General features: G+C 36.5%; 3 protein-coding genes across 5 annotated transcripts; 2 read left to right on the plus strand and 1 right to left on the minus strand.

Annotated features, from left to right (window-relative positions):
• Nucleotides 1–18,237: 18,237 nt before the first annotated feature.
• LOC133853541 (pentatricopeptide repeat-containing protein At2g01510, mitochondrial) lies at nt 18,238–38,895 on the minus strand. Its single transcript, XM_062289613.1, is given in 8 exon segments — nt 18,238–18,436; nt 24,681–24,918; nt 24,921–25,031; nt 25,034–25,105; nt 25,108–25,443; nt 25,446–25,809; nt 28,889–29,266; nt 38,770–38,895. Coding segments are annotated over 8 exon segments (1,824 nt in total).
• LOC133876834 (uncharacterized) lies at nt 38,803–51,830 on the plus strand. 3 transcript variants are annotated; one of them, XM_062315082.1, is made up of 7 exons: nt 38,808–39,302; nt 42,997–43,127; nt 43,208–43,330; nt 43,497–43,613; nt 43,730–43,912; nt 45,058–45,199; nt 50,719–51,830. In XM_062315082.1, the coding sequence occupies exons 1-7, from the start codon at nt 38,894–38,896 to the stop codon at nt 50,904–50,906; spliced, it is 1,293 nt and encodes a 430-aa protein (XP_062171066.1). In that variant the 5' UTR covers nt 38,808–38,893; the 3' UTR covers nt 50,907–51,830. The 3 variants fall into 3 exon arrangements, with proteins under 3 accessions (XP_062171071.1, XP_062171066.1, XP_062171061.1); XM_062315077.1 differs by having other exon boundaries at nt 38,811–39,302; nt 42,886–43,127; XM_062315087.1 differs by lacking the exons at nt 45,058–45,199; nt 50,719–51,830 and adding an exon at nt 44,395–44,633 and having other exon boundaries at nt 38,803–39,302; nt 42,886–43,127.
• Nucleotides 51,831–63,891: 12,061 nt separating this feature from the next.
• Nucleotides 63,892–65,569, plus strand: LOC133876851 (MLP-like protein 328). Its single transcript, XM_062315095.1, has 2 exons — nt 63,892–64,145; nt 65,088–65,569. The coding sequence occupies exons 1-2, from the start codon at nt 63,959–63,961 to the stop codon at nt 65,351–65,353; spliced, it is 453 nt and encodes a 150-aa protein (XP_062171079.1). The 5' UTR covers nt 63,892–63,958; the 3' UTR covers nt 65,354–65,569.
• The last annotated feature ends 6,520 nt before the right edge of the window (nt 65,570–72,089 follow it).

The following is a 72,089-nucleotide window of genomic DNA, read 5'->3' on the forward strand; positions in this document are numbered from 1 at the left end:
ACCACATTTTCTTTAATGTTCTCAACATTTTCCACTTTCACTCTAGTCTCTACCAAACAAATGATATCAACATTTAGCTTCTTTATCATTCTTCTTATCTCTCTTTGTTTGAAGAGGTCATTTAGAACTATAACATTCAAAACTAAGATCTTCATTAATTGATCAGCAACAGTAGGAGAGAAACCTCCTCCTACACTATCCTCCTTCTTCCCCTTCCCCTTTTTTTCCTTTGTTGTACTGTGGTTGTTACTCACACTCAGTGCAGCTTCTATAATATGCTGGAAATCATCGTTTGAGCCCTTCAAACCAACCACTGATATCTCCCCTTCCTCCAATTCTTCATCTTCTTGCAACTTAACAAAAGCTTCAAAAGAATTAGACCACTCATTTCCTTTCTCTCTAACTTTTACTGTATTGCTCTGACCCTTGGCAGGTCTGCTTATAACTCGATTAAATTCTCCTGGCCGATCTGCAACAGCTTAATCCAAATAGGAATTAAAGACAAAGAGAGTTTCATTAGTTGCATACCTGCCTCTGCCACTTTCGAAGAATGAGTGGCTTATTAGCTATATGCCAAATTTTTGCTTCCAAAACAGAATCCTGAGTACTCTCATCATTGAATTTGAAAATGTACAGTCAATTTTTCATTGAGAACGCAACACTAATTATACTTTTCCATATTGGCTCCAAATAACATCCACAGTCTTCTTGATAAGAAAATATGGCAGCAGTTTGTCTAAGAATCACCAAACCATACTAGAATTCCACTTTGCAATGCCTTCCCGGCCTCCACTGCTTTTGCTAGAGGCTTGACCTTATAATGTTGTACGTAGTTAAAATTACATTACAATTACTCCAACACAGTAATTAATAACCCTTCTTTGTTAACATTTGCATAAACGAAGTGGAGTTCTAAATCAACTACTTTAACTTCTAACATCAATACTTTCAATTAAGTTGAATTGATGCATGATTATCGTAATTTTTTTCTTAAAAATTCATACCAATATAATTGATGGAAAAATCTCACTTAAGATGTGCATATCATATTTTTCATTGCTATAGAATAGCTTAAATAAATGTTGTGATTCTGCATACACAAATTTTATCAAGCAAAGAGAGGAATTGTCTCACTAGGAGGCCACCGTCATTTTTAAGGAATCAAAGCCCAATCTTAATTATTTAGACGTAGATTTTATGTCGACAAGCCATGTGATCAACTTTGAATGCATTAATTGATTAAATTTATGAAGATTAATTGTCATGGGCTCCTATGCACCCATGATTATAGCTGTCATTCCCGGTATTTCACAGTAGCTACAGTACTGGCCATATATTTCTGCTCTCATACGAACTTGAATCTCAATGATCATCCCACATTTCCTATAATAACTACGACAAAGACTCCTTATGGGCCTATGGCATCCCACAATTCACAAATTAATTCCATTTTTTTTTTTTTAATTATACTTCCGAATTGGCATCTCACAATTCAGAAAAATGCTTATAACCTTAATTTTCAGATAAGGAATTGGATTCAGAAAAATATATTAATTAATTAAGAGAAGCGTGCGAAGCCTTCTTTTTTTTTTTTTTTTTTTTTTTCTTGTCAGACGATAAAATTAATTATTATTATTATCACTTAATTAAGACCATTAGTTGGTGCTAACGGAAGTCAAACCTGAGGTCAGTGAGGACAGGCTGATCAGACGTACGTACACTGCAATGGAAGCAAAGAGCAAAAGGGGTAATTCAGTCATCACATGAGAAGAAAATATAATCGAAAGGCAAAAAATCTATGAAGCGAAGATCTACAATTAATTAAGACCCTGCTGTGAAAAAGCCAAAAATTGCCGACATCAGCAAGTTTGTTTACCAATGCCCTCTAAATTTGACTAAATATCCCGGAGACAACGGCTATTAATACTTGACAGTCACACACCTTCTCCAAGCCAACATGAAGAAAAAAGATTAAAAAAAAAAAAAAAAGGTTATATAAAATAAAAGAAAAAAGAAAAAACAGAAACAAAGAGAAGAAAACTCAAAGCAGCCGTGAGTAAAAGGTGCAAACTCTGAAAGATTCAGAAGTAGTACTAAATAAGAAAACATTAGAAGGTTCCAGGAATCAAGGGTCAAGCTCATGTGACTAGACCCATGAGATAAGGAACCACCAAATTAAGTGTTTTCTTCTCTCTCTAGCTTCTAGCTACTCTCAGAATTCACACTCTATAGTAACTTTGAGCTAGGGATCTATCTAATTGAGTTTCTTTTGGCCTTCATTTGGGTTGGTCTGAAGCTGAAGTTTTATGCAATGATATTTCTTTCAGAAGGTCCAAGAGCAAGAGCAAGAGCTAGAGCCACTACTGCAATCTTGCTGTTGTGGGTCAACTTAATCTTCATCCAGATAAGCTTGTTTTGCGCTGCTCATGATCAACAAGCAGTTCGGTTCATTTGGTCTCCGCCGAGGAGAGAACATTTTTTCGAGACGACGCCGCCGTTCTTTCATGCACCTTCAACTGCTCAAGCTCAGCTGCCTGGGGCCAAGAATGGAGGTCCGGCCGACAAGCTTTATGGAGACGACAAGAGAATAATTCATACAGGTCCCAATCCTCTTCATAACTAGTGGTTTGCATGTGTATTAATGTAAGATCGATCTTTCTGTTATCAGCTTATCCTTGCTTTTTCCTTTTTCCTTTTTCCTTTTTTTTTTTTTTTTCTTTTTTTCACTTTTGTATTAGAATGAGAGCAAATCTTTAGCCTTTTCAGCCAAGTTTAATGAGATTATGTAGCAGTACTGTAGAAACGGAAGAAGTGAGGAGGCTAAAGTTAATGCTCTTGTTTCTTTTGCAGTCTTCTTCTTGCTGTACCTTCTGTTAAAATGTGTTTGAATTTATTATCTGTAGTTACTCTTTCATCATCTACTTCTCTTATTTGGATTGCCAAAATGTATTCGAGCCATTCATTAAGCTTCAAAAAGTTCTACTTGCCACCCCATAATTTCCTTAACACTATGAAAAACGTGTGATCTTTTGGTTCTGGTAATAACAAAGCAGGCTGTACATTGAGATTAAATCTTGAAAAAGTACTTTGGGCAACTTCTACTTGCATCGATCGAGCACGTTTGATTAAGAGAGTGCATGGCATTATTAAGAAGTGAGAGGAGCGCCCAATGGCTGGCTTTCTCTTTCTCTTTCTCTCTCATTGCCAACGTTATGCATTGTTATTACCGTATCAGTACCCAAAAAGGAAAACTAAAAGGTGAAACATGGTCAAAGTGAGGCATTTCTTCCAGAAGAGTAAGATTGGATTCTTTTTAGGTGTAGGTATGTCGCTTAAAAGAGTCCTGATGATTGAAAATTGATCGTTAATTATTAAGTTATATTATGGGGTTCGGGCTGTCTACCTATTTTGGCAATTAAGTCCATTGCTGATATAATTATTATCTCTTGTTGCTTAGTATCTATACATGATTTCCCAACATTCATTCGATGTGAATAGTCTTAAGACTCTTAACCAGTTTCCACCCCGAAAGGAAGAAAAATTTCTTGACATTTTGATGATCAGAATAGTATTTAGACGGATTTAAATTTTTCTACAAATTAAATTGTAAGGATATTCTTTCAATTCAGTATCTAAAAGTGTTATTTGTGTTAATTCCAAAATTTCAAACAAAACTATGTTGCAGGAAAATTTTTCTAACTCCGTCTCTAAAAGTGTTATATGCTCATTTTGCATGAGAGGAACACATTTATTTTTTTATACAAATTTCCTAAAAACTGATTTGTAGGAAACTCATACAAATCGGCCTATAAAAGTAACGTGTGTTCTTTAAGCTATTAAAAAAATATGTGAGAAGCACATGTAGTTAAAATAACATGTGCTTCTTATATGCAAGAGACACATGCATGCCATTATTAGAAGTTGATTTGTAAGAAATTTCCTACAATCCAATTTGTAGGAAATTTCTATCATTTTTTAAGTATATAGCTTATGATTTTACATGTTTTTTTAACTGTATTAATAATAATAATAAAAAATGATAGAAATTTTCTATAGGCTGGTTTGTATGAGTTTTCTACAAACCTACCTCAAACGAGTGATATGTACGTGTCGTTTAGGTATGTGAGAGTACAAGCTTTCTATTAGTGTTTTCAAAAAAACATGTGAGAAGCACATTCTAGTTTCTCACATGTTAGAGAACATATAATTACTTAGAGACTAATTTGTAAGAAATTTTCTACAATCCAATTTGTAAGAAATTTTTATCCAATAAAAAAAAAATGTATTTCTCATGTACTAAAGGTGCGTTTGACATACAATTTTTCATTAACAAAAAGTGTGATTTTAAACTAAATCTCAAAAAATAAATAGTTTGGAATTACATTTTTTAAAAATTGCAATTAAAAAACCAAAAAAAAAAAAAAAAAAAAAAAAAAAAAAAAGCGTTTTCAAATCGCACGTAAAATAGGTGCTTTTTTTTTTTTTTAAACATACAATTTTAAATTTTAAATTTCAATTTTAAAGACCAAACTACAATTTCATCAAACGTTTAACTAAATATTTAAAATCACATTTTTTAAACCACATATTTTAAAATGACAAGCATCAAACTCTGAAGAACCCTAAAAGTGACCGAGTTAAAATAATTCCTAGGACCTAATTCTTACAAAATTTATATCCCATTTAGAGTATCGAGCAAGTAATGGAGGCAAAAGAGCCAGCGTAGGACTTACTCGTGGTTGCTGTGGTCTTTGAGCTCGCTTTAACTATTGGCTGGATGTGGGACACTTTTTGATAGATTATTCCTAGAAGTCCAATCCTGTTTTTTAATTCAATGCACCTTTTGTTTTTTTTTTTTTTTTTTTTTTTTGTCAAAGAGAGGATGCCTGTCTCAAGGGCCCAACACGCTTTCCTAAGATTTTGGACAATATTATATTTATTGGCTACACATTTTTAAATAAAGCAATCCTTCAAGCACTTCTCATTTTTGATACATGAGGCACTTTTTCATCGGAAATTACCATGGTATCTCTACCCACCACTATGCGGTTTTCATTTTCTTTGCCTTTTGTTGTCGTTAATTGTAAGCAATGTAATGAATACTATAATATAATTCTAGCTCCTATATAACTCTACCGAAAAATTGTTAGTCCCATATGTATTATTATTTTAAAAAAATAGTTAATTTGGATCTTCCTTTAAATTCATTATAAAAATCAGTTTCACATGATAATTAAGTAATGTAAGACTTAGCACTCGTGGCTATCTTTATAAATTACTATTCATCTCTTCCTAATATGGAACTGGAGTGTTATATTCTATGTCTACTTGCTTAACTTTTGAGAGAAAAACTCTCTCTCGATTAATTCTGGTTCTACCATTTGTTGTTTTTGTTTTTTGTCTTAGAGTATGTTTACAATTGCAATTTTGCAAACTAAAATTATGATTTTAAAGTAAATTACAGAAAATGTATTGTTTGAGAATGGATTTTTAAAAAATTGCAATTCAAAATCATAAAAAAAAAAAAAAGAAAAAAAAAAAGAACAAGAAAAAAATAGAAGAAGTATGTTTTCAAATCTTAAGTAAGGAATATATTTTTAAAAACGCATGAAATGCGATTTCACCCGATACCCTATTTTTAAATTGCATGTTTTTGTTTGAAAAACTTAAACAAACCATTAGTATTGTCACCTGGAGACAAAACAAAGTTAATGCATTCAAGGTGAGATCCATAAAGAAGTTATAGAAAGTTCCTTGGAATGAGTTTTGTCTGCTAAACCCGAGAAAACAGTAAGAAATGGCTAGAGAAAAGAGAAGATATTTCTTTCTAAATAAGTCTGTAATTATTGAACGTGGAGCTAAATAAAAAAAAAAAAAAATTGTTTTCATCAGTTCTAAAGATTCTGTTGAAGTGAGAGAACAAGAAACGAAGGTTTTATTTTTGTTCAAGGGCGATGGTATTTCCCCATGACAATGATGACATGAATGTTTGCTTGGAGCCATTAAGGAGCATATAAATGTGCGAGTTAAAGAGGGTGTCGTAACAGTGCACCTACCTCATCTCTCTCTCTTTATCACCTTCCATGAAACTCTAGTTTATTGCTTCCACCCACCTCAAGTTTTTGCTGGCTTCCAGCTTGCTTTTTCTTTTCTTTTTCTTTTTCAATTTTTGAATCTTCAACCTTTTTCGCTATTAATTATCACCAATATATATATAGAAGCCACAACGAAAAAAGGTCCCACAATAGTTTACAAGTTGGCATGGCAAGGCTAAATTAATCATGATATATATCAACCACTCGAAGATATCCACTATTAATGTTGATCAATGCAGGTCGCATTCATATATACAAGTTGATGATGTCGATCAGTCTGATGGGGCTAAGGGGCAAATCTTAAATCTTTAAACCGGGGCATGCAAAATGTTTTCATTGTGGTTGATATATATTTGTAAAATTCTATTCAGTTTAAGATGAAAAGTACTTTACATATATTAGATAGGTGGATTGTAAAGACATTATATGGATGCAAGTTTCACAATGGTTGTTTATCTGTTAAGTAGAATTAGACTTTATAAATGATTTCAAGAAATTTAACTCTAATTAATTATAATCATCTTGTTGTTGGATATAAATTATATTTTAATTACTATAATAATTACAATAAATAAACCAGTAATAGATATTAGCAAAAAATTAGCTGTTAATAATAGATTTATCGAAGTTTATAAGAATTGTAAATAGTTTTCACTTGAATTTATAATTAGTATAAGAATAATATTATTTATAACAAGAATAAATATATATACAAGACTGATTATTACTTATCATAAAAAAAAAAAAAAGAAAAAAAAAAGAGAATAAGTATATATATTTTTATTAATTGCAAAATAAATTATAGTTATTATAATAATTATAACAAAAAATAAATGAGAGTAAGTACTATTATTGGAGGGGAGAGGGGAGAGTGGAAAGAGAAATTAGAGAAAATTGGAAAAAAAAAATTCATTTCAAAATAGACAGAAATATTGTTGGGGAAATTATCATTCCCAAACCCAAGTGGGCCCACGACTGGGCATTGGGCCCAATCAGTCCGACCGACCCGGCAAGATCTGCTCGGTCATCAGGGCCTCGAATATCCATTACAAAGTCTTATGAACGTCCTTGGTCGGCAGAACTGGGGATAAGCACAGCTGAACGATCTCGGATTGTCATTGTCTCGGATATGCTAGAAGAACACACCAAATGCCTATATCCAGTTGGTCACGGGAACGGATGGAGATCACCACGAGGCGATATAGATAAAACATGCTGAAATGTTTCATCCTGAGATTTCGGCCGAAATTCACGGGATAAGGTTTTATCTCATAATCCCTAGCAAGGCGTAGAAGGCCTCTATCCTGGGTTTCCTGGGATAAACCATTATGCCATAACATATGGGATAAAATACCTAATACCTATATGAAATCAGCTGACAAGAAGTGTCCTACCCAAACTGGACTCTTAGGAAGATAAGTCTAATCCCATACAATCTAGGGATCAGACTCCTAGTAGAATTGTATAAGATCACTCTAATTATCTCAAAACTGCGTGCCTATAAATAGGTTGTTACCCCATTTACGAAATTTAGTCTAATCTCTCTGACTTTACATTGCTCTCGATACTCCCTAAATGACGCCAGAACAGAATAGCGATTATTCTGCAGGCTAATCAACAAGTAGTTTGCAAGGAAGAAAGCAAGAAATTCACCCCAAAAATAGAGACAAACTCTGAATTCGATAAAATTATCAATAAACAACAACTGCTGAAAAACGCCCACAAGCCGGGCTTATATAGCTGAAAAATTAGGTCTTAGGAAAATTTTGCCAAAAATAGCAAAATCCCGAAAACCCTAATAAAACGAAATACGGAATAAAATAAGTAGTCTACCGAAAATCTGGCGCAAATCGAGCTCAAAATCACCTCCTAAACAATAAACGAAAAATTACCATAAATGGAAAAAAAAATATATCTAAAATTAGGGTTTTGACAAGGAAAACAGTGGATTTTGGGGCTCGAAACGAGGTGCACCAACGTAGCTTGGTAGCCACGGCGTGCGCGTCGAAGAGAGCTTTCCAAATTGGGGTCATATGCGCGAATCGGATACTCGTAGCCAAAGTTATAGCCAAATTACTGCAGCGCACTCGGAAATTGCTCCAATTAGGCCAGATTACGATTTCTTGCCAATTTTGCGCTGATCTGCCTGCTCCAGGTATCTCAGCGCCATTAATGTGCAATCTGACAACTCAGCATCATCTGACTCGGATCCTCCTGCATCACTAAAATTGTCTATCAGAATTTGGCTTGGGCATCGGAGTGGGATCCAGTCGGCACCCCTGAAAAGTTGTTTACTATTTTGTAGATCTTGAAGAAAGCGAATCAAAAGGCGACACATCACCAAACCAGAAACTGTACGACAGTTTGGTGCTGTCTGTGGGAAATCAATAATTGTTTCTTGCACAAAATCCGCATTGGTGACTACACGATCGAATGTCTATGATGACGGACAACCTCCCAATCCTGTCAACCCCGCCAACCCTGAAGCTACAATAGCCCTCCTAAATGAGTGAATTTCTCGGATGGAAAAGAATATGGAAGACCAGACTGAACAATGCTGCTTTGCAAGCCCTCAATCCGAAAGTGCACATCCGCAATCCGGAACAATCCCATATACCAACGATTGTTCCCCCCATTCTGAATCCCGAGAATAGAGAAGAGCATAGTGACACCGGTGAGTGGTGAGGAGAGGGAGGAAATCCGAGCCACCACCGAGAAGGATCTAGAGAGAAGACTGAACCCAGAGTGGTTATCCCCAAGAATCCTCCCCAGAGTGAGGTGAGAAGAAGATGACAAGTATGATCACCAAATTAGCGCAAAGGTGTGATCTTTTATCCGAGGTGGTCCAACAACACGACTAGGAGAATTCTCTGGTGGACAACCTCTTGCAAAAGACAGCCTCACCATTCATCGACGAGGTGGCCACCTTCCTTCTCCCCATGAAGTTCAAAATCCCAGATGTCCTGATCTACACCGGACTCGAAGATCCGATTGAGCACTTGAAAAAATTTCAAGCTCATGTGGATCTCCATATGATACCCGATGAAGTGGCATGCCGGGCCTTTCCTCTCACCTTGTTAGGCAATGCCTTGGATTGGTTCAAGAAGCTTCCTCAAAAGTCTATCAGTAACTTTGATGGTTTCGAAAAAATGTTCCTAACACAGTTCTTGTTCGAAAGAGTGAGAAGAAAGCCTTCTAGATCCTTGATGTCCTTAAATCAAGGCCCCGATGAGTTGTTGAAGGACTATTTCATGAGGTTCAACCAAGAGAAACTCGGCAAGGAGGGTGCGACGGACGATTTCATCTATGGTGCCCTATTTCAAGGAATCAGGAAAGATGGGCCCCTAATGGCAGATTTGGCTTGGAAACCGCCGCAGAACCTTCACGAGTTTATGGATAAAGCTAAGGAATTCATAAACCAAGAGGAGACACTTCAAGCCCTCCTAGGTATTGAGCCCTCTAGAGCATCAGCTTCCAAGATGCCCAAGAAGAAAAAGAAGGTTGATAGGGAAGAGAGCTCCACTGACTTTAAATAACCTAAAAAGTTGTTTAGGACTACAACTGGACTCCCCTCAATGCCCCAATCACTGAGATCCTCATAGGGGTGAAGAGAGATCCCACATACCAAAAGCCGAGGCCGATACTCAGGAAGCCACCCCTCAGGACTGCAAACAGGTATTGTGTCTTCCATGAGTGCAATGGACACAGTACCAAAGGATGTATATCCATTAAAAACACTTATCATTCACTAAAAGACCATATTTTTAGTTCCCAGATAGTTTCTAAGTATAGTTTACATGGATTTCATTTTTCTAGTTAACTGACTTTAGTCTAGATTGTTGCGATTTTTTAAACTATAGATCGATATCGTTTGGTGTATAAGGTAGAAGAGGCTTCTCATACCTGGAGTTGTAAATAAACCAGTCTGTTTGACAGCCTACTTGTTTAAACTTGATTCGTAACTGTAGAAATTCACTCGTAACTATAGAAATCTGTTCGATTATTAAGTGACACATACTTGACTCGCTTGACGAAACTTGATTAAGGCTCGCGAGTCTAGCTCGTATAAAGCTCGACCCAACTCGCTCGCCCAACTCGATTAATGTTCACGAGCCTAGCTCATATACACACATATTATGTGTGTATAAACATACAGTAACTTAGTATTAGCTAATATATTAAGTTATTAACTGGTAGGTTAATATATATACTAACTTAATATTATTAAGTAACTAACTAACTATGTAAGAATAGTTAAGTAGTTAACTATGGTCTATAGGCCATTTTGATTAAAAAAAAAATGTATATACTAAATAAGAATATAGTATACTGGCTATGTAAATATAGTATTACATATTAATTATAATACTTTGATAATAGTATTTAATATGTTAAACTAACATATTAAGTTATTAATAGTTAGTATATAACTATTATAACTGAAAATTAAAGGACTTCTAATTTTAACAAGTGTGTGTAATAGTGTGCAACAAAATATCACAATTTGGAAAATAAGGAGACAGATATTTTGTTGGCAAAGTGGAAACTCAATCAAGAGAAAAACCACTCTGGTGCAGCCAAACCTAGAATATCCACTATTCAGAAGACAAAGTTAGTACATAGATAGTAACACTCACATACCCGATGCAGCAATCGTATCTAGCACTCTAACGTGTAACCCAACACGAATGCTTCCCAATCAAGTCACCTACTTGAAGGGGTCTTCAATTGAAACCTTTACCTTAGGGTCAACCCCTAAGATAGACTTTAGTTCAGCATAGCAACAATACTTGGCAACGGCTTGAGAGAGAATGCTATAGCACAATAATTCTCACAATAAACTCTCGAAGCTTCTACGGAATTCACTACCGAATTCTTACAAACAACATGCCTAGGGGCCTCTATTTATAGACTACAGGAATCCAAATTCGCGTCTGACTTGAATTACATAGGTGGCGTTCGGACGGTAGCTGAGGACATCTGGACGGACAACTGTGCGATCGGCTTTCCAAATTCGCTTGAAATTCTTTCCTAAATAGAGTCACGTCCGGACGGTGTTGCCTTAGCGTCCGGACGGTTGCACTTTAGCTGCACACAATTTCCATATATGAAGCTTGTGCGTCCGAACCATGAAGAATGATGTCCGAACGGTTGAACTTTGAATGCACGACTTGCCTTATGAAGGAGAGCGTCCGGACAGGAACACACATCGTCCGGACGATTGCGGCTGTCTTCACATATCTATGTTTTGGAAAGAAATCCCATAGCTGGTTGAACACTGAACGGCGTCCAGACGAATGCAAGCTAGAACAGTTCGAAGTTTCTTGACATAGAGGAAGGTTTGGACGGCAAGTTCTCGTCATCCGGACAGATAATGCTTGGACAGTTAAGTGTCCAGACAGATGCAAGGGATTCAATTTTTCTGAGTTGGAATCTGTGCAGAATCTTCTAGAAATCATTTCTCTGAATATGAAGACTTTGGAAATACTAAACCCCTGATAAAAAGCATCATTACATGAAAGTAATTTTGTCAAACAGAATGCAGTCAATTACAAGCCAACAATAACTATATATACATATAACACATCATACATGGTTAACAAAAGTTATATACTATATTTATACTATACTTAATTAGTTATATATAATATAATAGATTTACTACTTGCTCACATTATACATATATTATAGTTTATACTCTCTACTTATATATAAGAGTTGAATACCCTATTAGTATCTGAGTTTTAGGCTTTTTTAAATTTAGTACCTGAGTTAGGAGTAAAAACCCGTTTGGTACCGCTATTACATTTTCCTTCCAAATATTAACGGCCTGTCGCATGTCAACCGCTGAGGTAGACATGTGGCACTATATAAAAAAATAAAATAAAAATCTTTAAAAATTAATTAAAAATGAAAAATAGATGACTTCTACTTTAACCGTGTGTGTGTGCACAATATGTTAACAAAATAATATAAATGCAGAATTTAAGAGACACAAGAATTTTGTTAAAAAAGTGGAATCTCAATTAAGAAAAAAATCACTTCGGGGCATCCAAACCCAATATATCCACTATTCAGAAGACGAAGCTAGTTACAAAGCAGTAGTACTCACATACCCTTTTGCAATGGTCGTACCTTGAACTCTGACGTGTAACCCAACACGAACGCCTCCCAACCAAGTCACCTACTTGAAGGGGTCTTCAATGAAATCTTTTACCTTAGGACCAACCCTTAAGTTAGAGTTCAGTTCAGCACAGCAATAGCACACAACAGCAACAACTTGAGAGAGACCGATTCAGCACCACAACTCTAAAATACAACTCTCTAAGCTCTACGGAATTCAATACCGACTTCTTACAATCCTCAAGCCTAGGGGCCTCTATTTATAGGCTACAGGTTCAAATGAGCGTCTGACTTAAAATAACTAGGCGCAGTTCGAATGATAGACATAAGACGTCCGGACAGACAACTGTGCGATCGGCATATCAGATAATTGCATGTATTTTCTCCTGATATCTCAATTCTTTGGGTATTAATTTACTTTGCTTAGATATAATTGAGAGTTTTTGACTATAATTTGCCAAGTGTTTTTCTGTATATGCAAAAATTGGATAGCTTCTTTTCTCATGCGATGAAAAATGTGCACTATCCACGACTCCCCTAAAGTTACATCTTTCTTTCTCTGACTTTTTGTTTCTAAAAATTCTGGATAAGAGAATAGGTTTTTGATAAGATGGCCAAATTGACCACATGCTAGTTGAACCTAGAACCTAAAAACTCTGGCATTCCCTTTAGATTGCAGCACCATAAGAATCAAGCAGTAAATCATATGAATTATGCACTTTAAATTTTATATTCACTGCTTATGTGCTGAATTTACTTTATGCCTTGCCCTCTACGTGCAAGTAAAAATTTCACTTTGTCCTTCATGGTACAAGTAAATCAATTAGGTGTTGCATCTCAGGGGGAGTGTATCAGATGAAGGTGGCTAGGCCTTAGTAAGTTATAAGGTTTGACTTTTGGCTAATCTGTCACAGATTTTCTCTCTTGTCTAGAAAATCTGGTTGTTCTTTGTCATTTCTGTGATAGTCATACCTTGTGGGTTAAGTCTTCACACACACACGCATTGCATGAGTTGAGAAGTCTATTTCAATTTTCTATGTCCAGGAAAATGTTTGTGCTGATTGAACTCTCAACTCTCTTTTATATCTTTGCTTAGTTTTGAGATGCTCCCTGATTGTGTTATCAGTGGATTATACATGCGTGTTCTAAAACTGACTTGAGAAAAATTAAAATTCTGTAAATTTTTCTTCAGTCTTCTATTTTTCAGTGTGAAGTGTCCAGATAGACCTATTCTTACATTCGGACAAGCGCAGTCTTGCCATATGCTGACCTTGCAGTTGCCATCCGGATGGTTAAGTGACACATCCGGACAGGATCTCTACAGGTTTAAGACTTGCGTCTCTTTCTCTGCCATACACATATCTTTGCATTTTTATTGATTTATCATGGCATCTTGTGTGTTTTTCTCGTGGATTTCTCCCGAGATTTTGGCATTTTTTGCACATCTCTTTTCATCCCATGATCTTTATTGTGTTTTCCGTTATTCTTTTAAGTCTTTGTGCTTTTAGAATATTGGAATATTTGTTGGAATATTTTCTTGAGATAGTGTGCATGAAAATCCTTCTCTGTCTGTATGTTGGGTTGATCATGATATATTTATGCCTTATGGGTAGCTGCATTGCTTATATTTCTCTTTGGCATCCATTTGACAGCCGTGTTAAATACCACATTATTTTTGGAACTAACAGGATTTAATGGTATTTCTGGAGATATTTCTGGTTGGTTTTGATTCAGGAATATGATATCCAACGGCTCCGAGCACAATGTTTGAACAAATGGATCCTTTGGAAAACTGATTGTTGTTGAAGTTGGATGTAAAATTCCAAAGTTCTCAAGATTAAGATGAACTTTTTCCCCAGCTCATGCAGAGCCTTCCATAGCATTCCCTCAGATCTGCATCAGTCAGAGGTTCAGTGGTGAATCTCCTTAGTTATCTTGCAGACCAGTTGCTTAGAGGATGTCAATCTGCGGATAACCAGGTTCAGGCTTTGCAAAATCAAGAGATTGAAGATCTTTCAGTCCATGGTTCCCGGCTTCCTGAGCTAGAAGCAGAAGTAGTACAAATCCAGCCTTTTATACGGATTTCTCTCCGTTACTTGATTTCAGTGGATCAGCAAGATTTGATACTTGGAGGATTTATGTTCCTCTCTTTTGGGCTACTTGCAGACTTTTCTCTAATTTCCTATCGATTAGGATTTTAGAACGTTTTTTGTCTGTAGATATTATTACTCTATTTACCCTTGTACTTCTGAGACATTGAGGGGGAGTAAGTTGAATAGTTTTTCTCATTACTCTGTTTTACCCTTTGTCCCTTTGTGACAAAAAGGGGGAGTAATATTTGGACCGGCATTGTATTTTTAACCGGTCAAGTGATTTTTGTCCCGGAATGGCTAAATGGGGAGTTTGTTTGTATTTTGGCCTCATTCTGGACAAAATCACTTGTGTGTGTAAAGATGCTGTAAACAGGGATTCCACTATTCAGAGCACTCTCAAAAGACTTTGCACTGCGTGAAAGATCGAAGATTTCGGTTCCCTGTCAGCTGTCCGGACGATCGAGCCATCCCGTCCCGACGCCCATCTGACACCTGTTCCATCCGTCTGGACGACGTGCATTTCCATCCGGACCCTCCACTGTGTTGATAAGTTTCTATCCAGCTTGCATCCGTCCGGACAACTCAGCAGCACGTCTGGACGCCTATCAGTACTCGACCAGCTTCAGATTCTTTCCAAGTTCAAATATGGGATGACTGATTTAATCGTCCGGACGACGTGGTATCCCGTCCGGACGCGTGTCTCCTTAAGGCAAGAATCGCAATTCAAATATCACCGTTCGAAGGTCAGTCAGCCTTGGTCCAGACGCGTGTGCAACTAATATGGAAATTGCCGATTCGAGTTCAACCGTCCGGAAGACTGCCTCTCATGGTCCGGACGCGCGCATAGCAGATATGGAAATTGCGTGTTGAAGTTCAGCCATCCGGACGCTCATCCCCCATAGTCCGGACGCGCGAAGCCTTATAAGGAAATTACTTGCAGCAGACGTGCAATCGTCCAGACGATGTGCCATCCCGTCTGGACGCGGCTCTTAAACAGGAAAGATTTCTCAGCGAAATTTTCCGAAAATCCTGTCGCACAGTTGTCCATCCGGACAGTCCATGTCCACCGTCCAGACGGCGCCCAGCTATATTTTGCCTGACGCTCATTTGAGCCCCTAGCCTATAAATAGAGGCCCCTAGGCATTGAGAACTGCAAGAATTCGGTATTGAATTCCACAACTGCTTAGAGACGTGATTTTTCCTCTGAAGCCATTGCAAGTGTATTGTTGTTGCGCTACATCTGAAGTCTATCTTAGGGGTTGGCCCTAAGGTAAATGATTCCATTGAAGACTCCTTCAGGTAAGAGACCTGGTTGGGAAGCGTTCGTGTTGGGTTACACGTCAGAGAGCAAGGTACGACCACTGCATCGGGTATATGTGAGTGTTACTATCTTGTATCTAGCTTTGTCTTCTGAATAGTGGAATTCCTAGGTTTGGCTGCCCTGGAGTAGTTTTTTTCTTGATTGAGTTTCCACTTCGTCAACAAAAATCTCTGTGTCATTTACTTTTCGTTGTGCTTATTTTTGTTGACACTTTGTGCACACACTTGCCTTTTATTTAGAAGTCAATTTTCATACTATATTCTATAATATGCCTTATATAGTTACATATTCTATATTTATACTATAGATAAATGTATAGAGGTTGTTCCCAAACTCAGGCTTGAACTCCACTCGGATCACACATTAAAAGATTTAATAGCCTAACTTAAGCTTTAGTTGAGCTAAGCTTGTCGAGTATCCGACTCGATTCGAATGGCATTCTCAACGACCTCGAGCTCACCCGAGCTTTCAATGAACCAAATTTGTACACACATTTCATACCTATAGTCAGGACTAGAGCCATTGGCCCAAAGTGGATGTGCAGGCCCATTAGTCATTCGTAAGCTAAATAAATACACATAGCATAGGAATACTGCCCATCACATCATCATAATTGTCCCATATATTTTCAAGTTGAAAAAATAGGAATAGGTAGCTGGTTCCTGAATAATAAGGGGCAAAATTCTCATTTCATTTTTTCTTCTCAACAATTTTGTCCTTTATTTTTAAGAAATCAGCTCCTCTTCATTTTAAATGAAACGGAGAGTATCCTTCTCCAAGAAATTATGGACGGTAGCAGCACACAAGGGTGCAAGGTGCATTCCGTTGCTCTCCCATTGGCATATTCAGCTAGCAAGTAACGTACAATAGATGTGTCATGTGGCTAGGATATCTAACGGCCTAAGTAAAGCCAAAGCATGCCCAATCAAAGGGTGATACGTGAACATGCAGTTACTCTGGGGGGAACACCTAGTATAAGAAAAGAACAACCATCACAAGTATAATTAATAATCTCTTAAAATCTCTAAAATCCTGGGTTTTTTTTTTTTTTTTTTTTTTTTTTTTTTTTTATTGCTTTTCTTTTTCCACAAAAATATTCACTAACTTAGGTATCAGAAACATCCCCTGCCGGTAAATTCATCAAGCCTTCAAGCTTATTTATGTCCCCACTTTTCGCAGGCAATCTCAATCAACGTTTGGCGTGCAATCAACTATATCAACTCTGATGTATCTGAAACTTTTAAATTTTGAGTGAAACTGAGACCAAATTTTAAGATTTATTATTTAATTATTCTGAAGAAAAATAAGGAAGGAAGAAGTGTGGCTTCCTTACATTTGAAATGACGTTGCCGTCTTTCCTTTTCTCCTTCCAAACTTCAAAAGACCATATTATATAGTATTAAAATTGTATTTTTTTTTTCTTTTTAAATTAAGAAGGGAGGCAAGAGAGAGAAATGAGAAAGGGCCAAAGAGCCACGACTCGAATCTCTTGAGACAACTCTTCCAATTTAGAAAACCAGTCGGTGGTCAAGACCTTTGACTAATACCGGAACAATAATAATTACATTAATATTGTGACATAAAATTTTTATATTAGATCTATCTATTGACATGTATCTTCCATCCGAGTTTTTTTTGTTTTTTTAATGCAGGGGAGTCACTCCTTTTTTAATATAATAGCATAATAAACTAACACGATAACCTATGTGAATGCTAACAGATACATTAACTACTTGATGACTAAATTTAATCTAATACTATCAACATATAATTTTCCTTCAATTTGTAAATTTTTTATTATATAATTGATATTACCTTACAATAATACTTCTAAATTTCTAATCTACTATGTAGTTGTCTAAAAGCATCGTCAGGGAAGGGGACATTCTAGGAGATGTCTCTTATACTGCTTTCTTTTCTAGGTAAACGATGGAAGAGTATTTTCATTACCCAAAGTAAAATTTAAACGTTCATTTGACTCATAATCTTCGCTCATCTAAAAGCATGGAACTCTAGGTCAACAAAGGCCAAATAAAGCAAACAAATAAAATAACCAAAATAAGCAGTAGCTACATAACTAAATGGAACCCCAACGCTCAACGAAATTAAAGTATTTCGAGTAAGAATAATACCAGAAACTATATTTTTATTCATAATTATCTCACAATGCTAACATAGTAGTCCCAATCAATCTTTGAATTAATCATTGTTAAAAAATAAAAAATCTAAGGGTTGGTTGAAACTGTCATGTCAGTATCGTGGCATAAAGATGTGGTATATAGCACTAATCAAGTATTTCACATCTATCTCAAAAGAAAAAACATGTCCAATCCTATAATATTTTTCCACTCGGGATACAGTCAAGAACCCTAGGTTTCTCTATTTCTTGGAGGAGATCAAATCCAATACAACAGTGTGCAGTGGATTGTTTTTGTTCACATGAATCTTGATCTTGAAAGTGGAAGTAATGATTCGCCATAGGCATCATCGCCGCAATGTAAATTTGATGTGCTTCCAAATAAGACACAAAATTGAATTGTTAAATGTGGAGATTGTTTAAGACCTTGAATTCATGCATTAACTTAAACTTTGAGTTTGGATAGTTCTAAAATTCATCACAAGTTCTAAAATTCTTCATCACCCTAATGGGATATTTAGGTCTTACATTGATGAGAGCAAATGCAATAGCAAGTTTTTCACAGCAACTCCTACTTGTGATTTCCTTCTCTGTTTCCACATCATGGAACACAAAACTGGTTTTGGGATCATACCCATACTCTTTTACTTGTTTGAGTAAATCATCTTGTTAGTTTTTGTGTTGGCTACATTCTGTTGAACAAAATCACTTCTATGTAATGTTGTTGCTTTCACAGGGATGCTACTTTATCCAGAGTCTACTCTTGAGCTATGTTCTTCGAGAAGATTCTATGAAGTTTTCAAGGATTTATTTCGGTTCCCTGTCAGCCGTCCGGACGATGTGGTATTCTGGCCAGACGCTCATCAGTCAGCAACATCCGTCCGGACGCCCATCAGTGTTTAGAAGCTTCAAACAGTTCAAGGTTGCATCCGTCCGGACGTAATCGCAAATCGTCCGGACGCTCTTCAGAGTTCGAGAAGATCCCAGTGTTCCAGCGCATCCGTCCGGACGACGTGGTTATACCGTCCGGACGCCATTCAGGGTTTGACAAGCATTAGGGTTTCTGCCTCAAGACACAGTTATGGGAAAACGGCTGCTACCGTCCGAACGATGTCCTCTATAAGGCAAGAACGTGCATACCAAGTTCAACCGTCCGGACGTCAGCCTTCATGGTCCGGACGATCAAGCTTCATATATGGAAATTGCTTGCACCAGTTCAGCCGTCCGGACGTTAGCCTTCAAGGTCCGGACGCTCCAAGCCTTATTATGGTAATTTCGTGCAGCCGACGTGTAATTGTCCAGACGCTAGGGCAACACCGTCTGGACGCGGCCTTGTATGGAAGCTTTCAGTGCTACTTTGGAAAGGCTGTTGCAGTTGACCGTCCGGACACCCTCGGGTATTTTGGTCATAACGTTTTACTCAAATATCAGATTAGGACGAAATCAGCTTCATTGGAAAGCTTAGAAAAAATACTGTAATTTGAGTGACCGAACGGACCCTAGAAGCATCCGGACGGCCCTTCAGAAAATTCCAAAATTACTTTCCGGACAAGAAAAACTTGACCCGTCCAGACGCGCGTGCCCCAGAATCCATTTTTGACTCAATTTTGGATTTCCAAAGCCTATAAATAAGAGGCTTGAGGCATGCTTTCAATACAAAATTCGGTGGTGAATTCTCTACAGCTTAAAGACGTGATATTTCCTCTAAAGCCTTGCCAAGGGTGTGAATTCCATTAGAGCTCAGAGAAGTCATCAATCCCTCTGAAACCGTTTTACAAGTGTGATGTGCTGTAAACCGAAGTCTATCTTAGAGGTCGGCTCTAAGGTAAGGAGTTCCATTGAAGACCCCTTCAGGTAGGTGAACCTGGTTGGGAAGCGTTCGTGTTGGGTTACACGTCAGAGATCATGGTACAACCACTGTATCGGTACATGTGAGTGTTACTGTCTTGTATCTAGCTACGTCTTCTGAATAGTAGAATTCCTGGGTTTGGCTGCCCCAGAGTGGTTTTTCTCTTAACTGAGTTTCCACTTCGTCAACAAAAATCTCTGTGTCATTTACTTTCCGTTGTGCTTTAATTTTTGTTGACACTTGTTGCACACACTTTACAATTAGAAGTCCATTTAAATTTTCAATTGGTATCAAAGCTGGCACACTCTGTTTAGGATTTAATTCCTGAGTGTGATCCTCATCTCTTTGTGACTTCTATTTTTTTATTACACCTTTTATCATGAATTCTTCTAAGTTATCAAATGAGGATTCTGATATTAAGCTCTTGAAGGTTTTTAATAAATTGAAGAATGATCATATTCTAAAATTTCACATAAAGAGCTTAAAAATGTGAAGCAAGAAAAAGAGTCTTTGATTGTTCAATTGTCTGAATCACATGCCTTAATTGACTCTTTGAGATCTGAGAATACCATGCTGTTTAACATTATTGATTCACTAGAGATTAAATTAAAAGATTCTGTTTTCTCTAGTGATAATTTGAAAAGCATGATGTGTATTCACTCAGATATTTCCAACAAGCCTGATTTAGTTGTTGATGATTTGAGTGCTTCTACTTCACATGTTTCTGATTCTGAATTAGATTCCTTTATTATTGAGCCTGTGATAGTAGACACTGCTTGTTTGGATAATTCTCGCTTGAATGATTGTGTGATGCCAAAATCCAAAGACACAGGTACACAAGCTCATGGTAAGTTTGTCCCTACTTGTCATAATTGTGGGAAGATTGGTCATATTAGGCCAAATTGTTATTTGTTGAAATCCCACAGGCCTTGGATCAAGCAGGATGCTATGAGGAAATGTAAAGTTGAAGATTCTTCCTCATCAAAATATGTTCCTCCTCATAGGAGACATATAGAAGGTAAGGGCACTGTTATGTGTAAGAATGCTAACCATAATTTTGCAGAGAATGTCAAGAAGCATTCAAACAAAAGAAGCTTGCCCACCTGTCATCACTGCGGCATCACCAGTCACATCCGACCCAAATGTCCACAACTCTAGAAGTTGAAGGTTCAGAGGAAGCTGCCAATAAGAGCTACACCTCCGATGGCTCTTCAGGCTCTACAGCATCAGCAGAAGTTTGTTCCTGCTAATCAGAGTGGCAAATCAAGGCGCTACAAGAGAAAGCCGCATAAGCCCAATGGCAGCCATGCCCATGAAGGATTGCTGAATCTAATACAAGGTATGCTACGGAGAATGGACAACATGGGCAAAACCAGCAAGCTATCACCTCTGGTTAAGCAGGTATGGGTCAGGAAGAATGTGACCATTCACCCCTTGAGGGGGAGTGGACTTACCTAGTAAAGGGGAAGTCTCCCATGCCTAGGATTGTGGTTCCTTAATCCTAGTGCATGTCAGCTTCTGCAGATATTTTTGGGGATGACAGTTAAAGCACGTCAGGCTGCTGCTTCTCTGTCTTGGTATTTCTAAACCTCTCTCCATGTGGATAGGTTTGGTTTTACCTTACATGCTGGGATTAGATGTCATTTCCTTTTCTGAGCATGTGTTTGTTATTTTTCTGTTTATCGGTTTTCAACCAAAAAAAAAAAAAAAATGGGGAGAATTTGCAGGATTTTCTTTCTCTTGGCTTATTAGGTACTGTATGTATCCTTACCTGATATCTCTCTTCTGTGAGCATTAATTTACTATGCTTAGATATTTTCGAGAGTTTTGACTATATTAGCCAAGTGTTTTTCCTGTTTATGCAAAAGTAGGATAGCTTCTTTCCTCAGGCGATGAAAAAGTGGACTATCCCGGGCTCCCCTAAGGTACTTCTTTCCTTTTCTGACTCATTGCTTTTGGAGATTTTGGATATGAGTAGAAGTCCTATGGCCAAATTGACCACAGGCTAGTTGAACCTAGCATCTATAAATTCTGGCACTCCCTTCAGTTTGCAGTACCATAAGATTCGAGCAGTAATTCATAAAAAGTTATGTGCTTTAAATTTGTTTAATCACTGCTTATGTGCTTAAATTTACCTTGCCCTCTATGAGCAAGTAAAACTTTATCTTGTCCTACATGGTACAAGTAAAACAGAATATGTGTTGTTTCTTTGGGGGAGTGTATCAGATGAGGGTGGCTAGGCCCTAGTAAGTTATAAGGTTTGACTTTTGGCTTATCTGTCTCTGATTTTCTCTCGTGTCTAGAAAATCTAGTTGCTCTTTGTCATGTCTTGGAAAGTCATACCTTGTGGGAAAAGAGTCTCCACACACACACGCATTGCTTGAGTTGAGTTGCCTATTTGAATTTTCTGTGATCAGGAAAAGTTATTTGTGCTGATTGAACTCTTAACTCTCTTTTATATCTCTGCTTAGTTTTGAGATGCTCCCTGATTGTGTTATCAGTGGATTATACATGCGTGTTCTTAAACTGATTTTGGAAAAATTATTTTTCTGCAAATTTTCCTCAAGTTTCAGATTTTCAGTGTGAAGTGTGTGGACGGACTTATTCTTACATCCAAAACGAGAGCAGTCTTGCCATATGCTGACCTAGCAATTGCTCATCCGGTCAGGATCTCTATAGGTTTAAGACTTGCTTCTCTTTCTCTGCCATACACACATCTTTGCATTTTTATTGATTTGTCATGGCATCTTGTGTGTTTTTCTCGTGAATTTCTCCCAAGATTTTGACATTTTGTGCACATCTCTTCTCATCCCATGATCTTCATTGTGTCTTCCATTATTCTTTTAAGTCTTTGTGCTTTTAGAATATTGGAATATTTGTTGGGATATTTTCCTTGAGATATTGTGCATGAAAATCCTTTTCTGTCTGTGTGCTGGGCTGATCTTTTATGCCTTATGAATAGCTATATTGCTTATATTTCTCTTTGGCATCCATTTGACAACCGTCTTAAATACCACATTATGTTTGGAATTAACAGGATCTAATGGTATTTTTGGAGATATTTCTGATTGGTTTTGACTCAGGAATACGACATCCAGCGGCTCCCAGCACAGTGATTGGCAGATGCATCCTTTGGAAAACTGACTATTGTTGAAGTCGGATGTTCAATTTCCAAAGGTCTTGGGATTTGATACTTGGAGGATTTCTGTTCCTCTCTTTTGGGCCATTTGCAGACTTTTCTCTATTCTCCTATTGCTTTGGATTTTAGAAAGTTTTTTGTGTGTGGATATTATTACTCTGTTTACCCTTGTACTTCTGAGACATTGAGGGGGAGTAATTGTTGTGTAGTTTTTCTCATTACTCTGTTTTACCCTTTGTCCCTTTGTGACAAAAAGGGGGAGTAATTTTTGATTTGGACCGGCATTGTATTTTTAACCGGTCAAGTGATTTTTGTCCCAGAATGGCCAAAGGGGGAGTTTGTTAGTTTTTGTGTTGGCTGCATTTTGTTGAACAAAATCACTTCTATGTAATGTTGTTGCTTTCACAGGGATGCTACTTTATCCAGAGTCTACTCTTGAGCTATGTTCTTCGAGAAGATTCTGTGAAGTTTTCAAGGATTTATTTCGGTTCCCTATCAGCCGTCCGGACGACGTGGTATTCTGTCCGGATGCTCATCAGTCAGCAACATCTGTCCGGACGACGAGATCTTTCCGTCCGGACGCCCATCAGTGTCTAGAAGCTTCGAACAATTCAAGGTTGCATTCGTCCGGACGTAATGGTAAATCATCCGGACGCTCTTCAAAGTTCGAGAAGATCCCAGTGTTCTAGCGCATCCGTCCAGACGATGTGGTTATACCGTCCAGACGCCATTCAGGGTTTGACAAGCATTAGAGTTTCTGCCTCAAGACACAGTTATGGGAAGACGGCTGCTACCGTCCGGACGATGTGTGATCCCGTCCGGACGATGTCCTCTATAAGGCAAGAATGTGCATACCAAGTTCAACCGTCCGAACGTCAGCCTTCATGGTCCGGACGATCAAGCTTCATATATGGAAATTGCGTGCACCAGTTCAGCCGTCTGGACGTTAGCCTTCAAGGTCCGGACGCTCCAAGCCTTATTATGGTAATTTCGTGCAGCCGAAGTGTAACCGTCCGGACCCTAGGGCAACACCGTCTGGACGCGGCCTTGTATGGAAGCTTTCAGTGCTACTTTGGAAAGGCAGTTGCAGTTGACCGTCTGGACGCTTGGTCAATCCGTCCGGACACGCTCGGGTATTTTGGTCATAACTTTTTACTCAAATATCGGATTGGATGAAATCGGCTTTATTGGAAAGCTTAGAAAAAATGATGTAATTTGATCATCCGGACGGACCCTAGAAGCGTCCGGACGGTCTCCGTCTGGATGGAAAGATTTGCCGGCCTCCTTCAGAAAATTCCAGAATTACTTTCCGGACAAGAAAAACTTGACCCGTCCGGACGGCCCTGCCTCCCATCCGGACGCGCGTGCCCTAGAATCCATTTTTTACTCAATTTTGGATTTCCAAAGCCTATAAATAAGAGGCTTGAGACATGATTTCAATACAGAATTCGGTGGTGAATTCTCTACAGCTTAGAGACGTGATATTTCCTCTAAAGCCTTGCCAAGGGTGTGAATTCCATTAGAGCTCAGAGAAGTCATCAATCCCTTTGAAGCCGTTTTACAAGTGTGTTGTGCTGTAAACCGAAGTCTATCTTAGAGGTCGGCTTTAAGGTAAGGAGTTTCATTGAAGACCCCTTCAGGTAGGTAAACCTGGTTGGAAAGCGTTCGTGTTGGGTTACACGTCAGAGATAAAGGTACGACCACTGCATCGGTACATGTGAGTGCTACTGTCTTGTATCTAGCTATGTCTTCTGAATAGTGGAATTCTTGGGTTTGGCTGCCCCGGAGTGGTTTTTCTCTTAACTGAGTTTCCACTTCGTCAACAAAAATCTGTGTGTCATTTACTTTCCGTTGTACTTTAATTTTTGTTGACACTTGTTGCACACACTTTACAATTAGAAGTCCATTTAAATTTTCACCTCTAACTTCTCATATATACGGGCTGACTGTGCGTGTGATCTGTCTCTCACATAGAAAATACGAATTTCACTATTGAATTCAACTGCATTATAACTAGCTACCTTTTTAATGCCTTTCTTTCTCATTCTCAGTCTCACCTTATAAACAAAATCACACCTCCCAACAGCTTCATAAATGGTAGACATTAAAACATGATATGAAGAGATATTGGGAGCTACTTCAAAGAGCAAGTCTGCTACATGCTACCCCAAATGACATCATAATGGATTACACAGGCACCAAATAAAGCCCCCCAAACTCTTGCATCTTGCTGTATGGGAATATTATTAATGAAGTTCTAGGCCTCGTCAAGATGTCTTCTTTCCTAGGTTGAATATTCCTATCACCTGATTGAGCCATATGGCTTAAATACGCCCAGCCTTCATTAGTAGCCCAGCATGGCTACATGCAGATAGAACCCCTAAATACGTGACATAGTTAGGTTGCAATCCCTCATTCTGCATCTTGGAGAACAAAGCCAATGCCTTTTCAATCTCTCCATTGATGGCATAACCTAAAATCATAGTACTCCATGAAATAACATTCCTCTGAGGCATTTTATTAAACACGGTCCTCGCCATGTCAATGCTCCTGCATTTCACAAACATGTCAATCCGTGCATTTTCAACAATCATATTACAATCAATCCCCTCTTTTCTTGACTCTCTATGACTTACCTCCCCAATCTCCAAACAACCTAATTTACCACATGTTGAAAGAGCACTCTGGTCACTGCGTCAGGCTTAATTCCAGCCACACCTATTTGGCGAAATAAGCCAAGAGCCTTAGTGGCAGATCCATTTTGCACACACATTGCGATCAAAGCATTCCATGCTACTAGATCCCTATCTACCATACTCCGAAACAAAAAATTAGCCAAACCCGACTCCCCAAATTTTACGTACATTATGATCATCAACCCAGTCCTAACCACAGAAACAAACTCCAATCCATATTTCATCACATGGGCATGGATTGCCCCACCAATCCACGATTTTGGCAGCTCGACACATGCCTTCAACACAAATGGATATGTAAATGGATCAGGACGAACACCAAGAACGTGCAATTGTCAATTGTCTATATACCAAAGCTGTTATGAAAGTAAAATTCTACAACATGTAGATAAAGTTGACATAACTTGCATTAGTTTTTCTTAGAGTAATCGTAATTTAATTAAATAAAGATAGTTATAGCTATCTATCTAAATAAAGATAGTTATAGTTATCTATCTAAGACATAGTCTTTTAATTGCAGCGCTATGGTGTAGAAGTTATTTAGTAATAGGTTTCTCGAAGTTAGAGTTGAAGTTATTTCCAAGTTGTTTATTTGTATTAGGAGTTTATCTTAGGGTAAAGGTAGGAGTTCCTCTCATATTCTATGTCATTGTAATTCTCTTATTCATGTGCGTGAGTAATTAATAAAAAGTAATCAAAATTAATCACAAACCTTATATTTGAAAAGGTTTAGGTTCCCTTAGAATCTAAAGGGTCTAGGTTCACTTAGAATCTAAGGTCTAGGTTCCCTCAAAACCTATCAAATTATCTCGTTGCGTGTTCGATAAACCATTTACGTAACATTTTGGTATAAGGGCCAAGTTGCTCAATGGCGAATCCGAGAGTTGATCGGTTGGAGCAACAATTTGCTAGCCTCATGGATATGCCTGAAGGGTTGATGAAAAAGATGGAAGAAAATAATACCAATTTGCATAGCATTCTCTTAAAGAAAGTGTTGGATCCATACAAAAATGAAATGCAATGCCCTCAACATCCAGAAAATCCAGTAGCACAAAACATACCACACCATTATGTCGTTAAGGCCACACCAGCATCGGCATCCAAGTCTGAACAAATTGGTGTGCACCATCAATATGAGTCACGACGAGAATAGTTATTTGAGAAGACCCACAAGATGCATCATGTTCCATACCAGTTCTTTGTACAAATCATGACACTTGCAGACAAAACCACAGTGAAGATCGAGATCCAACCACGACAAAAGTATAAGTGGCTTTTCTGAGAAGGAAGTGAGCCCACCTTCGGGATGCCCGCTGATGTGGTCTTTTGTTTACCAAAATATATCAATAATAAATAACCACTCGCAATAGGACGAATCCTTGTAGGATAAGGCTATAAAGAGGGTGTCGAACCTCAAGGACTGCATAGGTATTATTATCAAGCTTATCGAGATTAAATATAACTTAATTAAAAATATGTTTGATTTGGTTTTTGTTTTCTAAAAATAAATGCATAAAAGTAAAAGACATAAATTTAAAGATAGTAGGGATGAGATAAAGAATAGGGGATTGATTTCACCACTCACCGCATAACAATGGTCAATCATAAATTAACAAGGAAAATTCATACTATGCATGATATAGGACTCGTCTCACTCGAGTAGTCAAGAAATTACCTCTAAAGAATAAGTATAATCCATCTTCGGTTGGCACGGACCGTCCACCTAACCACTAAGATGCGGTACGACCCGTCTTCCCTAGGCATGGACTAGCTACGTCTTTAATAGGATATGCACGCATCAAAGGAATAGTATAACCCATCTTCGGTTGGCACGGACTGTCTACCTAAATTACACTAAATTAGGGTGTAGTACAATCCGTCTTCCCTAGGCATGGTCTATCTAATCCTCTTGATCATATATCTATTAAAACCGTTATATAACAATCATTCACATAATCACAGAAAATATGAAGGATTGAGTTCAATCAATATAAAAGACTTTCTAAGACAAGATAAGAAATTCATAATGATTGAATATAAACATTAAAATCAATTCTCACAGTTATACAACCATCATACATAGAGAAAATCCCAAACAACAATACAATTAAACCATTGTTACTTGGAAATGGCTACATCAACACCCTATTAGGAATTTAACCGCTCATCATAGTGCTGGGATGGCCTCCTGCCATGTTCTTCTCCTCTTCAACTTGTCAGGCCTCCGATAAGAATTTTCTGTCTAAATTTAAGCACAAGCCCAAGCACCAAGCACACCTTCTCTTGAAGCTTAGGGGTCTATTTATAGGGAGCACACAAGTCCTAGAAGCCCTTGGAATTATAGAAAAATCGTCTCTTGAGTCTTCTTGTCCATGTAAGAGATTGAAACTTCAATCCAAGTAGGAAAAGGATTCCAAATTCGGCAAGAATTGTGGTCTTTTATTGCGATGCAATTTTAGCATAGTAAACGTTCGAATTAGAGAAAAGCTATTTCTGACATATTTGTTGAATATTTTATTATCTTTCCAACGCCACTAATTTCATTGCAATCCGATATCTGACTCAATAGTTATGATCTAAACACTGAGACATATGCAGAATCCAAATTTGAATCCAATCTGATTTTGACTCTTAGTGGAGAAATTCCGATTTAATCCTTCACTTGATTTGATTAAACTTAACCACATCATATAGGTATTCTATTATGATTGGTTAAGCTTAAACATATCTTCTAGGTCTTCTCAAAGTGTGCTTTAAGCCCAAAATTAATGGAATTAATTGCATCTTTATTTAAAACCTGAAAACCTGAAAACAACACAAAATCAAACAAATAACAATGCTAAGGAATTAACATATATAAGTTAAGGGGCTTGAATGTGCAACATTCGGCGCTTATCACCCGCCTAGGAAGTGAATGAAAATAGGATTTTTCGATTTTGCCCTTGAGGACAAGGACAATTCTAAGGGGAAGGGAATGTTATGACAATAAAATTCTATAATATGTAGAAGACGTTGACATAACTTGCATTAGGTTATGTTAGAGTAATCGTAGTTTAATTAAATAAAGATAGTTATAGTTATCTATCTAAGTCAGATTCTTTTGATTATTTGTAGCACTAGATTGCAGAAGTTATTTAGTAGTAGGTTTCTCTAAGTTAGAGTTGAAGTTATCTCCAAGTAGTTTATTTGTATTAAGAGTTTATCTTAGGGTAGAGGTAGGAGTTCATCTCCTATTCTATGTCTTTGTAATTCTCTTATTTATATGTGTGAGTGATTAATAAAAAGTAAGTAGAATTAATCCAAAACCTTGTATTTGAAAAGTTTTAGGTTCCCTCATAATCTAAAAGGTCTAGGTTCCCTCAGAATCTAAGGTTTAGGTTCTCTCAGAACCTATCAAATTATCTCGTTGCTTATTCAATAAACTATTCATGTAACAGAAGCAGCTTCTATGGGAAGCTTATTTTTCACATACCCTTTAATGATGGTGTTCCATAAGAAAATTCTTAGCTTGTGCATTTTGTCGAATAGCTAACGAGCATACGAAATATCTCCCAAGAGAGTAAGGTTGGTAAGAAGATGGGTGATGAGGCTGTTCTTTATTGTTATGCATGTGGTGAGAAGGAATGCATGGATTTGTTTGAGCTGGTTTTGGCTTGAAGAACAAGACTGCAAGAGGGTAGTAAAGGTTTTCTTTGTCAGGGAAATTGGTGGAATTGAACATTTTTGGGTACGAGGGGGAGATGAGAAATTAAGGGTTGAAGGGAACAGTTCAAGTGGGAGAGTGACGTAGTGCTTGGTGGGAATGGGACGAGTCTTCGATGAGTAATTTAGAAGTCACTCTTTTGTCACTTTTCTGTCCCTCCAAGAATGATGTGACTTTTAAAATCACCACTTGATTAAAATTCAATAATGATCAATTACAAGCTCAATGGTGATTTTAAAAGCCACATCATTTTTAGAGGGACATAAGAGTGACAAAAGAGGAAATTCTAGCATTACTCGTCTTCGATAGCATGGTCGGAGGGGAAAGTTTGAGATGGTTTTTAGAGTAATTCTAGACGTCATGATCATATCCCTCTAACAATGATGTGACTTTTAAAATCACCATTGGCCTTATAATTGATTATTATTGAATTTTGATCACATAGTATGAAAATAAAATATTGACTTCTAAATTACCTAGTGTGTATTCGTGTGCAACAAAATATCTTAAATGCGGAAAATAAAAGAGATAAGATATTTGTTGACGAAGTGGAAACTCTGTGGAGAGAAAAACCACTCCAGGGCAGCCAAACCCAGGAAATCAACTATACCAAAGACAAAGCTAGTTACAAGACACTCGTACTCACATACCCTTATGCAATAATCATACCTTTAACTCTAACACGAAGCCCATCGTGAACGCTTCCCAACCAAGTCTTCAACTTGAAGGGGTCTTCAATAGAATCCTTTACCTTAGGGCCGACCCCTAAGATAGACTTCACACGAACAAAGTAGCACACACCGGTAACGGCTTGAGAGCTAGCGAATCTTCAATTCTCCCTAAACACCATCTCCAAGCACTAAGGAATTCAATACAGAATTCTTACAAATAACAAGCCTAGAGCCCTCTATTTATAGGCTTAAAGAAAACCTAATTCTGCTCAAATTCGAACTCTGGCTGTAGAGCGTCCGGACAGAAGTTAGCCTCATCCGGACGGTCTTCTGCGACCGCCTTCCAGGCTGTTTTCGCTGTATCTCCTTTTCGTATTGGTAAAGGAAACCAGAAATATTCTGGAATGTTGGACATCATTCGGACGTGTTGCCACATCGTCCAAACGTCTTGTAGAAACTTCCCAAATAGTGTCGACTGAAATCCAAGTCCGAGTAGAAATTGGAGAAGATTGACCTAGCGTCCGGACGGTGTTGCCCTGACGTCCGGACGTCTTCAACGCTGAAGCTTCTTAGACACTGCGGAGCGTCCGGACTCTTTCAAAGGCCCGTCCGGATGGTTGCACAGGAACTGGTTTAACTGTCTTGTAATTTGCATGAAATCTTCATGGACATCTTTTAGAAGCTTGTGACATGGCTCAAAATAAATACTTCTCCATAAAACATGAAGACTCTTTATAAGACCAATAATCCTGTTTAAAATGCAACCATTACATAAGGTGTTTTTGTCATCCAGAATGTAGCCAACATAAAATGCTAACAAACTCCCCATTTGGCTATTCTGGGACAAAAATCACTTGACCGGTTTGGAAATACATTCCTGGTCCAAAACTAAAAATACTCCCCATTTTTGGCTCAAAAGGACAAAGGGTAAACAAAGTATAAGAGAAAACTACAATTACTAAAATTCAAAACAACAAGAATAATAGTAAAGTGTCTCATCAAAAGCTCAAATCAACATAAGAGAAAATCAAAACCTCAAGATATCATATTTCCTGAATTTGAGCCTCTTCGGCTTCTTGTTCCTGAAGCCGGGAAACCATAGATTGAAAATTTTCAGTCACTTGAGTCTTCTAGCCCGAAACTGATCATTCGCAGAAAGAAATCCTCTAGACAAGTGGTACGCAAGATGATAAAGAAGATTCACCACTGAATCTCTAGCTGGTGCAAATCTAGAGAAAAAGGTTACGGAAGACTTTGCATGAGCAGGGGGAATGAGCTCATCTAAAATTTGAGATCTCTGGAACATATGATTTCAACACTGGTCTGTTTTTCAAAAAGCCATCTATCTGACACTATGCTGGAAGCCGCTGGACAACATATTCCTGAAAATATTTAAACATAAATCTATCCAAAAATAACACCACAATGAAACCAAATGAAAATAAATATTAGATCCTATTAGTTTCGAACAGAATGTGAGATTATGATGTCTATCAATTGGATGCATAAAGAAATACAAAAGTGGATATAGCAATCCAAAAGACACAGATTAGTAATATCCATCCAGCATAAAGACAAAAAAAGATATTCATGCACAATCTCTCAAATCATAATTAATTAAAGATTCTAATATTCTAAAAAGAACCAAAGCTTAAAAGAATAAGGAAAGTCAAAGGAAATACCTGGGAATGAAAAAAGATGTGCAAAGAATGCCAAAATCTAGGGATCAGTCCGAGAGAAAACACACACAACACAACACGACATGTTGTCAGATAAGAGATCGATAGAGCCGAGCACGTTCGAACGCAAGAACATGTCTGTCTGGACGCTTCACACTAGAAGTTGAAAAACAGAGGGAAATATGCAGAAAAAAATTTCCTAATGTTAGCTTCAAAACACGCATGTATAAATAACTGATAAAACAATCATATAGCATTTCAAAAATATACGAAGATATAATTGAGAGTTAAGAGTCAATAAGCACAAAAATTTCCCTACAGATAGAAATTTTTCAATAGTAAACTTAACTCATGCAATGCGTGTGTGTGTGAAAGCTTTCTCAATAAGGTATGAAGTTTACTGATATGACTTAAAGCAACCGGATTTTCTAAATAAGAGAGAAAATCAATGTTAGATCAATCAGAAGTCAAACCTTATTTTACTAGGGCCTAGCCACCCTCATCTGATACACTGCCCCTAAGCTGCATCACTTTTCTTTTACTTCATCCTTTAGTGACCGTCTATTTCCGTAATGATTTGGTCACTGACTGTTTCTATAGGGACAAGTTCAAGAACAGATTTATAGCACAAAAGCAATGGATCTTTTTATTTATCCATATTTATTTAGTTTTGAATGTTTTTTATCACTTGGTGCTGCAACCTAGAAAGAATGCCAGAATTTATGGGTTCTAGGTTCAACTAGCGAGTTGGTCAATTTTACCATCTTAGCAAAAAAAATCCCTCTCATTAGAATTTCTAGAAGCTAAAAGTCAGAGAGAAAAAAAAAAATATACCTTAAGGGAGCCTTGGATAGTGCATATTTTCATCGCATGAGAAAAACAACTATCTATCAAATTGATGCAGCAGGAAAACTTTGTAGATATCAAACAAGAACTCTCAGTTATATAAAAGCAAAAAGAGTACTGCACCAAGAACTGAGACATCAGGTAAAAATACATAAGATATCTTAAAAGCTAAATACAAGAATAAATATCTGCATCTTTCTCCCCCCTTCCCCCGCCCCCCTTTTAAAAATAAAAAATAAAAGCGGAAAAATAACAAAAACATGCTTAAAAGGAAAAGAATATATGTCTAGATAAAGCATGTAGGTAAGAGTAAACCTGTCCTCAGAGAGAGAGGTTTGACTATACCAAGACAAAAAAGCGGTGACATGCTTTCTCTGTCATCCCTAGAATGTACCTGATGAGTGCAAAAAAATGTATATTTGGACCCCTTAATTTACATTAGTTAAACCTTTAACTTTATTATTTTCTGATGTTTTGTTTAGTTTTGGTGATTTTACGTTTTTGCAGGACATAAAGAGAAAAATGGTTATTTTCAAGTGAAAAGGCATAAAAGCTGGAGATTTGGAATTGCTGTGAAGTCGATCGATCAAATCTCAAGTTCGATCGATTGAAATTTTCCTGATGTCGATCGATCGATTATAAAATCGATCGATCGAATTTATGCGGAGCTGGAATTTCAGAAACCCTACTAACTCTATAAATACCATTCTTTTCTTATTTTTAGAGAGAGAGCTGCGGAGGAGGCCGCTTAGGAGTGCCCTAGGGGCCGATTTCACTGTATCTTAGGGTTTTTGGGTCGATTTTGACCTAGAACTTCAATCTTTTGTAAGTTTATTCATTTTTAATGCATTCTTGTAGTTTATTTATGCTTTCTTTGTTCATGTCTAGCTAATAATTTCGTCTAGGGTTGAGGATAAAACCTCACCATTGAATAGAAACTGAGTTTCATTGCTTGTTTATGCTATTTGAGTTTATGGGCTTTGATTTCTCATTGTTCTACTCCGATTTTTGAGATTATTATTGGATATCTCTTGTGATTTCCGGATACAAGTGATGATTTGATATGGTTTCATTAAATTGATGGCTTGGGTTTTCATGTATGTTGGATATTCATTGTGTTTCATTCTATGGATACATTTGATGATTTAGTTGAAACTAGATATCTTTTGTGATTTGTGGAAGAATGGATTCATTGAATGATTTAAACTATTTTTGAAGCAAAAGTAGAACATACCTAAGATTTGCATTTGAAAACCTCAAAATATGTGTGATAAGCATGAGATTAGGTTGTTGTGATTTGGTGAGTGTGGATTCCAAAACCCTAGACCCCTTTTATTTTCATTATTTTTGTTTATGTTCTCTTTTATCAAAAACCCCTAAACTTGGAACTAGGTTAAAATATGATTAGTTTGAATATGGATTAATTTTCGCAACTCAATTCCCTGTGGGATCGACCTCGCACTTGTATAACACTATATTGCAAACGATTCGTGCACTTGTGAGTATTATAATTTGCACAACAGTACCTGCAGAAAATCTAATGATAGAAAATGTGGTTCCTCAAACAGAATGCAATGCAAAAATATGATAAATAAGATATGACAATCAATACAAAAATACGCTACCACAAATATGGCAAGTATCATATTCTAACAGTTCCAATGAAGCAATTAAAAAATTTATTGCTCAAAGTGATCTATGTATGTGTGCATTATCACGAGAATTTGAGAAAGATTCATAGGATGCTTCATTCTGTGTTTTTATTGATGTGTAATTGAGTTTGACCTAAAAAATATCTTGTTTCTTATTTTGTAGAAAGAGATTGATTTGTATACAACCTCTAAAATCAACAGTGAGTTTTGGTGGTTTGACATGGGTGGAGATATTAAGTATTGACCCACTCTTAAGGTAAATATATGTTCTATAAAGATTATACTTCTCCTTGTTGATAATATTCATTTATGTTGTAGTCTCTTACTTCGTGCTTTCTATCACTTAATTGCAATGCATTCTTCTAAACTTTAAATTTATTTATTTTTATTTGTTGATGTATTTGTAGTTTGAATTAGTAATGACATATTGGAAATAAGAATGCGACTAATACAATATACAAGTGGAACTTGTGCTTTGTTTAAAGCTTATATTTTATGCTAAATGAAATAACTAAATTAGAGTTCAATCTCAAGTCTTTATGATAAATCAACTATGTAAAAGAAGTCTTGTATGTGTTAACTAATGCCAAAAGGTTGCACCCCAAGTCATGGGAAAGCCAAATTTGTTGTTCAAGGTTTGTGTAATATGTTTCAAAGCTCTTTAGATCATGTCCTCTATTTAAAATGCAGTTGGTATTGATGTAAGAAATTATCTTTCTTTTTTGGGTAGTAAAAGAAATTTTGTTGATTGTGAAGTTTTAGCTATATTTATCATGCTGGTTTTTTTGCAAGAATTTGGACTTAAGTGATAGAAAGGACCTGTCTCCACTTCAAGAGCTTATAGGTCCCATTATTGTTCCTTACTAAATGGGTTGGCATATCCTGTGAAACATTATGTATTAGGGGAACTCAAGTAAACTAAACAAATATTGCTAACAGTATGACTTTGGAGTTTCCCTAAAGTTGCCTTATATTACAAATGTCTGCTTCTGTTGAATGCCTTTATACTTTGCAAATTGTTGTCATGCCAACCTTTATCCTTGTGGACCAAGATAATGATAAAAGCAAATGAGTGGGCATTGTTATTTCTGAATATATACCTTGTCTCAATGTTTTCACCAAATTGGCTAACAAAACATATCAACATGTCAGTCTAAGGGGCTCTTGGGAAATTCCAAAACCAATCTAATTGTCCAACAAGGTTAGCAGATTTGAAAACTATTGTATTAGATAAGCAAAAGCCAGACAAATTATGACATATTTGGCTACCCTATTCATTCTTAATTTTCATAAAATAACCCTTAAATTTCAAAATAAAAAAGGAAATAAAATTAGGCAACTTGTTTTCTACAATCTGCACTTTAAAACGAAGCCTTGTTCCCCCACAAATTTTAACACAATACATCCCACAAAATAAGCTAGTATTACAGACAATGGACCCAACATCATCTATGATAACTAATAAGATCTCACTTTTCTTTATAAACCTTAAAATCAATTCTCAAATGTGTAATAAAAAATCATCAAAATATGAAGTCAAGCCTAAACACAAACATTTAATATGCCACAAGCATGAATAGCTCAAACCCATCAAACTGTTTTTTTAGTAATTAAAATTAAACTATAACAAACAGACAAACACATACGAAATCAAAAATGCAACTACGTCAAGATATCAAAATTAAATCCAATAAATGATCTCTTCTTAAGATAAAGTAGAATTTGAATCCAGGTGAATCAAAGTTCAAAACATAAATAAAGGGATAACCAGTAAGCATAAGTCAAACCCATCAAACACATTTTTTTAGTAATTAAAATTAGAATACAACAAACAAAAAACGCATACAATATCCAGTATTGCACTTGCACCCAGATAAATGAAACTAAAATCCAAAAAAAAAAAAATGGATTCTTCTCAAAATGGAGCAGAGTTCAAAACATAAGCAAAGAGAATGGAATGAGCAGGGAGTACCATCTATGAGTCCCAAGTAGAGTACCCGACAACGACACCGATGGAACCTGCAATCATCACATGCAAATTTTTTTAGCTTAGGCCCCTTAAAAGAAGTGTATATCAAGCTTTGCATGTAAAGAGACAGAGTTCCACACCTTAGGCTTTTAGAGAGAAAGAAGAGGGGACCGTAGCCTTCGAATCATGGATTATCTCAAACTTATTTTGGCCCTCTAAATGATTGTATTTATTGTCGACGGTCGTTCCAACAAGAGGGAAAGAAGAGGGAATCGTAACCTTCGAATCATGGAACATCTGCACTGTAGACAAAACATTGGGTTGAACGAGCGGGGAGGGGGCGGCAAATTTTGGGGAAAATATTATAAAGCAGAAATGTTTTTAAGGGTAGTCAATTTTGAGTAACGCGTTCTTTTCAAAAAGTTACAGGGTTTAATTTCTTTTTTAGAAAAACAATTTGTCGATGTGCCACATCACCCGGCGTGATTACTGTTCATTCACACTGGTATGATGTATAACATTACTCCTTCTAAAATGAACAGTTTGAGTAGGCGTTTCGTAGGTGCTTGGCATTGATAAATTTATGGGGACACATTTCCATAGTGAGCTAGGAACACTCACACCCTTCGGGTGTGCCTTGGGCCACAGACACATCAACAGGAGGCAAAATGCCCATCTATTTGTACATTAAGTTTGAAGAAGATCTCGATCTATAATGAACAAATAATAGTAATAACTATGGACATAGTTCAGTACAAACCAATACAAGAAATCAACCATCCGATATGATCCTCAAACCTCAAAATCAACACGTAAAAGACATCATGCTTACTTACCATGTTCGGTGGCAAGGCAATTTGGTATGCCACTGAGCCTACTCTTTTAGTAATTTGATGGGTCCCACATGACTGTCTCTTACCAACATTATTTTGTTACGATGGCGACTAACACTTTCGTTCATAGAGCGTCTCGTAAGGCAGCATTCCAATAGTCACATAGTATCTAGTATTGTAAGCAAACCCAATTAGCGGTAGATACTTAATCCAACTTTCCCTGAAGTCTATGACACATGCCCACAACATATCCATTCACTTAATCCTCCATGCTATTGTGGTCCTTTTTCCCATCAACCAAAAAGTCATTATCCTATGAATCAAAGTCCTCAACGAATAACAACTTTACCCGATAGCTCTTTAGTTTATTCATTTAAATGCATCGAAAGATCCTCTATAATACCTTACCTTATTCATAGCATATAATCATAGAATCCATACCAATATATTATGGGGCTAAACGGTCTACTATCTGCCTTTGACTTCACCCATGTTCTAGAATTCGAGCGTCCAATCGTTCCCTTATTTTCTCAAGCCACATACACTATCATATGTTCCCCCAAAACTAAAGAGAACCAAATCAAACCTCCCCCCAAAACTCAATTCAAATACCCATTTTCGCATTACTACGTAACAAGAAAGAGGCTCTCTCTCTTCCCCAAAACTAATAAGAGGAGTATATTAAGAGTAATGTTACATACCATCATTTTATCCCCCAAAGTAGATGTGATTATTAAAATTACCATTGAATTGTGGATGAATCACTATTGAATTTTGATACAATGATAATTTTATAAATTACATCAACTTTGAAGGGATAAAAGGAGGATAAAATAATAATATGTAGCATTACTCGCAAATTAAACCTCCCCTTTCAAATACCCATTTTCACATTAGTAAACATAACATAAATATGTAACAATATAACAAGAAAGAGGTTCTCAAACACCCCTGGGAATGAGGATGTGCTTATATGTATAAATGCATCATTTATGACACAACGCGTTTTAAAGCCGTGATGGTCATGAACTTATCAGAACTCTACAGTTAAGCGTGCTTCTGCGAGAGCAATCCCAGGATGGGTGACCTCCTGGGAAGTCTGGTTTGGGGAGCCAAAAGCGGACAATATTGTGTCATTGAGGGTGGGTCGCTATAAATGGTATCAGAGCCAGGCCCAGCCTGAGATGGTGGGAGCGTGCACAAGCCCAATGAGGGACGCCAGCGGGGACGCTGGGTCCAAAGAGGGAGTGATTGTGACGTCCCACATCGACTGGGAATGAGAATGTGCTTATATGTATAAATGTACCCTTTATGACATAACGCGTTTTAAAGCCGTGATGGCCATGAACCTATCAGAACTCCCCAGTTAAGCGTGCTTTTGCGAGAGCAATCTCAGGATGGGTGACCTCTTGGGAAATATGGTTTGGGGAGCCAAAAGCGGACAATATTGTGTCATTGGGGGTGAATCGTTACAACCCCGGTCTTATATTGGGAAGATGAATAACCTACATAGAGAATATGTGATTTATTAGAAATACTCATGGGTGCTAAATTTCATATTTTTTACTTACTAAGTGAAATTGAACTTTATAAATAATTCTAAAGAAACTCCAAATTGACTAGTCCTTTTGGGGTGATAGCGCTGAGATCTTAACATTGAGTAATGCTACGAGGATGACTTATCCTCCTTGTGTCCTCCTAAATATCACGTGACATTTGAAATTGTCCTTATTACATTTTGATTTAATGGTAATTTTTATTGGACTCTTTCAAAGCTCAAATCTAATATATACTGCACTGCATCAGATATTATGGAGAGTTGATGAAAAAAAAGAAAAACAAAAGAAGATACTATGGAGATCGAGATAGATCGAAATGGCCTACCACATAATATCATACGACGCCGCCGCCGTTCACCAACCTGAAATCTCACTTTCACTTAAAAACCTGTTGTCTCACTCACTGCAAGTAACCAATCAGAATCCGACACGGCGACACCTACATCAAGGGCATTTTCGTCATTCAGGACGGTTTCACAGACAAAACAGAGTTGGGGGCGACACAGAGAGAGAACTCCGGGCTCGGCCATGGCTTCACCATCACCGTGCAAATGGTCACGGACCACAAAGAGCTACGCCACCACTAAGCTCTCCTCCTCTCTATGCAATCCCTCGGTTTTCTTTTCGTTCCACACCAGTTCCTCAAGACGATCTCGTATCACCGCCTCCTCTCTTCACGACTCTTCTTCTTCTTCTACTCCTCCTCTTCCTCCTGTTGCTGCTAAAGCCAAACAGAGAACAAGAAAGCCCGTAACGTCCGATAATTCGACTTCGCAACCAAACGCGTCGTTAGATAAGTCGGATACTCGATCCCTAAGAATACCAGCTCTGAGTTTCAAGTCCTTGTTTGGGAGGCGAGCTTTGTGGAGAAGAATATTTTTCACTTCCAAGAAAGTTAGAAGCATCATTTTGCTCAATGTTGTCACTATTATCTACGGTAAGCTAGGTTTTCAGTTGCTTTTCCTCTGTTTGGTTGCCGAGAAAATTTCATTATCGATTAGAAACGAATATTTGAAATGTTTTAAATTGTTTATTTTCCGCTATTGTTATGTTTGGCTTTATGGAGAATGAGAATCTTTTCCTACATTTTCTCAGAAATTATTTGAATAGTATCTTTTTATTCTAAGAATTCTAATCATTATTATCTTTTTATACTGGAAACTTAAGAGCAGCAAAATTATTAGACAAAAGTGGAGCATCGAAATAAAAAAGGAATGAGATGAGTTAGGGTGGCCATTCTTCCTCATTCTTTTTTGTGAAAGGATGTTGAAGACTAGAGCATGGGCAAGTCATCATTGAGGGTAGAGGTATTGTGATAGCGGAAATGAAAAAGGAGATACTCTCTTAGAGAGATGATTTGAGTAAGTACATTGAGCTTTTATTTAGTTAAACCAAACATGCAGAAAGTTAAATCTCTCTCTCTCTCTCTCTCTCTCTCTCTCTCTCTCTCTCATGTGGTGCGGGACAAAAACACTCAGGAAGAAAGTTTGAAGAGAAAGAAGAAACAGAGAAGAAGAAGACGAAGAGGGTAGAAAATAAGCCAAAGAGAAGAAGAAGATCATGAGAGGGAAGAAACAAAGGAGAAGATAGACGACAGCAGTCAATCCAAATTTAATTCATCAAAAGCTACTGAATACAATAGAAAACTAGGTTTAAATAGACTAGGGATTAAACCCTAACCCTAATCATACTTGGGCTAATTGCCCGCTAAAAATAACATAAAGCCCAAAATAAAATGAGAAAACTAGTCTGAAAAATAAACAATAAAACAAAAATCCAAACTAATAAGAAGCCCAAAAATTATTCAGCTCTCAATCACCCAATGACAAAGTTTTGGGCTGGGCATCCTCTGATGTTGACGTTCATACACGTGATCTGTGGCTTGTATTTGGTGTCTCCATTATTCTCTCGGGGTGGGAAGAACTTGACCCCATTCAGTTTAGCTCCTGGTACACTTGGTGGTACTTTGAGATCATAATCAGTTGTTGCCACGTGTTCTTGGTGATCCATGTGCAGTTTGAGTCTGGTCGGCCCTTCCAACAGACTAGGAAATACTGAACTCCTCCATCCTTGGCAAAAACAACCTGCTCATTTAAAAAGACATCAATGTTTTCTTAATGTGCTGGTGGGATGGGTTTTTGTGTAGGATCATGCCTAGGATAGGTGTAGGGAAAAGGGGGAGGTTCTTCATGAGGATTGTTTGGAAGAATGGTGTGGACGCTATAGTTCACTTTTAGCACACAGAACAAAGGCCTCAAGTCCTTCTAAAAAATCGTGCATTGAAGTCCTTATGTGGCCTTGAGAAATCTTGAAGTTTAGATGAAAGTTGGTTTGAGAAAAACTTTGTCTTGGGCCGCGGCATTGGAACAACTTAATGATGCATTTGAATGCGTTTTAGGGCTTCCTAGTTTCTTAGTGGCGGCGCTCAAACGGTTTGCGATCGGGTTTTGATCGAGTGTCCCAGATCTACTTCAATGAGCACTGTGTTCGAACTCTGTATGACCAGGCATCGACCAGACGTCTTTGTGGCTCTTTGAGATGCATATCAGTTCGAATGGTCTTCGACCAGCTAGCAACTGAGGCTCTCAGTGGCTCCTTTGTAAAACACATTAAATGGTCTCGTTCGAACCTTGATTGATCACCTTGTGACCGAACCTCTCATAAGCTCGAACTTGCAATCTTCTTGAAGTCCGCGTTCGACCGGCTAGTGACAAACATTGCGACCGAGGCTTTTTGAAACTATATTATTTGAGATGCGCTGAGACCGTGTTCGAACATCTTGCAAGTAGACTTCGATCGACAGTCATTGGTCTTCAGATTTTCAGCACAATTTTGATACTAACATAAGAACCAACTTAACACTGTAACTTAAACTTACGACCATACTAGTTTTGACATTGAATTTGCCAACACAAAACCTAACAACAATCAAGGGGAAAAGATAACTGAGTTGATTGAGGAAAGATTGATATAGATAAAAGCCTACATCTTAGGGCTCAAAGATGTAGCTTGGGATGCTTTCTTTTATGTAATGATTTGGAGGCGGATGATGATGTTGTCAGGGAAAAACCTGTAAATGCTGCAGATTTTACATATATTTTCTGATTTTCAAGGAGAAGATTTTCCAATTATATGTGTGTGATGCCCCCTAAAAGTTCGTCTCACATTTGAAGATGAATTGTCCACATACAATTGGTGGTTTATAAAGGATCTTGTTGGTGCTAAGTCCCACATTGGTTCATTACTAGGCGAGATTGAGCTTCATAAGTGATTCTAAAGAGCTTTAGTTGCAACTTGACAAGTCTTTTTGGAATGATAGTACATATGTGGCTAGCGCTTTCCTTGGTTCGTTGCAAATAGTATTAGAGTAACCTAGTAATATTATGTGGCGCTAAGGTATTGCATAGCGTTGGCCCTGATGAGGACATTAGTGATTTGAGTAGGGAGATTGTGACATCTCAGACAGTTAGTCACGCATTAAGAAAATGAATTGCCCACATAGAGTGGATGGACTATAAAGGAGTTCATGAGTGCTAAGTCTTACATTAATTCCTTACTAGGTGAGACTGAGCTTTATAAGTGATTGTAGAAAGCTCTAATTACACCTTAATTAGTCTTTTTAGAGTGATAGCGTAGATGTGGGTAGTGCTTTGCTGTGTCGTTACAATGTGTTGGGTAGTTGACCCAATAATAGATGTTATGTCAAAGTTGTTAAATTTTTTGTTGAACTAGAAGTGCACCTCTAACTCAACTTATGCTTCACTTTTTCTCTTCGCACTGTAGAAGTTCTTTAAGTTTTTGCATATAAATCATAAAGAATGTCCTTTGGTGATTTTATGGTTTACAATGTAAATGTATTTCCCTTGATTTTTTTTTTTTTTTTTTTTTAATAAGTAAGAAACCAATCTCATTAAAAAAGCGTAAGGCGCCCCTTAGTACACTAGGAGTATACAAGGAAACACTTAATTAGAAAAAAAAAAAGCGAGCGAGAAAGCCAGAAAAAGTAAAAGACAATGGGTGGACATAAGCCATAGTCCAAAAGTACAAAGTAAGGTAGAACGTGGATAGAATCTCTTCCAAGGTACGCCTGATTATTGGACTGCATTTGCCTGAGTAGCTTTGTAAGCTTTAGTTAATAGCTTATAATTACTTATTATTGTCTTCCTATGTATACTTCTTGCGTACGTAGGGGTGTTTTACGTTTTTTTTTTTTTTTTTTTATAAAATTTATTACTTATAAAAAAAAAAAAAAAAAAAAAAATTACTTACTATTGACAAAGGAAGATAAGTGAATGAACACTTGACATATTAATGGCCAAAACGCCAGTGTGTGTGTATACAGAGTCATAACTAGTAAAGGTAGGACAGCTATTCTCTATTCGACAATTACTATGCCTTAGCCCTTACCTCCCCATCATAAGTGACTCATTCATTACTTCTAGCATTGACGATTGATGGGTCACAGTTATAATAATGTTGTCTTTTTTTTTTTTTTTGTTTTTTTGTTTTGTATGTTGTAGCTAGTAATATTCCAGTTGTGAAAGAGGTTGAAGCGATTATTGACCCTGCTGCCTTCACTGTTGTGCGATTTGCATTGTCTGCCATTCCATTCATCCCATTTGTATTTCAAGCACGAGGTGATGTTCATATCCGTAATGCCGGGATAGAGTTGGGTTTCTGGGTCAGTCTGGGGTACCTTATGCAAGCCCTTGGTCTGCTAACATCTGATGCTGGGCGTGCATCATTTCTATCTATGTTCACTGTAAGTTTCTAAACTTGATCTCCTTGTAGATTAAGCTAACTGATAATACAAATTTGGCATGTTTGGGGTGAATTTATCAGGTTGTTGTGGTTCCCTTGCTTGATGGCATGTTAGGAGCAAAAGTTCCCTCCCTCATCTGGTTTGGAGCTCTGATGTCCATCTTAGGAGTTGCATTGCTGGAATCCAGTGGATCACCTCCGTCTGTAAGTGTTGTCTCTTCTGTTATCAACCGTTTCTCTTTCATACTGTGGTTGTAATACAGTTGGTGATGAAGACAATTAGGGCAAAAGCACCTTGAATTCTCAGTTGTCACTTCAAAATTATGGCTAGTACGTTTATATCTAAAATTTTTCCGCCAAACTATTTCAGGTTGGAGATCTTTGGAACTTCTTAAGTGCGGTGTTTTTTGGTGTTCATATGCTGAGGACAGAACATATTTCAAGAAGCACAAAGAAAGAGAAAATTTTACCCCTTCTTGGATATGAGGTTGGTTTATTATCATGTTTCCATGTATCTAATCCAAAAAGCAAAAAAAAAAAAAAAAAGTCAGCTTTTTAGTGTTTTTTGCATGGTTGAAACAGTTGTAAGTTTTTTCCATTCAGGTATGTGTTATTGCTCTATCATCAACGATATGGTATTTTCTTGGAAGCTGCTTTGGTGGCATCCAAGAATGCGGACCGGCATCATGGACATGGACAATGCTTTGGAATTGGGTTGTTACATTTCCATGGATACCTGCACTGTACACAGGCATATTTTCAACTGGGTTTTGCTTATGGGTAGAGGTACAGTTCCTAGTCTGTTCATTCTATGATAATGAAACATTAAATTTCAAAAAGTTTTTTCTTGTCTTTCCAACTTGTGCTTTCCTGATTCATGAAATTCTACTTTATAAAGCCCTTTTTATTAGGGATACCAAAAGCCATGCGATTATATCTAGGGAAGTATATTTTTTTACTGGTAGGCATCTTAGAGATTTAAACCACTGAACACTTGTTCATTTGGTCCTTTCCCATCTTCTTTTAGTGCCTTCATCTTGAAATGGGTCACCAGTTGTGCAGTTACTGATCAAAGCATCTACTAGCTCTCTTTCAGTTCATCGATAACGAGTGCTATCTTGAAATATTTATGGATTTATTTGTTTGCTACACCTTTTTATTGCAATTCATTTACTATAATGCTTGCTTTTAAAACTGTCTCTTCAAGATAATCACTCAACAATCTAAAAGCACGCTCTTATTTCCCATTCCAATATAATTTTGAGCAGGTCTTTTTATTCTTCTTCCTTTTGGAGCGACAACTTAGAGTCTGTTTGGGATTGCGTTAAAAAGCTTAGTGCACCCCTCTAGATCACTAATTAGGCTCTAGTTCTTGGCAATGACCTCAATCTCCTTCATGATGTCTGTAGCAAGATTCCAATAGTTGTTTCTTTTGACCATCTATCAGTTATCTCTCTTCTTAACGGTTCATTATGTTTTGTATATTAGCCAAATACAATTTGCCCAAGCTCTTGGTATTGGCTACATTACTTTGAGAGTGTGATTGGAATAAATTTTCTTTTGGTTTTGTAATTGTATTAATGCTCACTTATATTGACAACGTTGTGCCATTTTGGTGAATGTAAGGGGCTCATGGTCAATCTGATACTTTAGACCATTATGCCAGCATTTGTAAAGATGTGGACAGTTGGGATCTTTGTCCCCTGGGTTCATTATTTTGACTGAATAACATTTGAGGTTAAGAAACACATATTGATCAATGTTTCACGCCATTATTTTAAACAAATTAAGAATTTCATTTATAATTTCCAAAAGGAAAAGAACAAGAGAATTTTAATATTTGAAAATTTTCAAGTGTTGACTAGCTCCGATAGTTCACAACAGAGTATATTCTAATGACGGTCTCTCTAATTCTATGATTACATGAATAGATGGCTGCAATGCGTGATGTATCAGCCACTGAAACTGCAATAATTTATGGGTTAGAGCCACTCTGGGGTGCTGGTTTTGCATGGTTTCTCCTTGGTGAAAGGTGGGGTGCTGCTGGTTGGATTGGTGCTGCTCTTGTACTAGGTAATTTTCTATGTTCTGCAAATCATTAATCAGTATGTTTCAGTTCTAGGATACAAAACTTGATGACAAAGATTTCTGACTTTACATTATTTCTTTCTCAGTTAGAAACAGAAAAAGGAATATTTTTTCTTTTGATAAGTGAGCAAAAGTTTATTGAAATGAAAGCGTAAGGCGCCCTTACGTACACAAGAAAGTATATAGAAGAGAGCCAAAGCTGACCCGCAAAAACCCAACGTAAACCCCAAAAACTAAACCTTAGAACCCGAAATAACATCCAAAGGAATATTGTAGACCACTTCCTTGATATTCACATATTGTGTTATGCTCTTCCCAACTCTCTGAAAAAAACATCCAATATTCTTGTTATATGAAATTTCCAGTAGTGTAGAGATTTTCTTCTTCTTTATAAGCTACACGCATGCTCGCGTGCACACCCAAAAAAACTGAAAGAATGTTGTGGTTTCTTCTAAATGAGGTAGAATGTACTTACGACATTGTGATATCAATAAGCATATATTAACATAATCATAAGAGATTCTACCTAATGTTTTCTTTTCTTTTTCTTTTTTTCTATTTGGTGTGTTTCTGTAGTTTCTCATGATTGAGTTTCCCTTATGCATCTCCCACTTGGGTTCAACACAAGAACTGAACAAAGCTGTATATTCTTAACACCCTGAAAAGAAAAAGGGGGAAACAAGGGAATGCTGCAGTATTCCAGATGGATGCTTAAAGCCCGATTATTACATCTGTAATGCTAGCTCCTCCTGTCTAAAAACAACACAAACCCCTGCAATTTGAGTAACTGTTACTCTCATTTTAGATAAATCATACACATTGGCACCAATCCTTGAAACAGAAACTTCCTTTTAGTATGCCTCTTATGCTAAAAATACACTATAACATTTGAAGAAGTTTGTGACTGACTTGGGAGATATTTAGCTGCTCTTTAGAATTCCATGAATTGAATTGAAATTCATTTAATCCAATTCACGTGTTTGCTACCAAAACTAATTGAACTCGAATTCAATTAATCTAATTGGAACGGAAATGATTTGAATTCAAATTCAATTCATATGTTTGGAAAGCATTAAATTGGTCTTATTACCAATTGATTTGAGTTGGTTAACAAATGACCAAATTGCGTCAAATTGGTCTGATTACAAATTGATTACATGTCGGGTAAGAGCCTTGTTACATAATACCAAAGATATTATTATTATCTTTTCCAGCCGTACATATTATATGCTAACACTTAAGAGCATGAATTGAATCGTGAATTCGAATTTCAGTTCATTTCACCTTAATGAATCGAGTTGAATTCCAATTCCAGTTCCAATTCATTTCATCTTAGTTAATTGAACTGAATTCAAATTCAGTTTATTCATGAATTGGTCATAAGTGGAGTGTCAGCAAAGGAAGCATAAATGTCCTTTTCCACTGTGCAAGACAACAAGATGTTGCATACATACAAAACTACAATTGTTATTTATTTATTTTTTCTTCATGAAGTTTAGGAGGCAGGATTCCTACTCCCTATTGTGGAAAGCCATTTTGTTGAAATTAAAGAATGTGAACATCTCTTTTTTAACTAGTCTTACCTTTCTTCTTCAATTAAAGATTCAAGCATGACCTTATATAACTTCTCCGAATACACACTCTGGCCTTCCATTAGGCACACAATAAAACCAAATCACATAACTTTCTCAATGCAATTCGAGCTCCCAATTAAGCTAGAAAAGTTGTATATCTAGAAAAGAGCCTTGTGCCTCCGAAAACTTGTGTATCCAATCCAAAGCCTCTAGCCTCTTTTTTTGTACTCGATCGAACGAGATTATTCAGTGCATAAAGTCAAGTCTTCAAGTATTGCTCAGCCGGAAGGTTCATTCGGTATGTGATCGAAGGAGGAGGTTTCATTCAAGATATAGTATTACTAGGTCGCAAACTCTGTTGGAAAGGCATCCGAACGAAATAAAGATCGCAAAGAGGTAGTGTTGCTTGGCTGCTAGCTCGGTTGGTACTGGTCCGAATGGCCGCCAAGAGAAATTTATGAAATACTAGCAGCGTTTTGAACGGATTGACTTACATGTCTGAACACTGCTTTTGAAAACAGTTTTTTTAATGTTGTAATTGCCTTAAAACACCGAGTCTTTTCCCTGGGTCTATATAAACACCATAACACACGATTTCTCATAGACTTAGAGGCCATAATTTTGTGAGCTAAGAGAGATCTTTCATATACCTACGCCTTCTATTGTTCTTCTCTCTTACAGTTCATTGTAGACCGCATACATGTTCTAAAACCTTTAGCTACCGGAGTTCTGCATTGCTGAGGAGATCAAGTAGAAGACTGGCTAGAGTTCTGGAGCTACTGCGGTAGAAAACAAATAGGTCGCTTGTTTGGATACAAGTCAGGTTTTTACTGCAAAGGTTTTGTGAGTATGAACTAATTGTATTATTAATCTTCTATAGTGAGGACCAAGAAAGGACGATTGAGGAGCTCAAAACCTTTTTCTTCTATTCTCTTTTCTCTTGAACTACTGCGTTCCTAGCTCCCTTACTGATTAGCTTTAATGATTTCCTTGTTCTATTTTCTTCTCCTTCTTAGATGCTTTTCTTTTATACTCCCTGTGTACTTAGCTGCCTCGGATTAGTTTTATCTATGAGGAGTTCGTAAAAGGGTTTCCACTTCCTCACTAAATTGTTGTGTTTGATAGTTTTACTATTTTGCTTTTTTGTTGTACGGTTGCTAAATTTTCAATTGTTTGAATATTTTGGAAAACACATATTCACCCCCCGAGTGTTGTTTGGGGTTGATTGGGAAATTTCAATTGATATCAGAGCTTGGTTCACTTTTTTAGGATTAATCTTTTGAGTGTAATCCCTGACCCCAATTATCATGGCTCAAGCTCAATCTCTAACTGTTCCTCCATATTTTGACGGAAACAATTACGTTTATTGAAAGGTTCTCATGAGAGCGTTCCTTAAATCCCTAGATGAACGAATCTGGGTCTCAATTGGGAAGGGTTGGACAAGACTCACTACCGATATAGACTTGTAGTCTATGGATGACCTTGATGCATGTAATTGGAACAAGGGGTTGAATGCCATATTCATGGCCATTTCACCTGAAGAATTCAAATGAATTTCGATATGTGAAATTGCCAAGGAGGCATGGGATATTTTAGAAGTCACACACAAACGCACAAAAGTTGAAAAATTCTAAACTTTAGTTATTGACTTGTAAGTTTGAAAAATTAGAATGAAAGAGGATGAGTCTTTTGATGAGCTATGCCAAATTGAATGATACTGTGAACTCAAGTTTCAACCTTGGTGAGAAAATTCCTGAATCAAGGATTGTAAGAAAAATCATGAGGTCTCTACTTGAAAGGTTCAAACCAAAAGTCACTGCTCTAGAAGAAAACAAGGATATTGACTCTGTCAAGATTGAGGAGCTTATAGGTTCTCTTCAAACTTATGAACTCTCACTGCCTCAACCCAAAAAGGGTAAGTCTATTGTTTTTAAAACAATAAAGGTAGAGGCCAATGGCTCCTCTGAAGAGGATTCATTAAATGATGAGGACCTTGCCTTATTTTTAAAACGGTTCAGGAATTTTTTTCAGACCACGGAAGAGCAATTCAAGAAACAAATACTCTAAAGTTTCTGAAAAATCCAAGGGTGATTTTAGTGGAGTCTCCCAAGTAAGAAAAATAAGGGAAGAAAGGACAAGAACTCTAAATGCATCAAGTGCCATCAATGTTCGGGTTATGGTCATATTCGGGTTGAGTGTTCGAATTACATAGAAGTCCATGGGTAAGGCCATGAATTTTACCCTCAGTGATGAGTCTAATTCTAATGACTGATGATTCCCTAGATGAGGATGGGAATTACTTGGCCTTTACCACTTCCAATGGGTGCAGCCATGAGTCTAGTGTATATACCACACCCAACTTAGCTAGTCATATGAGGATGATTCTGAGGAAGAAGATTGCTCACAAGTTGCGTATAACAAGCTTTTTGAGGAATGTACTAAATTGAAAAGTTGAATAAAAAGACCTTTAAAAAGTTGAATGAAGTTGAATTGGAAAAGGAAAACTTGCTTGCTAAGTTGGATGAAAGTTCCACTATTGCTTGGTTGATAGACTTGTTTGGAGACTCGATTGAATGAGATTATTTAGTGCATAAAATCAAGTCTTCCAGTATTGCTCGGTCGGAAGGTTCATTCGGTATGTGATCAAACGAGGAGTTGCATTAAACATAAAATATTTCTTGGTCACAAACTCGATTGGAAAGGCGTTCGAACGAATTGAAGATTGCAAAGAGGCACTGTTGCTTGGATCTTAGCTTGGTCAGTACTCATCCCAACGGCTACCAGGAGAAATGTATGAAACCCTAGCAAAATCAAGTCTTCCAATATTGCTCGGCCATAAGGTTTATTTGGTATGTGATCGAACAAGGAGGTTGTTTTATTAAACATACAATATTACTCGGTCGCAAACGTGTCCGAGCTAACTGAAGATCGCAAAGAGGTAGTGTTGCTCGGTTGCTTGCTTGGTTGGTACTTGTCCGAACGGCTTCCAGGAGAAATGTCTGAAACCTTAGCAGCGTCCAAATGAGCTAACTTACTCGTCCGAACACCACCTTTGAAAACAATCTTTCAGTGTTTTAATTGCCTTAAAGCACCATAGTGCACAATTTCTCATAGACGGGCCATAATTTTGTGAGCTAAGAGACCTTTTATATTCCTATGCCTTCTATTGTTCAACTCTCTTAGAGTTTATTGTGAACCACATAAATGTTCTAAAACCTTCAGCTACCAGAGTTTCGCGTTGCATAGGAGATCAAGTAGAAGATTGGCTAGAGTTTTGTATTGCGGTAGAAAACAAACAGGTCGTTTGTTTGGATGCAAGTCAGGTTTTTACTACAAATGTTTTGTTAGTATGAACTGATGTATTATTAATGTTCTATAGTGGATTGATTTCCTGTGTTTGACTGTCTCAAAGTAGTTTTACCTTTGAAGAGTTTTTTAAAAGGTTTCGACTTCGACACCAAATTGCTGTGTTTGATAGTTTTACTATTTTGCATATTTTGATGATTGTCGTGTGGTTACTAAATTTTTAATTGGTTGAATATTTTGAAAAACATCTATTAACCCTATCTAGGTGTTGTTCGGGTTGATTGGAAAATTTCAATAATTAAACTCAAACCATTGCACAGTGTAGTGTCCCATAGGGATGATGTCAACATTAGGCCTACCCAGTTTAACACCCTTTCCCCTTGGAGGTTTAGCGTTCGAGGTCCTTTGAAGATCTGAACCCAGGTTTGAGGTGCAATTTCCAATAGACTGTTGGCATTCAACCCATATAATCTTGAATCTTTAAGCCGGAGTAATGATTTGACAATTCTCCCAAGCTTTTTTGAATATCAGAATGTCACCTATTTTTCTTGAGTGAAAATGTGCACAATTACAATGTTTGAAGCTGAGATGTATGCTACATGTATTGACCTCGTCTCTCTGCAGGTGGGAGCTTAACAGTCCAGATTTTTGGATCTTCTCCTCCTATAAGGCACAGTGAAGATGAAGAAAGAAGTGAGAATGGTGATCAACTGTTTGTCTCGGATAAGCAAAATGGTCTTTCCACGTCTACAGTCGTTGTCAGTTCAAGAAAAGATGTTCCTCCTCGACTAAAGAAGCCTCATAACTTGTAACTTCTTTTTCTAACTCCTCCCATTCCCATAAATTCTAATCCTCAATATTGGCCGGGAGATTTTTCGTTAATTCCAGCAGCATAGCATGTTCGCCTAGTCAGGTAATGCACTATTTGTCTGTTTTAGTTCATTTTTTGTTTCAGTCAATTCACTCTTGGTCTCTTGTAGGTCATTCAGCGTCTCTTCCGGCTTCTTCTCGGTCTCCTGCTGTGTTATTATGTATGAATGTTTCTATTGATCAGCTTTTGCACCACTTTCCAATTACCATCAAGTTTGGGATCATTCAAGTAAAACACTAGCGAAACTTGGCATGCTAAGATGAACGGGTCGGACTCATGAAACCTTGGTCCGTTCGTATTCCTGTTGAATTTCCAATGTTCCACCAATCGCACTCAAATAAATACATGGTTTTTGGGCCAGGGCAACGGAACTCCAAAACTCTCTTCAACTCACCATAGTACTCAATCATCAATTTGCCGTGCTCACCTTTTACAACAATACCACAGTTCTGGGTAGTATGAGTCTGTTCATACATAATAACACAGCATGAGACCGAGAAGAAGCTGAAAGAGACGCAGAATGAACTACAAGAGACCAAGAGTAAATTGATTGAAACAAAAAATGAACTGAAACAGACAAATAGTACACTGCAAGAGTCACTAGGCCAACAAGTTAAGTTGGTGGAATTAACGAAACATCTCCAGGTCAATATTGAGATGATGTTACAGTACTGGGTAGTACGAAAAATCTCCAGGCCAATTTAGGTTTTTTTGTACATATCTCATTCATAAAGCAGCCCAATTTTGAATAACTTGAGGAGGCTGGAAAACTTTCAGCCTTAAATGTAAAGATATATAGGAAAACTCGCATATACGTTTAGAATACAAAACTAATCACTATTATTCTTAATCCCTGCTTTAAGTCTACTATATTGAGGAGAGTCAGGTTTGACATGGAGGGGGCTGGGCTGGGCTTTTAATGTCCAAAACACTCCGTTACTGTGTTTTTTGATACAAAAACACCAGCATTACTAATTTTTTTTTTTCTTTATTTTATATTTGTGTAAAAATAGGTGGCTTATAAGAGATGCAATATCCAAATATTTGGCTACCCATGATACAAGGTTAAAAAAAAAAAAAAAAGATGGCAAAATATCATTTCTCTATAGCATTACTTGGGTTTAATAAATAAACCTAGCCTTCTTCTATTGCCTAGAGGCGAAAAATGACGGGTTAATGGATAAAATGGCAAATTCATCGGCATTAGGTATATGCTTATCAAACAATAGTTTGACAGCCATAGAAACTAGACCCCCCAATCCCCCCTGGCCCTTGCTTTCCCTTTCGGAGTATTCCCTCCTCTTAAGAGCCCTTTTCTCCATAGAGTGCAGACGAGGAAGGGCTCTGCCTCCCTTCTCATGAATGTACAAGGCCCCTGCTCCTCCAATAGACCCTTTCTTCTCTTTGTAGAGATTCTCCAGCTCTTTAGGAAAGGCTTTTCTCTCTCTAGTGAGTTTAAACTCCCCCCCCCCCCCCCCCCTCACTTTCTTCTTCATCCTCTACCCACGAACCTCCCCATCATTTTCGCCGGCCTTTGCTCTATCCATCGATGCTCTCATTAACCACACGTCCAACCCACGCACCACCATGGTGAACGTGGGCTACACAGGCCAAAAACTTTTTTTTTTTTTTGGTTTCCTGCCATTGATCCTTCGATTCCTTACTTCTTCTTTGGATCTCCTTAATCGGTGTTCACCTTTTCGCCTATGAAGACTTTTAGATCTAAACACATCCAGATGCACACGATGGCCACGAAGCATCCTCTGCTGGGCACCTACTTCATTGGACATCATCGTGTTGCTCTTATATAGCGACTTCGATCCAGTCATTATCAGTACCATCCTCATTGTTGTGGTTTTCAAGCTCTCTTACAGTTGCAAATTGCAATAAGTGTTTTTCTAGGCAACTCACTCATTAGACTGTTTTAAAGACTGTCATTTTTAGCAGCCTCTTTCTTGGGCGGTGTGCTAAGAAACTATTAGGTCAGACCATTTATTTGGCTCATTCTTTGATGTTTGGATTTTTTATAACGCGATAATGTTTGTATTGGGTTCTTTGTTGGGGTGCCCTAACCCCTTTTGTATTTTTCTTTCTTTTATTAATGAAATTTCATTTGCCCAAAACAAAATAAAAAAGAGTAAATAACTTTTTGCCTTGGTGCTTACAGAGGGAGAGTCGTGGAGCAAGTTGGGGCCCATGACACTAGCCCTAGTATCACGTTCGTGACTTTTTTCGCCTAAGACTGATTTTACAAATAACATACTTTGGAAATTTGGCTTTGCGACAGCGATATTCCACGAAGGTTGATCGTACATTTTTCTTTAAAGAGGACCAAGAAAGCAAGGGTCGTAGATGGTACAAGGTCTATATATCGTAGTAGAAGGTTTCTTATGACGGTAGCTTAATTATTTGATCGATCTTTTGCATGAATACAATCGATTAGACAGCCTATTAATTATAAATCCTCAAGTATTATCAGTAGATAAACATGGCTCTGCCTGGTGAGCTGCAGGCAGAATTAGAACTTAAGGCACCTGCTTAGAAATTCTACAATATCTTTAACAGCCAAAGTAAACAAAATTCCAGACATTTCTCCTGATAACGTAAAGCAGTTGAGGTTCATGATGTTAGTTTGTGAAGATTGTTCGAACGGGTAGGAAATTCTGTCCGGACAGGAGTTTCAGGGACACTTGTTTCAAGGAGTGTCTGGATGAGCGGTTTATTCTTTTCGGACATGAGTTCCAGGGAATGCCAATATCAAGAGGTGTTCGGACGGGTAATTTAACTCGTCCGGACGGAAGTTTCAGGAATTGCCTTTTTTCGAGCGTGTTCAGACAATGCAATGGTGTGTTCAGACAGGCGGGACATTAAGTTACACGACCTTAAGGGAGTCTGGATGGCCCAAGAGGGTGTTTGAATGCCACCACCTAAAAGCTTCGTTTTTTTATTTAAAGACCTGATTTGGGACTTTGGAAGTATGAGAAAATTGTGGAAAAACAGAAAGGTCTCTTATAGGTTTTCTATAGAGGTTCTTCAGAGGAATTTGGAGTTTGAGAGTTGAATAGTTTAATCAACGTCTCTGTATTGTAAAAGTCTCTTATATTATTTTCTCAATCATAGTGAAATATGTAGCAACTCTGTGGACGTAACCCGGAGTGGTGAACCACATAAATTCTGTGTTCTTTTGTGATTGCTAGATTGTCTTTTTGTTTTCTTCTTATTTTTCGTATCTCATGGGTCTTGAAAAATAAGTTTAGTCTTTTTTTCCCAATACATGAGGGGATTCGGAGACACATGATTGTTAAATTTTTTATGATGAGATTGTAAATCTCTCATCTAGATCTTTGATGATCTATGCATGCTTTACAAGTATGAATATAATGAAACAATATGAGAAACATACCTCTCGATCTCCATGGATGTGGATGTTGCGTGAAGATACGATTTTGGCGATGAGAGGCGGTCACCCTTTCAACTTCACACCTTAATGTATCTCTTGACGGTTGGAGGCGCACGTTACTGTTGAAGGTGAGAACCCTAACCATCTATTGTCTTAAATAAGTTTTCTAACCATCAAAGAAAAACTATAGGAGTCTTTTTGTCCCATTATAAATCATGTGTCTATTATTTAAGCTAGTGTAAAACCCATATTGTTGCATACGAGGGTGTGGGACATTAATTTCATTCGATCGAGAGTCAAAACTGTAACAGTCTCCCACTTCGACCATACACCCATGAAAACAAAACAAAACAAAACATTCATTTTGATTTGAAAATCTTTTCAAAACAATTCTCTGAAAATGACTCTTATTTGTTTACAACAAGATCGAAACCATGCATACATGGCGCTCCTTTGTTATATGATTAACAAAATTCCTTCCATGTACTAGTACATTTGCAACCTCATTTAACATGATCTTTAATAGGGAACAGCAAGGTTTATACCATAATGCCTTGCGGTTCACAATCATGTCTGATTATAAAGACATTTTCATGTCATCATTCATCCATGCCATACAATGTACATATAAAGTGGAAAGACAAGAAAAACATACCATAATAGATATCTTTAATTAAAAGTCCAATAAGAAAAACATTTAATGCATCAATGAGCTCATTAACTATTCAACATGTTCACATCATGGGTGCATGTAGACACAAGACTCATCCTTTCAACATGTTCTTTAAACTGGTTTGATCTTAATCCTTTCGTTAATGGATCTACAATCATAAACGAAGTGATGATGTGTTCTATGGACACCGTTTGTTTATGTGCTTACGTATTTGAGTTCTTTGTGCTTGGCACTATTAGAATACCTGTCATTCTTGAAGAAAAAGACTGCAGAGGAATTATCATAATAAATTCTCAGTGGCTTGGCTATGGAGCCGGAAACTCCAATCCTGAGATAAATTCCTTAGCCATAAACCATGCATTGTGGCCTCAAAGCATGCCATAAACTCGGCCTCCAATGTGGATGAAACGGTATTGGTTTGCATCACATTTCTCCATGAAATAGCTCTACCTACTAGTAGAAATTCATAAACAGAAAAGGATTTTCTGCTATCGGAGCAACCAGCAAAAAAAGAGTCTGAATATCTAATTACAGATAGTCCTTAGTTCTTTGCAACTAGTGCAGTATATACCCTCTTTGCAGCTTTCCAGTGAGACATATTTTGGTAATGACTAAGCATGCAAACTGTAAAGCTAATGTCTAGCCTCATACAAGTCTGTGCATACATCAAACTTGTAGGGAATATATGTCATAAGATATAGCGGAAGATCCCTAAGAAAGAGCATCAAGAGAGCATATTATTAGAGTGACACTACACAAAAATTTACAAAGTAGAAACACTACCTCACGAAGTCGGCCTAGCACTTTGGTGTAGGGGTTGAATTGAATCATCTTGCTCCTCTTTGATTTCCACTTGTAGGGCTAGGGTTTTTAGACCTCTAAATCTTTTTCTCAATTCTGATTATGAGACTAGGAGCGTGAAAACTTATGCCTACGTATGACCCCTTTATAAAGGCGTGTGTTTCCAAGTGAAAATATGACTAGTTTTCTACGTCAAAGTAGGACTAGGAAAACCTAGTTGTTTATCACTAATATACACGGCTGGCGATTGGCCTAGGACACTTGTTATCTCATGACTTGTTCTAGGTTATTATTAATTAAAATTTATTCCAGTAAAATTTGTAATTGCACTCTAGTATTTATTTTTAGTCAAAACTCCTTTGACTTTTTATAATTGCAATTTACCCTTCTATAAAATATCCATAGTGGAATTAAAGTAATAAAGTATCTTGTTAGTTTAACTCACTATCTCTTTATCCTTGAGTTCCCGATTTAATCTCTTGATTATTCGTGTACTCTTTAAATCATATTTCATTTAGTACATTTAATTTTAGCAACTTCTTACTAAAACACTTTGACCAAAGATTTCAGAGTAATGAATTCTCATTAAATCTATCTAAGGGGGATATTTCATATCTCTTTGATTAAAATCAAATAGATACCATCTTGAGGAGTACTGTTCCCATAATGCTACATATGATCACCCAATGCACTGAGATTTTGACTGTGAAAAATCTCACTCATAAATATCAAATTAACCTCTACTTCATATTTGAGTTCGTATTCCTCTCAAGATTGAGAGTCAATGCTATAATAAATCTTGAGTTTAAGTTATTCAATTGACAATAGTTTATAGAATACCAACTCACGTGGTCAGTTTAGTGCATTGTAACTATGCCAACATATCAAGAAAAACTCTTCACAAGATAGATCATCATAATTGACATGTTATAGTTTTATCGAATGTGATTCTCAATTTTATTACCGACTATGAACTAGGGTTTATAAGTTGCAAGGATTGCGGCTTAGATCTTTAGATCTGTGTGATAATCTCATTAACACACATAAACCATATTCAATATAACTTAAAAACTATATATATATTCCCAATGTTCTAATAAATTGTAGGAAATAAACTACTTTATTATTAATGCCATTTTTCTAAGTAAAGCCTTTGACCACAAGTCTGACTTTATACCGCTCGACATTGCCTTTAGAGTCACGCTTTGTCTTGCAGACCCACCTACAACTGACTCATTTATATCTATCCTTCAGGCAATTTGATGAGATCCCGGACTTCATTTTGGTCCATTTCATGGCAATATTGATCCATTTAGCTGCAGAATCATCTCTTTCTATAGCTTATGAAAATTAAAAGTAACCAGATCTTTTCTTGTCCTAATCTCAAAGACAAATTCCTGAAGATACACAATGTGGTATGATGAAATAGCATATCTCCAGTCTCTCTGGGATCTACGTAAGACTACCAGCTCTGGTGCCTCCATGATTGGTTCATCAATGGTGTTCTCATTACGAGGCAGATGATCATTTACTTCTTGTTGTTCCATGGTATCATCGAGACGATCAACAAAAGGAACTTCAACCATTCTAAAGCTACGGGAATGGGGACATCAATCAGTACCTCCTCAATGATCACTTCTTTAATTAGGTTCTCTACTCCCGTTGATATACTTAAAGAATTTGGCATGTTTGGTTTTCATAGTTCTTGAACTATATATGGTTACGACAATAGAACCTATTTCCCTTGGATCACTCTAGCTAGGTAGCCAACAAAGTACCTACATACTATTCTAGGATCCAATTTCCTTTCATATGGATTACTATAAAGTCTAGATTCCACTGGACAACCCCGGCCCAGATATGCATGTGTTTGATCGAAAAAAAATTGATTGAAAGATCGACCGAAACTCTCGCGCGGGAATGTGAACTAGCAAATTAAACCTCATCACTTGGGTCGAACGAGCTACAATCGAACTAGCTATCGACGACCCTTCGTGAAACAGATTTTTGGATTTCTATTGATCGATGGACAATTTTGACCTATTAAACATTGGAATTAAAAAATATTAATAGAATACAAATTTGGTAAATGTGCGTGGAGAGCGTGAGGATTTCCACGTATGGCGCTTGTGGAATGTGGTTAGAACGTACTAACAGCTAGCGTGTGAGGCACATAATTGAATGGAGAACTATACATTTGAGTTGAATATAATTTTTTCACAATAGGGTCTATTTATTAGGTAGAATGGATAGGTGACATTTGCTAAGAAAGTTAAAGGAAAATTCGAAAGATTAAAAACTATGATAAAAGTCATTTGCATTCTCTCACTCTTACGATACTACATCATTAACACATGTCCTTTAACTCTATTCTCACAAATTGATTATTGTACTATATTTTTATTTGACACTTTTATCATTATTGGTATTACTTAGCTTATCGAGAACAGCTACATTAATTTACTAATTTTTTTTTTCTCAAATATTCATTTTCTATTGATGTATCAATCATGGATGAGATTCACTATTTTGAAAAATGTGTTACTATCTCATAGGATGGTGACATATCTTTGAAAATTACTTTAAAAAAAAAAATTGAGTAGTAGAGCGTTTTTCATACTTACTATGTCCGTTAGTATATATGACAACTTTAGTACGTATGTCGCGGCTAAGATACTATTAAATCATTTTTGTTGCTTGATTTCCTACTGATCACCTATTATGCTTACATTAAGGTTAGAATTAAGGCCCTATCTTTTGGCCTCAACCTCCAACTTAATCATACTCATGAAGAAAATACACACTCTCGATCGCAATTCTCCATCATCAATTATGTATATTTTGATTAATGCAATTGAATAATGTGAAAAGATGATAGAAAACTTAATTTGGGATGTTTAATGGAGTCATTCAATTTTCAAATGCAAGACTTCTCGGTACATCTTTCATGATTTGGTAGGCAAAGCCTAAAAAGTGAAAGGCCGGACAGAAATTAGCTATAAATTGGTTTGTAACTAATTTTTACAAATTAATCTAATAAAGTCACATGTCTTTCTAAAGTATAAAAAAAATATGTGCTTCTCACATGGTAAGTGATACTTGACAATTTACTAAATTGGTTTGTATGAAATAGCTTCAAACCAGTTTGTGTTAGAATATATTGTGAGATTTGATATTATGAAATTTGATTTCAGCATTAATTGTAATTGATTATAATCAAATCAAATTTGAATACATTCAATTCTTATTTGATTTGATCTTCTATATCCTCTTGTATTCTCTCTACATCTCTATAAATAGGGATCATTTGTATTGTAAATGATGAAGGAATAAAAGTAACATGTAGCTCTTTAAACTCTATTATGTGAATGTAGGTTATAGACCGAACAACGTAAAAGTATTATTCTTATTTTATTTCTTACGCTTTTCATTTTATATTTTTATACCATTATATTTTCTTTCGATTGGAAGCTAATTTTTGTCGGTAAAGACTTTGTTCAGAACACGTCATCAAAGTTGTTATCTCTAAATTTGGACATAGTAAAACATTATCCTCAAAATAATTCATAAAATCTCATACAAGTATACTGTAAGGGGCATCATTTTCATTAACATTTTTGTCATGCTTGTTTATATCTTCATTATTAAATTTGATTTTTTGTTTTTTTTAATTACTTTAGACATGGGTGCAAGATTTGGTGATGACTTTCAAAGAAAACGACAAATGCTTTGGCAAAAAAGAAACGGGGCTGGATTGCCAATCATTGCTTAAATTACTAGTTTTGGCTAAAATATTATTTCTTTTTATTTAGTGTCAGATCCAAGAGAAATCTACGTGAAACCCGCGAAGATCGAGGTGAGGATCCCAATTGAGATTTTATAGATTAATGGCCACTGGAGGGATCTGTTTGTGCAACGAATTCCGAAGATAATGCCAAAATATTAAGAGACCACCCTATTGAAATGGAGGCCATTAATTTTCTAGATTTAATTATGTGTATATTGTCCTATGTCATTTAAAATTTAAATAATTGATAATATGTTTAAATAAAGTGATATTATGTACAACATTGGATGTAAAAAAAAATACAAAATCTTAATCATCGAGATTCTTATTCCTTTATTGAGTTGCTTTGTTTTCAAGACTACATATATTTAGAATAATGATTTAATGCCACTTAAATATACAACTTTGTACCATCTTGCATGTGAGGCAAGGTGGTCCCTCACTACTTTTTGAGTTTTTTTATTTTTTAAAAATAAATTAAAGTGGGGGACCACCTTGCTACATAGATAAGGTGGTGAAAAGTTGTATAATTAGGTGGTAGTGAATCATTGCTCATTTATTTATTCCTGTCAATTTTGTTGCGAATAACTTCATAAAAAGGTTATCGAATTATACGCCATTTTGAGATAATGATACTGAATTAGCAAACGTCTCAAACTGAGGATATCTAAATTTTCAAACTTCTTACTTAAGGGTACTCCGTTAGAATTTGCTGTTAAATCCTGCAAAAATTTCAAAATAACCCTATGTTTATTTTTTTAAATATATATATATATATATATATATATATATATAAATTTTTTTTTCAAGATTTAGGCATGGGTATTTTGCAAATTCTGTTAAATTATGACTAACACCTAGATTTGAGCATTTTTTTTTTCCTAAAAAAATTAAGGGTATTTTTGGTACTCTGTTAGGATTTAACAGCAAATCCTAATAGAGAACTCTTAAGTGAGACATTTCGAAACATGGATTCTCTTGTTTGAGGCATTTGCTAGTTCAGTACCCTTATCTTAAAACGGCATATAATTCGATACCCTTTTGTGAAGTTATCCCATTTTGTTATTAATGATCATTTAGTATTGATCATTCGACTACACTTATCGCTGACGATCATTTAATCTCAAAAATAGGGTCCTCTCCAATATTTTAAGTGAAAGGGAAAGGATTCAGTTATGGTTAAAATTGTGTTTTATTGCATTTAAAAGTGTATATATAACCACGTGATTGAAAATTTTAAATGACTTGACGACATATTCACCATATTGCAACTTATACATCATTTAATCTGTAAAATTAAATATGACCCTAAATGAATCCTCTTTATTTCACTATAAATGGAAATGATCCTTATTCTCAGTCTTGACCATTAGTTCGTACTTATAATTAAATGTTGTTTAATTATGGCCAATAGAGCAAACTCATTAGTTAGGATCACTTAATTTTGACTGTTAGATCTAATTTGATTTAATCATGTAATTCAAATTATACATTAACAATAAAGTAACTCTAACCATTGGATCATGTCGTAAGTATCCTCTAATCCAGATCAAACTATTAAATCGCATGATCACAGCCTTCCAAAATATAATAAGGTATTAATAAACATCTTCGATCTCTTCACTATTTTCCATCTAGCTAGGATTCTTATCTTTCAAGACCTATTATATACGTTAGGACCTCCATGTTTTTGTTGGCAATTTTGACTTTAAGACATTACTCAAAGCATTGGCATAAGCTTTCTTTTAATATTTTTTAAATTTAAGGAATAAAATTACTTTTTACTTTTTTTTTTTTTTTTTTTTTTTATCTAAATACACTTTACTATAACCTTTCTTATATTTCTCTATACCATTAAAATATAATTTCTTTACAAAATACAAGTTTCTTATCTATCCTTATATTTCTTACAAAATTCAAATACAATCCCCAAATAAAGGCAAAAAGAAAAGAGATAAAAAAATATTTTATATTAAAATAATGTATAGGGAAGCTAAAGTGCTACCCAATACATGAGTAGCCATAGCATTCCCAATGTTTAAGGCGGCAATAAAAAAGCTGCTACCGGTGACTTTTGTGAATTTTTTTTTATTTTTTTATAGATTTTTTTTTCCCTATTTACAGAAAGAAATAGATTATAGCTTTAGGAAAGCTGTTCCTAGCTGCTTGTTATATATTGCTCTCATAGATTTCAAACTGAGTTTGTCTCCATTCTAAATTCAAGATCTATGTCCTCTCTGTTAAATATATAGATAACAGAAATGACTAAAAGCACAGGTCTTTACTTGATTTCTTTAAGAAAATATATATGTCTCTCCATAAAAGAACCATTCTCGGTTTATAAAATGAGCCATGTTACATGTCACTTTTCATCTTATCTTCCAGCCATTTATTTTGCAAATTCATCATCGGATCGCAAATTTAATGATAAATTTTCTCATTCACTGTACAGAGATGAGTGAAAGATAAAGTTGTAGAATGATTTTTATCATTTTTCTTATAAAATATAATTACATAAACTACATTAATTTTGAAAACTTTTCAACAAGAACTTCGACAAAGAGTTAAAATTCAATATAAAAAAAAATAAAAAAAATAAAGATTTTTTTTTCCTTTTTGATTGATTCTGTTGTTAGAAAGGGGTAATGGCATCTGTAACAACTATAGATAATCTGTCGTGTGTGTATTCGTTAATTCTGAATAAACAAATTTAAAATATTGACATCACAATTAAGGTTAAAAATATCATTCCCTACTCCCTCACGCTACTCATGATGTAACATACATTTTGTTTTTGTTAAGAAAGATACCGTTCCAATGTTTGCATGTTTAACCAGAAATCTTTACATTTATTTTACACCGATTGATATTGTGAGAATATAGTTAAATGATTAAATTCATCTCTTCTTATCGGCTTCAATTTTTGATACAAGTGATGATTTAACATAGTATTAGAGCTAGAGATCATGAGTTTGAACCCTAACTCTACAATCAAGGGCGGAGAGAGGGGGTCGAGAGGGTTCAAATGCCCCCCTCACCTCCCAAAAAATTTCTCCTTTCTTTTGAATTTTTTTTTCTTCGAAAGTCCTAATTGCCCCCCCTCAAAAACTCATCAAGGAGCAAATATTTTTCAAGAGGATCAAGCTTCATAAGCCACACAATATTCTACCATTTTTTCACTGATTTTTAACCTAAAATCAGTCGCTCATGACCAGCCTCAGGTTCAAGAAGGTGAGGTTGAAGATGAGTTTTTTTCTTTTGATAAAAACACACCGTTTTGTTAAAAACAAAACGGTGCGTTACTTCGTTTAAACCAAGTAGTGTGTTCCTACTCAAAGAAAGTGTGGAGATCTATATATCCTTGGCAGATGTCGCTATCGTAGGAGAGGACAGTTCACATGGGATAAAGAGATCAGGTGGGTCCGAGACAATTTATTTATAATCTGATGGGCCAAATAAATTTGCTTTCTTTTTGTGTAACAGTGTACTGTCACTTCCATCTTTTAAAAAATTCAATATAAGCCATGGGAAGAGATAAGCATATTTGATCAATTCATTCAAAAAAAAAAAAAAAAAAAAAAAAAAAAAAAAAAAAGAGGATATTTTTTAATATTTTTATTTATGCTCCCAATTTTTTTTTTTTATACTTATTTATTGCGTTAGTTACATTTTTTTATATTTTTCTTCATGCTCCTAAAAAATAAAGTTGATATTTATTTATTGTGTTAATTATATTTTTTAATATTTTTATTTATGCTCTTGAAATTTTTTTTTTTTGACCCCTCTCAACTAAAATCTTAACTCCGCCACTGTCTACAATTCACTTCCCATTTTAATTAAATATTTCACGTGTTGAGTCTCACATGTTAAAAGAGAGCTTGAACCCACGTCAGACATGAGGGGGAGTGTGAGAATATAAACTTTTAGGATAAATGGTGATTTAAGAGACAACCTGTTTCAAGTAGCTTTCCTTTTGAGAAATATTATAAACCACTTTTTTATCTCAAAATGCTGATGTGGTAGTCTCAACCAACTGTTGGATATATATATATATATCCAATGATTGAATAAAAAATGATTGAATAAAAAATAAAATATCCAATGATTGAATAAAAAATAAAATGCAAAACACGTGCTTTGCCACTATACAAATAATAGTAGTTTATGCAAAATGATTTCAATTAAATATGTAGTTTATGCAAAACTTGATCCAAATAATCACGTAATTTGCCATTATAAACTTCTATATATAATTAGCTAGCTAGGGGAAGCCAAATCATCTTCATTAATCAGTGCTTAACTTTCAGTTGATTACTATAGCTAATTTCGAATATGGCGCTTAAGGGTAAGTTGGAGACTGAAATAGAACTTAAGGCAGATGCTCAGAAGTTCTACGAAGTCTTTAAGAAACAAGCCCACCAAGTTCCCAACGCCGCTCCTGGCCATATTCAAGCAGTTTCGGTGCATGAAGGTGATTGGGAGACACATGGCTCTGTCAAGATCTGGCAATATACTGTGGGTAAGCACTTAATTTACACCACCCTTCTAACTTGACTTCACTCATGAATTCCCCGCTTCATTTTCTTTATTTTTATACATCAAGAGCATGTCAGAAAATAGAGCTTTCATCTCTAGAAAAAACCTCATTTTTAAGTTTCTCAAAAAATGCAGTTTTGTCAAAAAAAAATTTTAAAATTTTTTTTTTTAAATGTTTTTTAATCAGACTGATCCATTTTTCCTAATACAACTTTTTATACACTAAAAACATTTTTTAAGCTTCTTAAGGCAATTCAAAACAAACTCTAGATGGTTTTGACACTGAACTAGCTAGGGCACAAGTGCAGGGTTAACTCGAAAGAGGTCAGCACCATGTACTGGAAGATCAAAAACTAAAAGAAAAAACTTCACTTATAACCCCTGATTTATCATCACTTTTGTAATAAAGTACTCAAACTTTAAAAAATTTTCAATTTCAATTCTTAGTTAGAATTTTCTATTTTGTTCAACAAAAAAGAAAATTCTATTAAATCGTGTCAAAATTCTCAAAATACCCCTCAATTTTTTTTTTTTTTAGAAAAGAAAAAAAATTGCAAGGATTTAGGTGTTTGTTAGAATTTAACGTAATTTGCAAAAATACCTATGCCCAAATCTTTGAAAAAATTTCTCCATTTTTTTTTTTTTTAGAAAAAAAAAATACGCAAGTATATTTTGAGAATTTTGATAGGATTTTGCGGAAAATTTTAACGGATAGTTGAAATTGTGAAAAATTAAAATATGGATATCCTAAATTGACAGTTTTTAAAGTTTAAGTGTCCAATTGCAAAAGTGATGAAAGATCAGGAGTTATAAGTGGAGTTTTTTCAAACTAAAATTAAGATGTCCTTAATTTTTAAATCTCCATATGTATATTCTTGTGAAATTGAATCTAAAGTCCTTAATTGTTTCCTTGTGAAAACCATAGAGGGGAATGCCGAGGTTTTCAAAGAGAAGGTTGAATTTGATGATGCAAGCAGGACAGTAACTCTTGTTGGTGTTGAAGGAGATGTGATGAAGAGTTACAAGACCTTTAAACCCATCTTTAAGGTTGCTCCCAAGGCTGTTGGCGGCTTGGCGACATTGACTATTGAATATGAGAAACTGAGAGCTGATGTTCCTGCACCAAATAAGTACTTCACTATGATGCTTAACATCGCTAAGGATGTTGATGCCCATCTTGTCAAGGCATAATAAAAAGGATGCTGCCTGCTGATCGATCTACTCCTATTATACATATAATCATAAAAGCCAGCAGGTTGTGTATTAATGTTTTGTCGTGTGTATTAAATAAGTGAAGGGCATCTTGTGTTATTGCTCGTTATGTCTTCAAATTAATTTGTGTAATCAGTTTTTATGGTGTGTAAAACTATGAAGAAAGTTCTAATTATGGTTTTTATGGATTTGAAATTAGCATATATACATTCAGCATAATTGTTCTTAATTAATTTTGCTGCCATTTTTTGTTTCATAGATAAATATCACATGTAAGCTAGAATTTTTAAAATATATTATGGAGTTCAAGAATCCAAGCTATAGTTAAAGACTATTATCTAGTCATAGTTGAAGACTAACTACAGTTTAAGTCTATCACCTAGTTACGGTTGAAGACTATCACTAGTCGTTGTTGAAGTCTATTTGTATTATTTTCATCTACCCTAATTCTTCTATAAATATGAGACTTTTATATTGTAAATATTACCAAATAAATAAGAGCAAAATGTAGCAATTTAGACTTTATTCAATGGACATAGGTGATAGGGATAAGATTAGGGTTAGATAGGTTTAATAGTTGAGTTGGAATGAAAATCCAATTTATTAGGATTAAAGCTTATTTGAATTTGAATATTCGAACTTTAAGTATTATCACTTTAGGTATTATTTACTTGTATTTCTATTTAAAGACTATTTGGTCCTTAATGAGAAGGCAGAGAATGAATTATATTGTGGTATTCTTCTACCCTAAGTAGATAAATTGTGGTCTCTCCTACCCGAAAGGAGCTATCAAATCCTATCATCTTTTCATTTCATTTCTACATGTCATCCCTGTTTTTCATACATGGATCACAAATCACGCATCAATAGGTCATAGACCGAACCACTTAATTTTTTCTATCTTTATTTATTTTGCTTTATATTTATTAGTCCATTGCATTATCTTTTCCTTCAAGAATAACCTACTTTCCAATAAAACTACTTAAGGGTACTAAACGCTAAGATTTTCTAGATGAAGGTCGATGTAGATGAGAAGCTAAATACCCATTTTGGCCAAGGGGGTGGCTGAGCCACCCTCGAGGTACCATTTCTGATACTTATTCAAACCACATGGGGTACATCATGAAATTTATAAAATCACATGGGTATATATTGGGAAAAAAAAATTTATATTTAAGTAGCAAACATTTGGTCATTTTTTGGGTTATATCAATTGGTCACGCATATAATTTTGTGTTTCCAATTGTTATACATGACTGATTGTGTTTTGTTTTTTTTTTTTTTTATTCTTTTATTAAGGGTTCAATTCTTGTCAACATGTTATTTTGATACACGAAAGGCATACATGTTACTTCTGGTTCAAAACAGGCATACCAAATATTATTTGTGTATAAAGTACCATTTGTGATATAATTACAAAACAAAAGTACTATTTCTGGTACTTATTAAAACCACATGAGGCACATCATGAAATGTATAAAACCATAGGGGTATATATTAGAAAAAAATTGTGGTTTTTAATTTTAAGATTTTTTTAAAGAAAACAAAAAATAAAAAATTCTAGGGGTGGCTTAGCCACCCCTTTGGGCTACATGGGGGTCGCCAGCCACCCCCATTTTGGCCAAGGGGGTGGCCAAACCACCCCCATGGGCCACGAGGGTGGTTCAGCCACCCCTAGACCGGCCAATCTGGAGGTGGCTGAGCTACCCCCTGTGGCCCAGGGGGGTTGCCAAGCCACCCCAAGCCTAATGGGGGTGGTTTCGGCCACCCCCATTTTGGCCCTTGGGAGTGGTTCGGCCACCCCCAAAAATGGCCTTGGGGGTGGTTAAGCCACCCCCTTGGCCGAAATGGGGGTGGGTGGCGACCCCCATGTGACCCAAAGGAGGTGGCTGGGCCACCCTAGAATTTTTTTTTTATATATATAAAAGAAATAATTAAAATAATAATAATAAAAATGATAGCCACGTCAGCGCTGAGGTGTACCACGGGGACAGGTGTCGCGCATGCACGCTAACACCTGTAGGATGACATGGCTGAACGTTAGTTTTGGACGGAAAATTGGACGGAAGTACCATTTCCGTCTCTTCCCATACCGCAGGTACCAAATTTGGTAAAAAAAAAAACTGAGGAGGTAAAAAATAAAGGTCATAAAGCATAGGGGTCTATAGGCTATTTAACCCCCTTTTTTTTTTTTTTTTTTTTCTAAAGACTAAAATAGTGAAAGAAGGAGGGTTGATCCGGTATTTTGCCAACATTTACTTTTTTTTTGTGTTTTTTTTTTTGTTCCATGCTAATATGTCAACCTCTTATTAGTGGGCAGAAAGGTCTTAATTTTTGCCACAAGGCCCACCACTGAATAGAAGTTATACTCGATAGAGAAACGCTTCTCTACCACCCAAAAGCACAACTTTTAGCCAACTTGCTTACGTGGCTGTGAATTTTTTTCCTCCCCCAAATCGCCGCCCCTCTCTCTCTCTCCCTTTAGCCCAAAGTTCCCCAAATTTTTTTCCTCCCCCCAATCCGCCGCCCCTATCTCTCTCTCTCCCTCTCGCTAAAATTCCCCCCCCCCCCCCCACCGAAAACGCCGCCCCCCTCTCTCCCTTTCGCCGGTAGAACCTATCCCTCTCCCCCAAATATTACCCCCCGAAACCGCCGCCCCCCTCTCTCCCTCTCGCCGGTCGAGCCCATCCCTCTCCCCCAAATATTCCCCCCCGAAACCGCCGCCCTCCCTCTCGCTCAAATTTCCTCCCCCCCACCGAAACCACCGCCACCCCTCTCTCTCTCCCTCTCGCCGGTCGAGCCCATCCCTCTCCCCCAAATATTCCCCCCCGAAACCACTAGAAAAAAAGTTTGTACACCGGTGAGATTTGTTTAACGAAGTGACAGCCGACCAAGAAGATGAGGAGCATGCCGGAGGGGGACGGCTTGCCGGAGAGCGAACGAGAGAGAGAGAGAGAGAGAAAGGAAATTTGGGGACTGTGCATGGGGGGAAATTTGGGGAGAGTTGATTTCAGCTGGTTTTGGGGACACATCAACTAAAAATCAAAAAAAGAAATGCTCTCGATGTACAGGGTCCTGTCACAACTCTCCTTTTTTCCCTTCTAAAAACCCTCCCCACCGCCCAAGAATATCACAATCCAGCCTAAGGAAAAAATCCCCCAATCGGAAGAGCAGCATCACCGCCCCACCATGGCACGCCAGAAAGCCGCCTCCACAGACCGGACTGGACCACGCCGCCAACGGCCAGGCCGAAACCCCAACTCCACCGAACGCTGCTACTCCGATGGTTCAAGCGTCATCCTCCACCGGTAAGTCTCTCAGTCTCAGTCTTAGTCTTTGCCTTTCTCTCCCCTGCCTATCATGACTGGTTCTTGCCTGAAAGTTCTCAAAGCTAATGGCCCCGATTGGCAGTAGAGTCACATGTAGGTTCTTCCCAATCTTTAACCTTCATAATAGGGCACTGAAATCTTCTTGAAGATGAAAGTCTTAGAAGCTAAGGCCTAGTACAGCCCCAATTCCTTTCGTGACTTCCTTCCTTGTTCCTTTGAATGTTTACTGATGAGTGCCAAATATTGTATATTTTGACCCCTTGATTTACATTAGTTAGACCTTTAGCCTTGTTATTTTCTGATGCTTTGGTTAGTTTTTGTGTTTTTATGTTTTGTAGGTCAATAAGTGAGGGATGGCAAAATTCATGTGGAATTGCTTGGAAAATTCGGAAGTTCTAAAGAACTCGATCGATCGAACTTAAATTCGATAGATCGAATTTTGCCAGAAGTCGATCGATCGAATATTAATCGATCGATCGAAATTTCCCAGAACTTACTTTTGCAGAAGCACGCCAGAACACCCAATCAGGAGCTTCTCCATGACAAAAAGCAGTTCTCCCTCTGATTTTTGTAGCAGAACACGCTGGTTTCGTGTTCTTGGTTGTCTCTAGCAAGAGAGGAACTCTAGAGGGGGCTAGAGGAGTCATTTTACATGGGTTTCTAACCCTAATTTCCTTCTATAAAAGCCATAGTTATGCCTCCTTGTTGGAGAGTTCAGAGAACAGTAGCTAGGTTTAATTTCGTTCATTTCATAGTGTATTTCAGTAGCTTTTGTTCTTAGACACTTTCTCTTTGTAAAGCTTTTCTTTTATTTCCATGTTTGTTCTTCATTTTCATGTGGTGTTCTTAGTCATGGAAGGCTAGTAACCTCAACTAAGGTTGAGGATGAAACCTTTCCATTGATGACACTCACACTCTTGTTATACTACTTGGACATTTGATGATATATCATATTTGTTGTTCAAGTTCCATTCATTTTAATGCTTCATCTTTTGCAATGAATGTGGTTGTTAGTAGATATAGGGCATTTAATGTGTTTCAACCGATGGATACATTGTTTTATCGATTTGAATGATGATATCCATTGTGATTTGTTCATTGAATGGATACATTGGATGATTTGATTTCAAATGGGTACTCTTTGTGATTTATCTTTGAGTTGGATTCATTTAATGGTTCTAGAGTTTGTGGTTAAGACACTTGAATGACATCCAAAGCTTAATGTTTTTTGGGTGTTCAAGTAGAAACCAAGAGTGTGAGTTGTTGGATTTGGTTTGGTAGATTCCTTAACCTTAGTTCCTTTTAATTTGCATATTTCATTTCATCTCTTTTATTTAGTCTTTTGTTCTTGAATCAATCCTCAAACCTTTGGAACTAGGTTAAAATGAGGTTGATTAAACAAGACACCAATACTTGACTATTTCCCTGTGGATTCGACCTCGCACTTGCACACACTATATTGCAAACGATTCGTGCGCTTGCGAGTACTCATTAAAACACACATCATTTACCGAGGAAGGTCTTTGGATGCTCATGACGGATTGCTTCAACAAATGTATCATAATTTTGGATTTTTTTTCTATTAATTCACTCTTCGGTCCTGATTTAAGTGTAAAAGATTTTTTTTCATAAGTTTATGTATAATCTAAAGGAAACAAAAATGTAAATCGCACACAAGGTGTATGATGAAATGCCTCAACCGCTTTTTTTTTTTAGCCTAATTTCTAATTTGGGTAAGAATAGCATTACTTTTTCTTTTTTAACTGGTAAGAATTTATGGGCACAAATTATAATTGGTGTGGTGTTAATGGCAGGGGTTGGAGGGAATGGAAGAGCTTGGGTTGGTTGCATTGGTTGAAATGGCTACAGATGATAGACCGCCTGAGGCGAGAGAAGCTGCGAGAAGTGTTGTGATTTCAGTATACGAGGCTTTTACAGAAAATGAAGAGCAGAAGCAAGAGGCATGGCAAAGCTTCTGCCAGTCTAATTTACCGCCCGTTCGTTCAGCCCATTGTCAAAATTGTCCCTTCTCAAGAGGGCTTTAGGGTGGCGGTAATAGTGGTGGCAGTAGATGTAGTTTCTTCTCATAATGATGGTGAAGATGGGAACATTTATTTCATGTAAATGCTGGCTTTACATGGTTTCTACATGAGGAAAAATGTTAAGACAGATATTTATGTAGTTTGTTGTAATTTGATTCTTGTTGCATCCACGTTAGTTGATGAGTGCCAAAAAGTGTATATTTGGACCCCTTAATTTACATTAGTTAAACCTTTAGCTTTGTTACTTTCTGATGTTTTGGTTAGTTTTAGTGTTTTTGCGTTTTGCAGGGCAATAAGAGAAAAATGAAAATTTTCAAGGCAAAAATACATAGAAAAGCTGGATTTTCGGAAGTGCTGAAAAAGTAGATCGATCGAATATTAATTCGATCATCGAAAAGTAGATCGATCGAATATTAAGTAGATCGATTGAATATTAAGTAGATCGATCGATTTTAAAATCGATCGATCGAATTTATGCGGAGCTGAAATTTCAGAAACCCTAGCTAACTCTATAAATACCATTCTTTTCTCTTTTTTTCGGAGAGGAGGCCGCTTAGGAGTGCCCTAGGGGCCGATTTCACTGTATCTTAGGGTTTTTGGGTAGATTTTGACCTAGAACTTCAATCTTTTGTAAGTTTATTCATTTTTAATGCATTCTTGTAGTTTATTTATGCTTTCTTTGTTCATGTCTAGCTAATACTTTTGTCTAGGGTTGAGGATGAAACCTCACCAGTGAATAGAAACTGAGTTTCATGCTTGTTTATGCTATTTGAGTTTATGCGCTTGATTTCTCATTGTTCTATTTCGGTTTTTGATATTATTTTTGGATATCTCTTGTGATTTCCGGATACAAGTGATGATTTGATATAGTTTCATTAAATTGATGGCTTGGGTTTTCATGTGTGTTGGATATTCATTGTGTTTCATTCTATTGATACATTTGATGATTTAGTTGAAACTAGATATCTTTTGTGATTTATGGAAGAATGGATTCATTGAATGATTTAAACTATTTTTGAAGCAAAAGTAGAACATACCTAAGATTTGCATTTGAAAACCTCAAAATATGTGTGATGAGCATGAGATTAGGTTGTTATGATTTGGTGAGTGTGGATTCCAAAACTCTAGACCCATTTATTTTATTAATTTTGTTTATGTTTTATTTTATCAAAAACCCCTAAATTTGGAACTAGGTTAAAATAAGATTAGTTTAAATAGAAATTAATTTTCGCAACTCAATTCCCTGTGGGATCGACCTTGCACTTGCATAACACTATATTGCAAAACGATTCGTGCACTTGCGAGTATTATAATTTGCACAACATTAGTCGTTAGTTCTTGGGA

This window comes from Alnus glutinosa, chromosome 1, assembly GCF_958979055.1.
Source record: "Alnus glutinosa chromosome 1, dhAlnGlut1.1, whole genome shotgun sequence".
Classification (NCBI taxonomy): domain Eukaryota; kingdom Viridiplantae; phylum Streptophyta; class Magnoliopsida; order Fagales; family Betulaceae; genus Alnus; species Alnus glutinosa.

Bases quoted from the DNA above. Each gene is read 5' to 3' on its own strand.
- LOC133876834 (XM_062315077.1), top strand. From the start codon at position 38,894: ATGGCTTCACCATCACCGTGCAAATGGTCACGGACCACAAAGAGCTAC. The intron at 43,331-43,496 runs GTAAGTGTTGTC...AAACTATTTCAG, and splicing joins CCAGTGGATCACCTCCGTCT to GTTGGAGATCTTTGGAACTT. The intron at 45,200-50,718 runs GTAATTTTCTAT...GTCTCTCTGCAG, and splicing joins TGGTGCTGCTCTTGTACTAG to GTGGGAGCTTAACAGTCCAG.
- LOC133876851 (XM_062315095.1), top strand. From the start codon at position 63,959: ATGGCGCTTAAGGGTAAGTTGGAGACTGAAATAGAACTTAAGGCAGAT. The intron at 64,146-65,087 runs GTAAGCACTTAA...TGAAAACCATAG, and splicing joins GATCTGGCAATATACTGTGG to AGGGGAATGCCGAGGTTTTC.